Source organism: Chiloscyllium plagiosum, unplaced genomic scaffold (genome assembly GCF_037043375.1).
Source record: "Chiloscyllium plagiosum isolate Xiang-an unplaced genomic scaffold, Cpla_swu_hap1 HiC_scaffold_50, whole genome shotgun sequence".
Taxonomy (NCBI): Eukaryota; Metazoa; Chordata; class Chondrichthyes; order Orectolobiformes; family Hemiscylliidae; genus Chiloscyllium; species Chiloscyllium plagiosum.
In genome coordinates, this window is record NW_028270188.1 from 18,267,692 (window position 1) to 18,339,780 (window position 72,089).

The 72,089-nt window shown below is 43.9% G+C and overlaps 1 pseudogene; it reads left to right on the forward strand.

Moving 5' to 3' along the window:
* The first annotated feature begins 7,175 nt into the window (after nucleotides 1-7,175).
* On the forward strand, nucleotides 7,176-35,196 carry LOC148135249 (uncharacterized; annotated as a pseudogene).
* Nucleotides 35,197-72,089: the final 36,893 nt, after the last annotated feature.

Consider the following 72,089-nt stretch of genomic DNA (forward strand, 5'->3'; position numbering starts at 1 on the left):
CGAAATGTAGATGATGAAGCATCATCGAGACTCGACACATGAACTTGCTGTCTCTCCATGAACGTTGTCTGACCCACTGCAATCTCTACCATTTGAATTTTTCAATACAGATTCCAGGATCTGCAGTAATGTGCTCTCACTAAAAGTAAATGCCTCCTGCATGCTTACAATGTTTGTTGATGGGACTGTACGTGGAATATTGTTCGCAGTTTTGGTGTCCTGATCAAAGGAAGAATATCTTGAGCACATGTAGTGAATGAACATTTTCCAGATTAATCCCTCAGATGGCATGATTGTCTGATGAGTAAACTCGACCTATGTTCTGTAGAGTTTCAAAGAATTCTTAATGAAACCTAGAAAATGCACGCAGAAGCGACTGCAGAGCACAGGCAAAGTTGACGAGAATTCCAAGTTATTCCAAACGAATGCCAAGCTGAACTGAAGAACAGGAAGCAATTACGCCCCGTTACAAATCAAGGTGAAATCTGTGAAGGAAGCTAGTGAATATTATAGATAGTCACACGAGTCCGTTGTATCTGAATTACTTAAAGAAGGATGCAAATACAGAATTCGATAAGATGAACAGTGAACATAGCGTGGTTCCACTTTCAAGGAAACGTGGTGAAGATTGATTATAGATATGTAAACCAGTGGATATCGGATCTCTCTTAAGGAAACTATTGGAGAAATTAGGGAAGATGACATAGATCGCCGATTAATGATAAAGATTCATAAGTAATAGTCAGCCTGATGTTATTAGAGTGAAGTCATACCTAATTATCTTCTTGATTTTTTTTAAGGACATTCTTCATGTGGTCTTTCAGCAAGCCCTTTAACAAAGCTCCATATAGAGACAGAGAAGCAAAGACTCCGAGAGTACGAAGAAAGTCTATGTGGCCCAATCTGGTGCATGCCGACCAACAGTTCCCTATTTCCATTTACTGGGGTGATATTCTTCTAAACGGTTCCGATCGATATATTTCTCCAAAAGCCTTTTAGACATTTTTTATGTCTCCACCTCAGGTTTTCTTGCCCCTCAGATTTTCTTTCATTGTTTCCCCTTACAATAAACGGATACCCTCTTGTTGTTGATACCCCAAGATTGGTAACAAAAAAACTACAATCACACACCTCATACATAGCTCTCATGATCGGTTTGAGTTTTTAAGATCCTCCCTCGGAATCTTATGCTTTAACAAAAGACATATCCGAGCTTGTCCAACCTCTCCCGATAACTCAGACGCTTATGTCCTGGCAACACCAAAAATTGCGGCTGCACCTGTGTCCGGTATAACTGCAACATAACTTTCAAATTTCTACAATCCATGCCCTGACGAATGAAGGCCTGTGTGCTACAAGCCTTTTTTTCACAACTCTGTCTCCTTCTGACATGGGAAACTGATAAAGCAATTAAAGCGCAGTCGTTTTAAGATCAACTTGCAAAGTTACATTGAAAGTTGTTTTAGTGGCATGAGACAGAGGATGTTGGTCGCAGACTGCTTGTATGACTGGAGACTCGTGTCCCCGGTTGTACCACATGGATCAGTGTTGTGTCCCTTATATGTTGTGGTATTTATAAATTCTGCAGATGTGAATGTGGAGAATGTGGGGCGAGTGTGAACAATAAATTTGTTTTTGGCACAAACATTGCCCGGGTGTTTGGCAGTGAGGAGGAAGGTCTTATGTTACACAAAGATATGCATGGAATGGTCAGATGGACAGTCAATGTTAGACAGAAATTAACACAGACAAATATGAATGGGATGCAATGTGGAACAAAGGAACTAGACAGAGGAATACTTATTGACTGGCAGAACACTAAGAAACTCAGGACGTTCTTCTCCACAGATGCTTGAATTTGACTGAATGTTATATGAACAATCCAGTTGCAGGAGAGCAAGTGCAGGGAAAATTCATCAGGTTTTCCTTCCCGGCAATGGAGAGTATCCGCTGTGAGGAGAGGCTGAATCAGCTCGGATTGTTTGCTCTCGAGTAGAGAACACTGAGTGTGATACCACTTAGAAACATCAGACGATGAGGTGCATGGATAGGGTGAATAGACAGCAGCTGTTCCTTTTCGTCAAAAGGACAAGAAAATGAGAGAAACAGTTTACCATGGAGTGCTTGATGCTAGGAGAGGATTTGAAGGTGGTTTTTCACCCAGAGGGTGTTGGGATCCGAAATGCACTTCCTGAAAATGTACTTATCACAGTAACCTCACAAACTGTAAAAGGTATTTGGACGGGCACATGAAGTGTCAAAACATTCACGTATATGGACGTTATGTGGCAACATAGGAATAATGTAGACCGTGCTGTATGTCTGATGGTACAGACTCTATGCTTCTGTGATTCATTGGTTGTGGAAAATCAAAGATTGAGCAGGGTAAAACAGTAATTGCTGGAGTTTTAAAAAATATGTTAACAAGGGTGAAAAGAGTGATCGAAAACAGCGTCTGAAAGTTTGTCAATGGCCAACGTAAGAAACAACAAATACAGCATTCTTATAGTCTGAAACCAGGGAATGCAGAATGGAGAACAGGGAAACGGCAGAACTATGAAGCAACTACTTCAATTCTGTCTTCACAGAAGAAACAAAACAAACAAAAATTTCTCCAAAACGTGGGAACAATAGTCTGTAGAGGAAAAGGGATTAGAATAAAATTAGCAAATCAACGGTTTTGGAGAAATTATTGGGACAGAAAATAAAGGGCATAGGCAACACAGATTGACGAAATGAGAATAATATTTGAGAAGCTGACTGGTCGATAAATTGTGAAGAAGCAATGACTGCAATGCATTTGAATTTTCAGAGAGATTTTTGATGAAATCTCAAGCCGAGTGTGCTAACTCAAATATTATTATTAATGTATAAACAAAGTTTTAGAATGGAACAGCTGACAGGAAATAGTGAATACGAATAAAATATTTTTTGTTTTGACTGGAAGGGTAGTGTAGTATCAGAGGGATCAGTGATAGGGCCTCAGCCATTCACAAAACGTATCAAACATTTGGTGAAGTGAATCAAAGGCAATGTTTCCAATCTGCTGACAGCACTAAACGATGTCGGAATGTAAGTGGATGAGGAAGATGTGAAAATTTTCAAAGGTGATTAAGACAAGTGGAGTGATTTGGCAAATACGTGGAGGATGAAGAACAACGTGGATAGATGTCGCGTTGGACACTTTGTTGGGAAAATGGAATGGTAGTCTATCATTTAAAAGGAAATTGGTCAAAAATGTTGATCTTTAAAGCGACTTAGTTCCATTTTCTTAATCCTTCTGCACATTCCTTCAAAGTCCATGCAAGGCAGTGAGCTCTGAAGCCAGAAGTTAATACGGGAAATATCATTGACACGCTAACCAGTGTACATAGACCCACCCAAGTGGGTAGCTGTAACATTGAAAGGGATTTGGATCTCCCCGTGCACCAATAACTAAACACAATAATGGAGGAACCGAAAACAGATCGGAAGGTAAATGAAGCGTTAACCTTTATTCCAGGGGGATTTGATGACAGGAATGTCTTACTGTAGCTGTACAGAACCTCAATAAGAAAACAACTCTAACATTGTGCAGTTTTCTGTGCAGTTTTGGCTTTTTTGCCGAATAAAGGACAAAGCTGAGATTGAGGGAATGCAGTGAAGGATGACAAGTCTGGTCTCTGCGATGACAGGAACGTTGTGGTATCAGAATTCCTGTCAACTGGGGCTGTATTTCATGGGGTTTAGGAAAATGTGTGTGGAGATCTCAGTTAAATATCTAAAATACTGACAGAGTGAGACAGGTTGGAAGCAGGGATGATAACTCTTCTGTCTGCGATATCTAAAACAAGGGGACACACTGATAGATACAGAAAGCCTCTCAACATTGTGACGGGAATAAGTATCTGCACTCAGAGACTAGTGACCATTCGGAATTCTTTATCACTTATGGCTGTGGAAGTAAAGGCACTGCATATAACTTAGGATTTCTAGACACTAAAAGTATGTGGAAAGGACAAGAGTATGGTGAGGTGACAGAGGATCAGCTATCATTATCTTGTGTTGGATTGAACACAGGATGAACCAAAGGCACTACTGTAGTTCCCATTACATAGTATCCTAAGGTCAATCACTTTAAGAAATACAGTACAGCTGAAAGTGAGTATGGCATTTGCTGGAAATCAGAGTTGAAGAGTGTGGCGTTGGAAAAGCACAGCAGGTTAGGGAGTAGCCCAGGAACATGCAATCGACGTTTTGGTATAAATCCTTCATTCGGAATGCGGGGACCCTACCCGTCACAAACATTCTTGATGAAGATGTTACGCCAGAAAGGTCGACTCTCCTGCTTCTCTGATATTCCCTAACCGTCTGTGCGCTTCTGGCGCTACAGTTTCCGACAGTAAGGCCATGAACAGTAATGGGAAAGGTTCGAATAGCCTACTCCTTTCCCAATGTTTCTGTGCAGTCTGTGGGAAAGCTCTATAAATGTTCTCACAAGCTAAAAATATTATTACATTTTTAGATGCCCTCTGCTGTTATTTAAAGGCTTGGTATTCCTTTGTGTTCCTCATCATCTCCAGCAGATCTTATGCTTTTTCTTTCTGTTTTAAGCTATCACTGACATCCCTTATCAGACATAGTTTTGTTTTCGTCACCGAACATGTATTGTCTTCCTCACAAACTTCAGCCATTGCTTCTTCCTATGTGGTTTCCTGCTTGTCCTATGTGGTGTTTTGTGCAGTCCTTGCATGGGAATCTTTACACTACGTTGGTTTTGCTCATGCTGAGTATCGGGTCCTTTGTCCTTCTGAGTTGTTGTCTGGAATTGTCTGTTGGTTTGTGTGCTGTTATAAGTCCTAGTGGTCGTAGTAATCTGGCTGTCAGTTCAGAAATGTGCTTGATATATGGTAACTTGGCTAGTTCTTTGTGTGATGGCATGCCCTCATTCCGTTGTCTTTCCCTTCGGCATGTGTTGATGAAATTGCGGGGGTATCCGTTTTTGGCGAATACGTTGTAGAGGTGTTTTTCTTCCCCTTTTTGCAGTTCAGGTGTGCTGCAGTGTGCTGTGGACCTTTTGAACAGTGTCTTGATACAACTTATTTTGTGTGCGTTGGTGTGCTTGCTTTCGTAGTTCAGGACTTGGGTCTGTGTGTGTGCATTTTTCCTGTATACCTTTGTGGTGAATTCTCCGTTCGGTGTTCTCTGTACCATCACGTCTAGGAATGGGAGTTGGTTGTCATTTTCTTCCACATGGAGTGGATCTGCTTCCTGTGAGTGTGGCGTTGATGATCCGGTGTGTGTTTTCTATATCTCTGTTTTTAATGATTACAAATATGTCATCTACATATCTGACCGAGAGTTTATGTTGAATTTGCGGTAAGACTGTTTGTTCAAATCTTTGCATTGCAGCCTCTGCTATGAGTCCAGAGACGGGTGAGCCCATGGGTGTGCCTTTCATTTGTCCTTATATTTGGTTGTTGAAAGTGACGTGTGTTGTGAGGAACAGTTACAGTAGTTTGAGTATGCAGTCTTTCTTCGAGGAGAAAGTGAAGACTGCAGATGCTGGAGATCAGAGCTGAAAATGTGTTGCTGGAAAAGCGCAGCAGGTCAGGCAGCATCCACGGAACAGGAGAATCGAGTTTCGGGCATAAGCCCTTCCTCAGGACATTTTCAGCTATGCAGTATTTGTTGATAGGTTCCCCGTCTTGTTGTCTGTTCTGCATGTCCAGCAGGTTGGCTATTATTTCTCAGGCTAGGGATTTGTCGATAGAGGTGTACAGTGCCGTTACATCGAATGAGACCATAATTTCTTCCTTGTCTTTGTGTATCTTTCTGATGATGTCCAAGTTTTCCTGTGTTGACTGTATCGAGTGTCTGGATCCGCTTATCATGTGTTTCAGTTTCTGTTGTAGTTCTTTAGCTAGTTTGTGTGATGGTGTCCCTGGTAGCGATACGATGGGGCTGAGTGGGATGTCTGGTCTGTGCACTTTAAGTAGTCCATGGAATCTTGCGGGGTGTTGCTTTCAGGTTTCATTCTATGTATGTCAAACCACGTTATCTGTCCATTTTTGCAGGTTCATCAGTGTGTTGTTTGTCGTATTGGTGAGCTGTGGGGTGGGGTCAAACTTCCTCTCTTGGTAGCTGTTGTTATCTGCAAGTAGTTTTTGTGCTTTCCAGATGTACTCTGCTTTGTCCAGGATGACCGTCATTCTGCCTTTCTCCGTTCGTAGTATGATTATGTTCTTATCGTTTCGTAGTAGGTTTTTTTAGTGCTTCCATCTCCTTGGTGTTGAGGTTGTGTGTTTGTCGTTTCCTTGTTATCAAGGGAATGATACTTTGTCTCACTGTTTGTTGTGTCTCTTCTGTCAGTCTATTGTTTCTGAGTGTGCATTCTAGTGCTGCTAGGAAGTCTGCTGTCTTGGCGGCCCCGTGGTTACAGTTGAGTCCCTGGGCCAGTATTGTTCCTTTCATGACTGTGATCTGTCACGGAGAGATTTCTAACCCAGGTTTCTAACCCAGTTGTGTGTTGTGGTGTCCTCTCTGTTGTGTGTTAGTTTGCCCAATTTTTATTTTTATGCCGTTTTTTTGCGGTGTGTGGTCCTGTTCTGTCCTATGGTGACGGCCTGTTCTATGGTCCGGGTCCACTTCTGATTGGTGGTTTTTGAAATTCACGATTTTTGGCGTGCAATTTCTTGTCTGCATTTGTGTAGTCTGTTGTGTTCATCTGTAATCATTACCTGGATCATCCTGAATCCGGTCTGTCTGGCTGTGTCTCTGGTTTTTAGGTTGTTGACTGGTGGTCTGTATCTGACACATGGTGGAAGGATTCAATTATTTCGACATTCGTGCAGGAACCAGGAATGTGGCGCTTCCGCGGTTCGCGCAGGATTCCCATTTCCTGCCATGTCTTAGCGTCTCTCGCCCGGAGGTGTTCAAAGTTTATGAGAAGATTTGTAGCTCGGGTGCTTGTTGTTGTGGTTCTGTTCGCCGAGCTGGGAATTTGTGTTGCAGACGTTTCGTCCCCTGTCTACAGACGCACACAACAGACGACACAAATATGGACAAGAAATTGCACGCCAAAAATTGTTAATTTCAAAAACCACCAATAAGGAATGGACCCCGACCGTAGAACAGGCCGTCACCATAGGACAGAACAGGACCACACACTGCAAAAAAAGGCACTAAAAGAAAAAATGGTAAAACTAACACACTACAGAGAGGACTCCACAATATATACCTGAGTTAGAAACTTCTCCCACAGAGAGCTCACAGACACGGAAGGAACAATACTGGCCAAGGGACTCAACTATAATCAGAGGGACGCCAAGACAGCAGACTTCCTACCAGGACAAGAATGCACACTCAGAAACAATTAACTGACAGAAGAGACACAACAAACAGTGAGACAAAGTATCATACCCCTGATAACAAGGAAAAGACAAACACACAACCCCAACTCCAAAGAGAAGGAAGCAAGAAAAACACTAAGAAATGATAGGAACATAGTCATATTAGCAGCAGACAAAGGCAGAATGATGGTCGTCCTGGACAACGCACTTTTCATCCAGAAAGCGCAACAACTACTTCCAGATAACAACACCTACCAAAAGAGCGAGTTTGACCCCACCCAACAGCTCACCAATAGGGGAAGCAACATACTGAGAAACATGCAAAAACAACAGAGAGATAACCAGGTTTGACCTAAAGAGAATGAAACCTGAAAGCAACACCCCGCAAGATTCTATGGACAGCCTACAGTGCACAAACCAGACATCGCACACAGACACATCGTATCGCTACCAGGGACACCATCACACAAACTGGCGAAATAAGTACAACAGAAACTGAAACACCTGATCAGCGGATCCAGACACTCTATACAGTCAACACAGAAAATCTTGGACATCATCAGAAAGACACACATAGACAAGGAAGAAACGATGATCTCATTCGATGTATCGGCACTGTTCAACACTACCAACAAATCCCTAGCCAGAGAAACAATAGCCAACCTGCTGGACATACAGAACAGACAACAAGACGGGGAACCTATCAACAAAGACTGCATACTCAAACTACTGGACTTGTGCCTCACAACACACTTAACATTCAACAACCAAGTATATGGACAAATCAAAGGCACACACATGGGCTCACCCATGTCTGGACTCAGCGCAGACGCTGTAATGCAAAGATTATAACAAACAGTCTTACCGCAAATTAAACCCAAACACTGGGTCAGATATGTGGATGACACCTTTGTAATCATTAAAAACACAGAAGCAGAAAACACACACCGGATCATCAACGCCACACTCACAGGAATCAGATTCACGAGAGAGGAAGAAAATGACAACCAAGTCCCATACCTAGACGGGATGGCACAGAGAACACTAAACGGAGAATTCACCGCAAAGGTTTACAGGAAAACCACACACAGAGACCAAGTCCTGAACTACGAAAGCAAGCACACCAAAACACACAAAAGAAGTTGCATCAAGATACTTTTCAAAAGGGTCACCACACACCTGATCTGCAAAAAGAGGAAGAAGAACACCTCTACAATGTATTCGCCAAAAATGGATACCACCGCAATTTCATCAACAGATGCCTAAGGGAAAGACAACGGAATGAGGACATGCAACAACACAAAGGGCTAGCCAAGTTACCACACATCAAGGACATTTCTGAACTGACAGCCAGATTACTACGACCACTAGGACTCATAACAGCACACAAACCAACAGCCACTCTCAGACAACAACTCAGAAGGACAAAGGACCCGATACCCAGCATGGTCAAAACCAACGTAGTGTAAAGAATCCCATGCAAGGACTGCACAAAACATTACATACGATAAACAGGAAGACAGTTAACGATCCGTACCCATGGGCACCAACTAGCCACGAAATGACACGACCAGATATTCTTCGTAGCCACACACGCAGATGACAAGCAACATGAGTTCGACTGGGACAACACTACTATTCTAGGACAAGCCAAACAAAGAACAACCAGGGAATTCCTCGAGGCATTGCACTCATCCACAGATTCTATCAACAAACACATCGACCTGGACCCAATATTCTGGCCACTGCAGCGGACAGCTTGAACTGACAACCGGAAGCAGCAGAGACAACCCTCTATAAATGCCGGAGGAAACAACACAGAAGCGCTTCACAGGAGGCTTCCAAGCACAAAGGATGTCATCTAAATAGGGGACGAAACATCTGCAACACAAATTCCCAGCTCGGCGAGCAGAACCACAACAATAACAAAAGCTGTTGTTACTAAACAGTAGGCCAATGTATTTAGTTCTTGGAAGAAAGGAGATTAACAGAAATAAGGTGGGGACCCGGAATCGGAAATGACGACACACATCCTAATGATAATAGTAGTCGCAAGGAGAAAAATTGCCAGGGTTTGGGTTGGCGAGTGGTCGTTAACCGATTGCGAACATGACACCTCAGCTAAAGATTGAATAGCATTTCAACGTTATCTAGTTTTTTCACATGTTATGCGTCACAATTTTTTTCTGTGTCTGCATTGTTAATTCTGAATATGGTGTTCACATACGAAGAATATTAGTTAACTGTACACACACACATATACGGATTAAACACTGTACACACATCATTCTTCCGCCTTTACATTTCAAAGTGACTTGATATGTGTATATTTTGACTCACTATTCCCTCTTTCGAATGTATTCTGTTTCTTTCTCTGAATTCCATTTTATTACATCTATCAGCGACACCTGGTACCTGCGAGATATCGCTTTGCACCTCGACAGACTGCAGAACCACTGTCTCCGACTTATTTACGTTTCCTACTCCTTTCTGTTTCGTAACCAATGACACAGATTTTGTTCTTGCCCTTATCGTCCCAATCAATAATGCAATTGTAAGTGTAATATTTACTTTCGGGAAACAGTCAAAACATAGGAAAAGTTTATACGAATAGACTCTGTAAAAAGGTGTTTGTAGCTTTTGAAGAAAATGACTGATGTGCATAGTGTTATATGTACAACATTGCCCTATTAGACAAGCAAGAGGACCGTACTGAGAAATCCGAACTTTCTGCATCTGTGTTCGGAGCAGTTGTGCTGAGAGACTATTTAGATTGTTTGCTGTTGTGCTGGAGGAAACGTCAATGTCGTAGCAACCTTTCGATTGACTGTAAGAAATGTGTATGTGAGTAACACACCAGAGTAGGAGCACAACAGACTGTTCGTCCAGCCACTCTATGCTGACCGTAATTCCAAATTAAGCTCGCGAACCTTGCATGCACTTGACCCATATCTCTCCAAATCTTGCCAATCATGTACGCACCCAAATTCCTTTTAAACCTTTGAACTACGAGAATTCATTACCATTCAATATCATCAGATTCTGTAAATTCTCGTTCCTGCAGAACGAGAAGGAGATACTGTAACCCAAAGTATTTATATGGGACTGGAAGAAAAACCAAATAGAATTACGTGTCGAACATATTGATGTCAGTTATGAGGCAAGTATTAGTTTTTCTTATATATTTAATATGATAACTGGACACTTCCAGAATTATTATATGCCTTGGCAAAGTCAGCTTAGATTCCGGAAAGGGGATTCAATTTCGAGAAATCTGCAGATTTTGTGTTATTTTAGGCATTCACAGAGTGGAATCAGTCGGATTGGTATGTTGCATTTGCAGTGTTTTTCATATGCTTTACTGACAGGTGAATGAAAGACCATATATAACGGGACAAAAATCTACGTGTATTGAAAATTAGATAATGAGACAATACAGAGAACAACACCAATTTCTTGTTGCAGGTAGTTCAACATGGGTACCACATGTGTCACTATTCGGATCACAGCAAATTGCAAGGCACATAAATAAGTTGTATGTGAGAAACAAACAGCATACATCTCAAATGATGTTGATGAAATGCTGCGACGTTCGGAAATGTAGTCCAAAATGGACGGGCATGTCATTGATCATGAGTCACCAAAATAATGCATACTTACATGTAATTGATGAGGCACTAAATGACACGTTCCTCATCATTGCAAGATGCTTTATGAGATAAATAAAGTCAACTGCCAGCTTGTTGAGAACGGATTTGGTTACATACAAAAAGAACAGGAGATGTAGAATCCAGGGAAGACAAGCAGCAGCCTGGAAGCACACAGGAAGGCAGGCAGCATCAGGAGATGGAGAAGTCGACGTTTCGGGTGTAAACCTTCTTCAGGACTGGGGTGGGTTGAGGAGGGCATTGCAGAGAAAAGGGGTGGCGGGGTCAAGGTGGTGAATTTGGCATAGATGAAGACAGGTAGAATGAATCGGCTTGGTGACAGGGATGAGTGCAAGGTAGGGAAGGCTCTGGGAAGTGAGTGGGGGGATGAGATATGAGATTATTTGCAATTCGAAAATCAATTTTGTCGGCTGATCAAGCAGAAAATGATGTGTGCCTCCAATTTTACGATTTTGTTCGTTGTGGCAATGGAGAATGTCATGGATAGTCATGTTGGAAAGGGAGTGGGTAAGAGAATTAAAATGGGCGGTGGCTGAAAGGACACTTCAGTCACTGCAGACCAGGCTCAAATGCCTGACAAAAAGTTCTCTCAGTTTACGTTTGTCTCCTCAAAATAGAGATTAACGCATCAGGAGCACCTGATGTAGTAAATTAGTTTAGAAGAAAGGCAGGTGAACCTCTGTCTCTACTGGAAGCACTGTTTGGGACCTTGAATGGAGGTGAGGGTGTTGGTTTTCCGTCAGGTGTTGCATCTTTTCTGGTTGCAAGGGACGACTCCTGGAGGTCCAGAGGGGTTCGGGGGGGTTCGTGGCGCAAATCAAGGACTGGCAAAGGGAATGGTCCTTGTGGAAGGCAGTGAGGGATGGGGAATAGAACATGCTGCTGGTGGTGACATTCAGTTGAAATTGGCAGAAATATTTCAGAATGATACGTTGAATATGAAGACAGTGGGGCGGTAGGTGAGGACACACGCAACTCTGTGTTTCTTGTGTTCTTGGGGGTGGGTGTTGAGACCAGTCGAACGACGAATGGTGATGGTGCGGTGGAGGACTGTTTGAATGACAGAAGGGGAAAAACCATCGCTCTAAATAAGTGGACATATCGGATACTTGAATGTAGAATGTGAGAGTATTTGGGGCACTGCATACAGATCTGATCTTTTTTTCAGGAGTGGTCGACCATGAAGAGAGACTGCAGAAACGGAGTATTTAATCTGTAGTTCAGGAAAGAAAAAGTTGTGATTGCATTGAAACTTGAGGTTTGGAAGTAATCACTTATTTCCAAAAGAGTCATTGATAGGGAGAGAATTTCCATATTTTACATAGTATTGATTGATTTGATTTATCGTCCCGTGTCTCTAAGTGCAGAGAAATGTTTTGTTTGTCAGCAATATTGGCAGATCATAGCAAGCAAGGACAGAGAGATCATATGGTGTAAATGTCGGCTGCACTATGCAACATTTGCACTGAACAAGATCTACATGAACAGCATCATTATTATTTGAAGTTAGAGAGTCAATTCCTCAATCTAATTGGGTATTCATAACAATTTATATGCCGCTGCTAAGCCTCAGGTCGATTGAGAGACAGGTATAGGTTTAGAATGTACTCTGCACGTTTATGTGGATTCGGTGTGCGGCCCTGCACAGAAGGTCATATTGACAATCCCCAACATCGCTATCAGTACCTTCCTTCTGATACAGTTAGCCATTCCTGCCAGCTTGTGTCCTCCATTGAGAATACCAGGCTGCCTTCTCGAAGATGGAAGATGTCTCCTTGAAACTTCAGACAAAACATTTTGCTGTCCATCTCTCTGCTAGAAAACCACATTAACATACCACGTGTCACATGTGCAATTGACCTTCGAGGAATAATATCGCGCAGTCTGACTGTGAAGCCTCTGGTACACTTGTGTGTCATGTTCCAGCATGAAATGTTTAATTCTGTCCCTGTGTGAGAGACTCTAAATAGCTTCTTCCTCCTAGGATTTGACCTCGTATTGTCGAATTGTGTTACCCTTGGTTCCTGTTAAACAGCTGCATTTGCTGACTAATGTGAAAATGCGATTGTTTTAAGAGGGTATTTGCTCCTGGATTATTGGAAGAGAATAACTGAATGGCAGTTATCAAGCTGGATAGTTCAGACCACTTGTGTGAACAGATTGGGACGTCTCAGCCTTATTTTAATACAGTCTGAATGGGTATGGTTGGCTCTCACAGATTGGGATTTCTGGTATGTGGTTTCTTCGGGTCTGAACAGAACTGGAAGCTTCAGTGAATGTTTCCTGGCTGCTACTCGGCCTGAATTTTCTCTTGATTTTTTCTCTCGTCGTTTAGAGAATTGTCTGTGATAATTCGTGTCTGAAATGTTCATTTATGCACGGGGGTGTTGAATACTTTATTACTACGTTAGAACTTTTAATTTAGTAATGGTTACTGTATCTAATATCTTGTTCAGATTTCCAATGAGGTTATTATACATTCCTTTTGAATTGCTTGTGGTTTAACTACAGTGTGTAAATAAATTGTTTTTTATGTGAACATCAAACTTAAAACCAATCAGATCGCATCTGCAACAGTCACTTCATATTCCCCTTTAAAATAAGAAGACATTACGATCTAGGCTATCGCCTTAAATAATTATTGAGGAGCTCTATTGTGATCCATAGCACGAGACACATTTTCTTCCTGTATAATAGGCTGGAGGGACTGAATGCGCTACCACTGTTCTTGTCCAATCCTTTCAAAAGACTGAATGACGTCCTCATATTCCTGTGATGCAACGTGAGGAGTTGAATGAAACCATCATTTTTAACTGAAGAAACGTGCAGTTTCGCAGTACTGTTATATGATCATTAAATGCACTTTAATAGAACAAGCATGAATATTGTCCAGATCTAACTGCACATGGACACATACTGCTTCAGGAGCAAAAGGGTGACCCATTTTCTGAACATCGTGTAATCCTCAATGACATCCCCACTTTGAATATATGATTGGAAAAGATATTGATTAAGCAGTTGAAGAAAGTTTTGCTGAGTAAACTACTCTCAGCATTGCCACAGAGATGTCCAGGTATTTAGATGATGGATATCCACAAGAAACAGAATTCGTCCGTTGTGCTGTGATTGACTGCACTCATTTAGGAGTTTAAACGGATTCCCACCCATTCTAATTTTGATTTGCTCATTGATGACTTCCTCAGTCAAACATTGCCTTGATATCAGATACAGTTACTGTTAACTGAAACTGCGCGTTCATCTCTTCCGATCATATCAATCGATCACGGTGGAGGAGCACGGAGTGTTTTTTTTTTCCTTCAAACACAGCGTAGTGTATGTCAGGACAGCGCTTTTCCAGAGTTTAGGGCATCTAGAACACTGAAACTATATAAGGAGGGCATACGTCGACTTTGATCAAGCAAAGAGTTGAGAACACTGAAGATTTTGAAATTTAGGAGGATTTGAGACGTACAGCAGATCAGCCATGATCTTTGTGAAGGACAAGACAGGTTTGGGGGTCGGGTTTGGATGGAACGACCTGTTTCTGATGTTACCCCATTCTGTTATTAGAATTTCAGTGGCTGTTATTTTCGTGTATTTCTGGTATTGAATGGTGCTGTCATGGAAAACAGGTGATTTCGTCTACCATCTCTTGGTAAGGTGATGGGGTTGTATTCACAGTGACTCCGGATCTCCAGTATGACCAACAAATGCAGCTAAACTTGCATAGAGTAGAAGCCCTGTAACGAGAGAGGTGAGAGCCCTTTTTCATACCAACTGGGGCTTTCCCATTACTTTCTCCAAATCCCCTGAACCGAGTGTGACAGTGTTCATGGACTGAATGATCTCCTCTGTTTTTGTACGCTAGATTATCGAATTAAGTGGCCTAAAACTACTCCTATCCAGCGGTTTGGAGGTGTTGAATGGAACATTGGTACATGGGAAAGACGGGAAGGTGTGGGTTATTAGATACTTTGAACGTTCTTCACCAGGCACGAAGATTGTGTCTGATCAGGCTGTGAACTCAGCCACACTTTCTTGTCTGTATCACATAATCGATGAATTATTTCTCTGTCAAATATTAAATTAACTCAGCCTTCAATATACATAAACAGATAGGCACCACAAAAGTCTGGAGATGTGCATTACTACTAGAACGTCCCTTGTAAACTTTCTTTTTATCCCTCTGCTAGAGTCTGAGAGACACGCAGCACAGAAACAAACCCATTATGCCAGCTTGTCCATGCCCAGATCACACAATATAATCTCGGCCCAGTTTTCAACAGTGGGTCCATATCTCTCGAAATATATCCCATTCATGTACTCATCCACGGGTGCGTTTTAAAAAAAAGTCGTCATTGTACCAGCTTCCAACACTTCCTTCGACATATCGGTCCATGCATACACCTGTTCTGAGTGAAACTGTTACTGAAAGGATTCCAAAAAAAAAAAGCCCCCGTCAAAATAAACCTTTGCCCTCTATTTGTCGACTCTCCTATCCTGGCAGAAAAGAGCTGGGCTATTCACAATATCCGTGCCACTTACGATTTTGTAAATATCTGTGAGTACATCGCTCAGATTCCGGCGCTCCAATGTAATAAAGCACCGATCTTTCTAACCTCTCCCTCGATTTCAAACGCTCCAGTCCGCCAACTTCCGCGGAAATCGTTTCTGCATCATCTCAAGGTTAACAATATATATCCAGCAGATTGAAGCAAATTAAACACATTATTTTAAATGTGACAATATCAAAATCTTGTCCACCCGCAACGTGACATCTCTTATGACACTGAAGGTGTCTACTGTACCTTTAAGAGAGAATGAATGCTGTTTGCACTGAGAGCTTACAAGGACCTATCGTATTACAAAGCACTAGACTGAACGTGTACTCGAAGATTGAAAATATGCATCATTAGCTACAAACAGGTAAGTGGGCTGTTTGGTATTTTGACATTAATTCGAATTTAACCCATCAGTATAAGTTAGTTCACGAGAAAGAAGGAATTGTCCATGCAGGAGATCAGAGTCAAGAGTGGGGTGCTAGAAAAGCATAGAAGGTAAAGCCGCATCCAAGTAGAAAGTGAATCGACGCTTTGAGCATAAACCCTGCATCATGAATGAGGTTTGTGGGCAGTGCGGCTGAGCGATGGTTGGGGATGTGGGGAAGGTAGCCGTGAAAAGAATAAGTAAATGAAGGAGGGGGTGAAGGTGATAGGTCAGAGAGGAAGGTGGAGCAGAAGAATTGGAAATACTGTGGACATGCCAAAATGGGTGTGTCGAGTTAATGCTTGGGACTGGGATAAAGTGGATGGAGGCGAAATGAGGTAACTGGTGAAACCCACATGAATCCTGTGTGTTTGCAGGTTCCCAAGGCGGAAGATGATGAGCTCTTCCCCCAGGCGTCGCGTGGTTAGAGTTTGGTGATGGAAGAGATCCAGGACCTGCATGCGCTTGGTGGAGTGGGATTGTAAGTTAAAGCATTCAACCACGGGTGAGTGGGGTTGGTTAGTGCAGGTTTCACAGAGATGTTCTCTGAAACGATCCAGAATTTGGCGTCTTGTTTCGCCGAGAAAGAGGAGACCAGATTGGTTGGAATGGATAAAGTAGTTGACATTTACGGAAGTACAGTTAAATTTCTATCAGATATCGAAGCACGTTGGACGGAGTTGACAGGGCAGGCGCGTGCGTGTGGTTCGCACAGGGTGGGGATGGAAGTATATCCCAAATGGTGGGATCTGTTTGAAGTTGACAGAAGTGGTGGAGTATCATGCAATGGATGTGGAAGTTCATGGAATGGAAGGTGAGGACCAAGGGAATTTTGTCGTTGTTGCTCCCACGAGGAGTGGAACAGGACATCAATTTCAATAACACTTTTTATCCTGATCTCAAATTCACCTGCACCATCTCTGACACTTCCATCCCCTTCTTGGACTTCTCCATCTCTCTTGACCAACTAACCACGGACATCTGCTACAAGCGCAATGAATCAAACAGCTACATGGAGTAGACCTCCTCCCATCCTGCCTTCTGTAAAAATGTTATCCCCTATTCCCAATTCCACCGCCTCATCTGCATCTTTTCCTGCATCTTCTTTCTTGGTGTGGTCATCCCGATCGCTTGTAATCTAACCTTATTACACAGTCTTCCATTTGGAACCGTGTTGGGCCCCACTAAGGTCCAAGTAGACAACATATGCTGTTTTCCCTTCATCTATCTTCTTGAAAGATTTCACTCAAGTTTGGGAGACACATTTGCCGACACTAAAAACATTACAGACTATCCAAGATCAGTCCTTGACTTTCCAAATGCATGTAAATTCTGTCTGTCCGAATCTACTCCAAACATTTACCCACGCTGACATCTGACTCACTGGTCTCGAGTTTTCCTTGCAGCCTTGTTGAAAATAACCTCACAACATTAGCAATGTTCATTTCGTCCATTGCCTCATCAGTGGCTGTCAATGGTACAAATAATAAAAATGAAATAACTGTAGATTTTGTCAATAGGAAGCAAAGAAAGAAGGAAGTGGGAAAGCTCAGCAGATCTGGCAGCATCTGTGCAGAGAAATCAGAGTAAAACGTTCGAAACCAGAACTCGAGGAACGATACAATTATCTCAGCAAGGGACACTGCAATTTCTTCCCCAGCTTCCTGCTATGACCTGGAATACAACTGAACAGGTCCTGAGTATTTATCTATGGTTATGCATTTTAAGACATCCAGCAATTCATTTTCTGATGTTGTGGCTTTGTTTGAAAACATCACTTTATTTTCTGTTTCCCCGAGCCGCCGCGCTTCCATGTCTTTTCCCACAGTAAATAAAGATGGCGTATACTTGTTTAGGATATCCCCCATCGGGCAGGAACAGGCTGTAATGCAGTGCAATGGTGGCAGGTCGAGTCCTTTTGATGAATGTGAACCCAGCACAGCCTGGAACTTATGGACGGTGTCGTTGAATTGTTAAAATGTGTTCCCCCACTTTTGCAGGCAATGTTTTAAATTCTAACTTCGTTTTCTTTATTTTTCCACTTTGCACTAAAATGCTGTACCTTGGCAGAGGGCGGAGATGATTCCCTTTGTACCTAAGATTGCGTCACATGTAGCCACTTAGAAAATTTTCCCTATCCTCAAGTGAATAGATGTGACAATAAACCTAATAAACCGAATTCACCACTTTGAATTTTGAGGCGCTCTATTCTCTCGTTAGTTTCTCTTTTGGTCTTAATGTCCTTAAAGATCTATTTCCATTCTCCTTAACATTATCAGACAAAGATTTTTGTTGTCCAGTTTTTGCACTCCTCGTTTCCCTATTACGTGTACTCTTGAACGCTGTATTACAAGAGATTCCTCTGATCCCACAGCCTATAACTGACATACACCTCTGTCTTCTTTCTTGACCAGAGCCTTAATAGCCCCTGTGAGATCATCTTCCCTACTACTGCTCGCATTGCCCCTCACACTAACAGGAACACGCTGCACCCGATTTTCATCATCCGTCTTTTGAAATTCTCCCGCGGGCCTGACGTTCCTCTACCTCTGAACATCTTCCCTCAAGTCATCTACTGACAGTTGGTCACGAATACCATCATAATGATCCTTGCCCCAATTTATAACGTTATCTTGGGCACCAGCCCAATTCCATTCCAAAAGTAATTTTACGCTAAGAGAATTACAGTCACTGCTCCAAAAGTGCACTGAGGTATTCGAATACCTCAGTCACGTGCCCTGCCTTGTTGCCCAAGGTGAAATAACGTTGCGGCCGAGATCACCCAAGCTGTAGCAGTATTCAATGCTAAGGAAGGCTTGAAGAGTGGAGGGGTCGAACGGTTGCATACATCTGAATGCTCTTGAGAGTGTGTGTGTATATATTACATTAGACTAGATTACTTACAGTGTGGAAACAGGCCCTTCTGCCCAACAAGTCCACACCGACCCGCTGAAGCGCAACCCACCCAGACCCATTCCCCTACAATTACCCCTTCACCTAACACTACGGGCAATTTAGCATGGCCAATTCACCTAACCTCACGTTTTTGGATTGTGGGAGGAAAGCGGTGCATCCGGAAGGAACCCACGCAGACACGGGGAGAACGTGCAAACTCCACACAAAGAGTCGCCTGAGGCGGGAATTGAACCGGGCTCTCTGGCGCTGTGAGGCAGCTGTGCCACCGTGCCGCCCATATATAAGTGTTTGTCACTGTCTTTGTTTGTGTGCTTTCCCAAATTAACGTGTGTACCTCTACATCTATATGCCTGAGAAATTGGATTTCTCTTGCTTTGCAAGTGATTGCATTGAAATGGGAATCCAAATGTCCCTCCTCACTCTTTCTCTGGCTCCCTCTGTGTTTGACTCAACCCTCTTGTTTTAATGTGTTGTGATACCCCTCTCTAGTGTGCACTCCATTCCACAGCACAAGCAGCAGCTTCATTTGCGAAAGGAAACAAAGACTCTCTCACATTTGAATTGAATTAGCTTCATTGTCATGTACACTTTAACGACTGCAGTGCAAGTTTTGTCATGTTTTTGTTTATGGTGCCATCTAAGATCCAGCATACCGAGGTACAGATTCTGAAGTATTCTGTTCAAAATAGAAAGTCTAATAAATCAAATTCCAGCTGACTAATAGAAATGGAAAAATGTGACTCAATTAACAGTACCTTCGCGACAGTCTGTACAAGCAGCACATTTCCAAACCACACTGGACCCAGTCGCCAAACCACAACAGACCGATTCTTCACACAGCACTAGGTGCTTTTTCCAGAACGTACCAGACTCAATCACCAGACCCCATCCCGGGCCAGACCCTGTACCGCACCAGGCCGAGTGTGCAGACCGCACTGGGCACAGTGTACAAACCAAATCGGGTCCAGTCTCCACGCCACACCGGGTTCAGTCTCCAGAACATGCCGAGCCCGTTCTACAGAAAACACGGGGGTCAGTCTCCAGACCATGGCAGGTCAAGTAGGCAGACCCCGCCTGGCGCAGTCGCCAGATTGCACTGGGCCCAACCTCCACACTGAACCGCATCTAGTATCTAGCCAATTGGACACAAAATTGGCTTGAATGTAGGAGATAGAGCATGCTGGGTGAGATTTGTTGTAACCAAAGGTGTGTCTGAAGGACCATTGCTGTTTCTATTATTGTTCGTTATTTTTATAAATTTTTTTGGAAGAGAATATACGAAGTACGGAGAGTAAGTTTGTAGAATACTCCAAACTTGCTGGTATGTTGGACAGTGAAGAAGGTCTTTCAAAAGGAAAATGAGATCATGGGCAACCGGGCCATTGGGCCAATAATTGGCAGATGGAAATCCATGCAGGTTAATGTGAGGCGTCACATTTTGTTAGACAAAACCAGTGCAAGATTCATTAAGTTAACGGTATGGCCTTGTGTAATGTTGTTATGCAGAGAGATTTAATGTGCAGGTACATAATTCCTTCAAAGTGGAGTCGAAATCAGACAGGGAAATGCAGAAGGCGATGTGCACAGTTAACTTCATCAGTCAAAGCATTGAGTATAGGAGTTGGAACATCATATTTGTGGTTGTACAAGAAATGGTACAGCCGCGTTTGGAGTATTGCTGACAATTCTTGTCGCAATGCTTTCGAAAGAATGTTATAAACCGGAAACAGGTCAACGTTTTGCAATGACAGAGCATCGAGGTTTTGTGATATAATGATAAGCTGTCATTTTTTTTTCTTTGCGCAGGAGACTGAAGGCTAAAGTCATAGAAGTTTATGAAATGATGAGGGGCATGGTTAAGATAAATAGCTTTTCCCCAAGCAAGGCACTCAATTGTATCACATTTCTCCAACGTCATCAAGTATATAATCGGTCAGAACACCCGGCACCAGACACACTATTTGAAAACGGAATTGGAATCACCGTCCTGTCGACCCTGAAGAGGCCTACTTCCTAACATCTGAGAGCTTGTGATAGCCCTTACTGAATTTTACCATAGACTGCAAGGAAATATCAGGAAAGGAGTAGGCCATTCAACACATTGAGCCTCCATCATTCTCGTTCATGGTTGTATATCAGCCCAGTGCACTTATTTCACAGAATGTACTTATCCATAAATGTGATTAAGCATCCACAGCCAGCTGAGACTGCTTGGATCTGGGCGGGAACCTTACAGTAGGTTGGGAAAGTGTTGCTGCCACAGTTCCTAATCTAAATGAGATCACAGCTGCAGTCGTGTGTTCAGACATAGTCTCCTCGCTGAAGAAAGAATATTGTTACATTGGAAGCAACTCAGAGATGCTTCCGTCAAATTTTTGATCATGATGATCCAATAAACATTGGAGATTACAAGAATGAAAGATGACCTTATTTTTACATCGATCAAAAGAGGGAGTCAGCAACAGACACCAAGTACACAATAAATGGAGGAATCCAGTACACGTCTCCAACCTGAGATGCAGGAACAGAAGAAGAATATTCAGCCCTTCCACCCTGTTACATCAGAACAGGACGAGGTTATTCACCCCCAAGTGTCTAATATGCAGTATAAGAGGAGGCCAATCAGGCCGTCGTGATTATAAAATGAGACGCAGATTAGGCCATGCAGCATTAGTATCTTTTTCCACAGCAACAGAATCAGTCCATTCAGCCTTTCCAAATTTGTAACACAGGAACTGGGAGAGGCCACAGAAAGACTGGAGAATGGTAAATTGGAATAAGGGGAGACCATTCAACCTATCGAGCCTGCAGCATAGGAATTGGAGAAAGGCACAAATTATGCCGAAGTTTTATGAGAAAGGAGGTGGTAGTTCAACTCACTTGTCTGTTGTATGGCAGCAGGAGAAGACGAACTACTCCCTCAAGCACAGGACAAGACAGTTCAGTATCTTCAGCCTTTTATCAGCGAACAAAAGGAGACCGTTCAGCTACTCGAAACAGTGCATAACAACAGGAATATTCCATAAGCCCTCAAGCCTCTGGTGCATCATCATCAGGAGGAGAACATTGTAACCATCGAAGGGAAAATGTGGAAAAGCTATAAAGACGTCAGCCCATCAATTTTGTCCAATAGAAGGATGATGAGTCCACTCAGCCACTCATGCTTCCTATTCAGCAATCGAGCCCTGTTCCCGTTAAACAGGAATTAAAAGAAAACATAAAGGTTATCAAAATTGAAGAACTTAGAAAGATCATAATCACTTTGGAATAAAATACAATGAAACAATTGTTGTAATTTAAGATAATTGTTAGAATTCATTATACAGGAATTAACAACAGGACTCTTGCAGAATTAAACTGCAACCCACTCCTCAACCTGGCCAAACTGGCCATAAACAGGACCAGGCAGCGGCTCGTGGAAGGGGTTGTTAGGGCTGACTGTCTGCCACTCTTCTGTAGTTATGTCAGAGCCCGGGTGTCTCTGGAGATGGAACACGCTGTGTCCGCCAACAACCTCGATGGGTTTAGGGAGAGGTGGGCCCCGCAGGGAGTGGAGTGTATTGTCTCCCTCTCCAACTCTGCTTTGATTTCATCCCTCACTGTTTGGTTACGCACCCTTGGCCTCGTAGAAGAGCACTGGTTGTCACTGGCCAGTTGGGTGTTTCTTTTCTTCCTGCTGGTGGAAACTGAATAGAGATTTGTACACCTTGTAGCTTTCATTAAAAAAAAGGAAACAGCAATTCATCAAAGTCAATATATTTTGAGAAGAGGTTCCCTACGATGTGGAAACAAGCCCTTCAGCACAACAACGCCACATCGTCGCTCTGAAAAGTATCCCACGTAGACCATTTCCCTGAAGCTACTACTCTACATTTACATCTGACTAATGCACGTAACCTATACATCCCTGAAAATGATGGGCAACGTAACATTGCGAATTCAGCTCACCTGCACATGTTTGTGTTGTGAGAAGAAACCAGTACACCCAACGGAACCTCACGCCGACATGGAGCGAGGGTGGAAACTCCACACAGGACCTTTACAAAAGATAAATCATCTTTGAATTGTTAATTTAAGCTCTTTAAATCTGGGACAAACCCGCCGATCATGCGAATCCTGGAGATGTAATGTAACTGGCCTCCAAGAAAGCATTGGTTATGGCTCTTCTCAAAGATGAAATAGTAAGCTCAGAGGGTTTCTGATGTATTGATGAACTTGGATAGAGAATTCGTGAATCGACAAAAGGCATTCCGAAATAATAAATGGGACATTTTCTGTTGGCAAAATGCAATTTGTGCGGTGCAATAGATTTCATTTTTCAGGCCTCACCTATTTCTAATCTACGTTATTAGTCATTTGACGGAATAGACAATACTGCACATAAACTTTCAGCTGACACTGACATCGGTGGGAAATTGCTTTGCAAATAAAATGTAATAAATTTACAAACGGATATAGATAATTTGGGTGAATGGGTCAACACTTGGCAATGGGACTTGGCGTGGACAAATATGGAGTTAGTCAATTTGGCCAGCATGGAAAGGCAATTCATTGTTTAAATGGAGACAGACGTCAGAGTGCTTCGGTGCAGGGGGACCTAGGTTTGCTGGGAATATCACAGGAAACTCATATTTGGATACATCATGTAATGAAAATGAGAATTTCAATTTCCTTGTATATTTGTAGAAGGATACCGTATAAATGTAGGAACTGGTGTTGCTACTACGCAAGGTGTTACTGAGACTGCAAATGGATTACGGTTCCGGTGCCCTGAATTGAAGAGTGATGTATTTGCATTGGAGACAATTCAAACGAGGTTTATTAGATTTATTCCAGAGATCAGAAGTTTGTCTTTTTGGCGTGACGTTGACCAGTTCAGGTCTATACTCTCTGGAGTTTAGAACAGTGAGAGGATTTCTCAAAGAGGTCTGTAAGATATTAATGGTGATTGATAATTCAGATGTAGAGTGGACGTTTCCACATGTACGGCAAAGTAGAACAAGATATCGTAGTTTTCGTATAAGGTAGAACAGATTTAAAACTGGTGTGAGGGGCGCTTATTTCTCTCAAAGTGTTGTGAATATTTGTTATTCACTGCCACAGATTGCAGTGGAAGTTGGAAAATTGAGTGAATTAAGCGATATAGAGAGCAAGCACGTGGTGCTGAGGCCGTGATGAAATCAGCCATGATTGCGTTAAATGTTGAAGCACGCTCGAGGAGCTGAATTGTTGACTGTTGCTCCTCTTTCTTAATCAGCCTTTCGAATGTGCTAAATAGGAATGGGGGACTGCTAGTTATGAAACAGAAGCAGACACTCGAGATGAAGGCGTCTTAATCAGTTCGACAGAATGTAACCAGTGGAGGGTCTTCCGCTATTTCCAATCTATATCAATAGATGGAATAGATGCACTGTTACTACATTTTGTGATGACACCCAGATAAGAAAGACATTAAATTATCAAGATAGCCTGAAGTGTTTGCAAATGGATATGTACATCGAAAGTCACTGGATAATAGATTGGCAAGTGGAGTATAATGTGATGCATAAGCTGTCTTCTTTTTCAGGGAGAATGACGGCATGTATGCTTCTTAAACTGAGAGAGAAAACAGAGCTAAGTGATACGATATGCACTGGAGGATTCACTACGACCTTTTCAGACATCAAAAGTGTTGCTCCATCTCCCTGATGGTCTGCTTCCTTGTGTTCCCAGTTGCCCCTTCACTCTCACTACACACGGGATATGTTGATATGTTTGGTTGATAATGGGGAGAGGTGAGGGGATGGTGCGTTGTGCCATATATGAAGGGGATGGCCTATATCGGAGAGGCCACCCTTTCTTTTTCCATGGAGACTCGAATATAGTGGGAATAATTGACTGCTTCTGAATGAAGAGGCTATGGAAGCGACCAGGACTGCGAGGATTCACCAAAATGATGTGCTGTCCATGAATCACACTGAAACGTTAATGGAGTGAGCGGTCCTCAGTTCCTCTACGTCTCCCCATTGACCTGGGGACCATGCCGAGTCATATAAACCATCTGTACTGTGAAAACTCGTTAGCTCGTTAACATTTCAATTACCTCATCCATCAAACATATCATTCGTGACTGAATGTTGACATTGATGTTGACATACTGGACGATGTTGGATATGTCATCCACTCCTGCCTGGAAAGTTCCAGATCATGAAAGATGAATGCAACTGTGCTCCCAACAGCCACTGGCAGCACCGTCCTCCCCATAGTGTGAAGCTGCAGATCGTGTTGAAGAAGGTGACACCACTCTTTGCTCGCTTCATTGTTTAATCAGCGTCCCTAAGCACACTGCTACCCAATTAACTGTAGTTTCGGAAGTTCGTCTCTCTAAACCCCAGGTGAATACAGGAGATCTCTTTACAGGGTAACAACAATGATTGCAGATGCTGGAAACCGGCTTCTGGATGAGTGGTGCTGGAAGAGCACAGCAGTTCAGGCAGCATCCAAGGAGCTTCGAAATCGATGTTTCGGGCAAAAGCCCTTCATCAGGAATAAAGGCAGTGAGGCTGAAGCGTGGAGAGATAAGCGAGAGGAGGGTGGCGGTGGGGAGAAAGTAGCATAGATTTCAATGGGTGAGTGGGGGAGGGGATGAAGGTGATAGGTCATGGAAGAGAGGGTGGAGTGGATAGGTGGAAAAGGAGATAGGCAGGTAGGACAAGTCCGGACAAGTCATGAGGACAGTGCTGAGCTGGAAGTTTGGAACTGGGGTGAGGTGGGGCAAGGGGAAATGAGGAAACTGTTGAAGTCCACATTGATGCCCTGTGGTTGAAGTGTTCCGAGGCGGAAAATGAGGCGTTCATCCTCCAGTCGTCTGGTGGTGAGGTAGCGGCGGTGAAGGAGGCCCAGGACCTCCATGTCCTCGGCAGAGTGGGAGGGGGAGTTGAAATGTTGGGCCACGGGGCGGTGTGGCTTATTTTACACACACACACACACACACACACAGTAATCGTTGTCCTTATGGATGTCAGTAAGGTATTGAACACATTTCTTCACGGGAGACTGGTTAGCAAGTTTAAAACCTATGGATACAGGGAGAATTGGCCATTTGGATACAGAATTCATTCTAAGGTAAAATACAGTGGATGGTGGTGGAGGCTTGCCTTTCTGACTGGAGGTCTATAGCCAGTGATGTGCCACAAGGATCGTTGCTGGGTGCACTAATTTTGTCAATTATATAAATGATTTGGATGTGACAATCGGTGATAAAGCTAGTATGTTTGCAGATGAACCAAAGTTGGAGGGGTAGAGGGCAACGAGGAAGCTTACCTCAGAGTACAACGGTATCCTGATCAGATGTGCCAACGATCCAAGGAGTCACGGATGCCTATTCATTCAGATACATATGAGGTGCTGCACTTTGGAAAGACAAATCAGGTCAGGACATATGCACTGTAAGGTGCTGGGGAGTGTTGCTGAATTAAGTGACCATAGAGTGCAGGGTCATAGTTCTTTGAAAGTACTGTTACGGGAAGATTTGGAGAGTGAAGATGCCATTTGATATGCTTTCCTTTATAATTCAGGGCACAGATTTGGGAGGTCATGTTGTGGTTCTACGGGACATGCGTTAGGTCGCTTTTGGAAGATTCTGGTTTCCTTCCTGTCGGAAGGATGTTTTGAAATTTGGAAGGGTTCAGAAAAAGATTTTTAAGAATGTTGACAGCGTTGGAGGGTTGAGCTGGAGAGAAAGCCTGAATAGGGGATCATTGCTTTCCCTATAGTGCCGGAGTTTGACAGGTGACCTTAAAGGCGTTTATAAAATCATGAGGGGCAGGAAAAGAGTGAATAAACAAGATCTATTCGCTGGGTTGGGAGAATACAGAACTATAGGGCATAAGTTTAGAGTGAGGGGGAAAGAATTAAAAGGGTCATCAGTGGCAAATTACCACACAGAGGATGGAATAAGCTGCCAAAGGAAGTGATGGAGCCTGGTACAATTACATCATTTAAAATGCATCTGGATCTTCACATGAATACGAATGGTTGAGAGGAATATGAGCCCAAGTGCTAGAAAATAGGACGAGGTTAATTTAGAATATCTCATCGTCATGGACCGTTTGGAACTGAAGTTTATTTCCATGCTTAATCAGGCATGCGACAGCAAATGAGACAAGTAATTAACTGAGAACACGTGGAAACTTGGGAAATAGGACAGACAGTGAGATTAATTGTAGTGGTTAGATCTTGGAGGATGCAAATCATAATAATGAGGACATTGAATAAAGACATTGCCGAAGCTGCCAAAATGATTTTAAACATCAAATTCTGAATTTACCTTACAGTGCCAGACGAGATATTGTGAAGTGGGACAAGATTACAGGCCAGCATTGAGAGCTGTGCAGCTGATGCTCGTGTACCGTTCAGTAAACAGGACCATCTTCCCGTCAGGGGGGAACATTGCAAACCTTTGTCAGTAATCTTGGGGCTATACTTGCCAACCCATCGTCGGGACTTGAATGAAAAGTGGAGGCTTTTGGTGGCAGGAGTACATCAGACATAAACAAAATGTAGTAGCGCATGTTTGCACGATTATTGTCAAAGTTATGCATGCGTGTGGTGCTGTGTGTTGGGGCTCTTTCATGAGTCGTCTATATGGCCGTGATAGTGGGCTGCGTGTGCAAAAGGCTGTGTGTGTGTGCGTGACTTCGTTTGGCGGGGCGTGTGTGTGTCTGTCTGTGGGTGGTGTTTGTGGGGGAAAGTGCGTTTAGGGAAGGCTGTGTATGTGCGTGTGTGCGCGCGCATGCTGTGCGAGTGGGGAGATTTGCATGTGTGGGGAGCTCTGTGTGTGGGGCGTTGGGTATGTTGGGAGGGCTGTGTGATAGTGGGAAGGCCGTGTTTTTGGATGGACCTGTGTGTGTGTATGTGGGGGGTGATGTGTGCTGGAAAACCGACTCTGTGTGTGCAGGCGGGCTGAGTTCTTCGTGAGTGGTACTCTGTGTTTGTGGGCTCGGTGTGTTGGCTGGACTGTGTGTTTGGAAGGGCATGTGTGTGGGCTGTGTGTATGGAGAGGGCCGTATCATCGGGGTCTATGTGTGGGGAGGGCAATGTATGTGGGGCTTTGTATGTGTGTGAACAGTGTATTTGTGTGAACAGTGTATGTGGGGGTCTGGGTGAATAGGTTGTTTTGTGTGTGGGGTGTTGTCTTGGTGCGGTTTGTATTGTGTTGAGGGGCTGTGTATATAGGTTCGCGGTGTGTGGGACGGGCTATGTAATTGGGGCTGTGTGTGTGAGGCAGCTCGGTGTGTGAATGGAGGGCAATTTGTGGGAGCTGTGTGTGTGGGTAACTGTGTGTTGGGGCTCTGTGAATGGGGTCTATGTATTGCGGCTCTTTGTGAGGGTCTGTTTTAACGTGGGATTACATGTGTGCATGGGGATGAGCTGAGAGTGCGAAGGACGTGCTTGAGCTAGTGAAGGTGTGGGGTAGTGGCTGATTTTGCTGGGGCTCTGTGTGTGGTGGGCGATAGTTGGGGCCCTGTAGGTTGTGGGTGTTTGCGTGTGGTGGTGCTCTGTGTGTGCGGGCCCCTCCGTGTGCAGATTGGAAGTGTGCATGGGTGCTCTATGTGTGACAGGACGCTGTGTGGGTAGAGGGCTGTGTGTGGATGCGGTGGGCTATGTGTGTGGAATCTGTTCTTGTGTGGGACGCTCCGTATGTGAGGTTCAGATGTTTGGGGGATCTGTGTACATGTGAGGGGATATGCCTGTGTGGGGTGGTTGTGTGTGACGGGGCTGTGTGTGGGGAGGGCTGTGTGATACCGGGGTTATTTGGGCAACAATTGTGTGTAGTGGGTATATGTGTATGGGGGCAGGTGTATTTATGTATGGGCTCTGTGGTTGTTTTTGGTGAGCAGCGTGTGTTGGGGTTGCTAAATGTGTGAGCGTTGCTGTGTGCGAAGTGCTTTGTGTGGGGATCTCTGTGTTTGAGAGGCTGCATGTGTGAGGGGCTGCCTGTTTGTTGGGGGGTCTGTGTGTGGGGGCGGTGTCAATGTGTGTGAGGGGCTGTTTGACGGGGTCTGAATGTGTGGGCATCTGAAACTGCGTGGGTGGAATGTATTTGGGGATCGTGTGTGTGAAGGGGTGGAGAATACGGGTGTATGCATTTTGTGTAAGGGAGGCTGAGTGTGTGTAGTGATATGTGTGGGGGAATTCCGTGCTTGTGGCAGTGTCTGTGTGTGGAGGGGGATATGCTAAGTGTTTGGGGATGTTTTGTGTTTGTGGGGGGTGTCTGTGTGGGGGTATCTGTGAGTGTGTGTGCTGGCTGTGTCGTGGGGGCTCTGTGTGTGAGGACGGCGTTTTTGTGGCGGGTGGCTGAGTGGGGGCGACAGTGTGTGAGGGTCACTGTGTGTGGGTGTCTGTTTGTATTGGGAAGCGGTGGAAGGGTGCAGCTGGGGTGTGGATGCTCTCAGCGCTGGGGGATACGCAGGTGATGTCCTTTTGTCTGTTACGGCTGTGTGCGTAGTTATGCTGTGTGTGGAGGGCGCTTTGTATGTGAGAGGATTGTGCGTAGGGGGTGTAACGTGTGTGTGTCGGTGTCTCTGTGTGTGGGGAGGTGGCTGTATGTGTGTCTGGAGCACTGAGTGAGTGGAGGAGCTGTTTGGGGGTGCTGACTGCATGGGGGCTGTGAGTGCGAGATATCTGTGTATTGGTGCTGTGTGTGCATGTGGGGATTTGATATATGTGGCGCTATGATTGTGGGACGGCTGCGCATGTTGGCATGGGTGTGTGTGTGGATTTGGATGATTGTGTGTGGAGTGCTGTGTGGAGTGACTTTGTTTGGCGGACTGTGGGGGTAGCCTCGTGGGTGGAGCCTGCTAGTGTGTGGGGGTAGGCTGCGTATGTGAGGACTCTGTGCCTGCGCGGCTTTCTGTGGGGGTAAGTGTGTGGAGGACGATGTATGCGGAAGTTTCTGTGTATTTGGTGTTCTGGTGTATGGGGAGTATGTGAGCGTGGGGGAGGCTGTATGTGAAGGGCGTGTGGGCAGTATGGTGCTGTGAGTCTTGGTGCTGAATGTTTGCAAGAATGCTGTGTGCGGTTTAGGGTGTCGATGCCATTGGGTGGCTGCGAGTGAGCGGGTTTCTGAGTGCGTGGGGCGTGCTGTTTTTGATGGGTGGGTCTGTATGTGTTCGGGGCTCCGTGTGGTCGGTTTGCTGTATGTATTTGGTGTTGCTGTGTGAATGGTGGTGCTGTGTGTTGGGGTGTTGGCGAGAATGGGGTTCTGTGTGCATGGGAGCTGTGTATGTGGGAGTGGGGCTGTATCAAGAGGGAGATGGACTCTGCGGTCTGTATAGGCTCTGTGTGGGTCGGTGTGTGGGGAGTGCTGAACATCCGGTGTTCTGTGTTTGGGGGTAGCATAGTGTGTGGTGACTGCTAGTGTGTGGGGGGAGGCTGTGTGTGGAGGAAAGTATATAGGGTAGCTTTGTGTGGATGAGCTCAGTGTGTGGGGAGTCTATTGTGCCTGGCGGGAAGACTTTGGTGGGGAGCGTGTGTGGAGGTGCTCTATGAATGAGGGACTGCTGTGTATATGTGGGCGTCTGTGTGTATGGCTGGGCTGTGTGTGAGCTGTAGATTGCATGTGTGGGTGGGGTATATATTTGCGGGAACTGTGTGTGGGTGGGGGCTGTGAATGTGGGCTCTGTGTATGCGAGTAGAGGGCTGCGTGAGTTGGCAATGTGTGTGCCTGAGTCGGGCGCTGTCTCTGAGTGGATGGGCTGTCGGTGGGGGACTGTGTTTGGGGGAGTGTTGTGCATATTTTGGGGTTGTGTGTATGATTGGATATCTGTGAATGCACGGAGGTGCATGTAAGCAGGCTCTCTCTGTGGGGGCTCTGTGTTGTGGCTCTTGTGTGTGGTGGTCTGCGTGTGTTGGAGTCTATGTGTGTGGGGGGGTGCGTTGAGTTTGCGAACAGATGGGTATGGGGGCACTGTGTCTGTGTGGGTGGTTCTGTGTGGGGGTCTGTTTTCGTGTAGGGTGGTGTCTGGTGTTGCCAGTATGTGTGGTGGGCTGTATAGTCGGATTCTGCTTTGTGTGTGGGTGTGTCTCAGTGTGTAGTAAGGTTGTGTATGAGTATAAGGACAATGTGTGTGCGTGGAGCGGTGGGCACGGGGCTCTGTGTGCGATGGAGCTGTGTGTGTGAGAAGGGCTGCGTGATAGTGGTAGGGCTGTTCTTTTGTGTTGGACTGTCTGTGTATTTGGGTGTGCTGTGTGAGCATGGCAGGTGTCTTCTGTGTATGGGTGGGACAGCTGTCGATGTGTGCGTGTGGTTGGTACTGTGTGTTTGAGGGGTTCTGTGCGTGGGAGTGCGATGTGTATGTGGGCTATGTGTGTGAGTTGTCTGTGAGTGGTGGGATTTTTGTGTGTATGTGGGGAATGTGTGTAAGAGGCTGTGTGTGGGGGAGCTGTGTGTCTGAGGGGTCTGTGTGGGGGGAGTCTGCTTGATAGTGTGAGAGATGCGTTTTTGTGGGGAATTGAGTGTATGAGCCGTTGCTATGTTTTGGAGTTTGGAGTGGGAAGGCCCTGTGTGTAGTGGGGGCTGTTGAGTGGATGTGTGGAGGAGTTTGCGTACGAGGGGGTCTATGTATGTGTGGAATTTGGCTGTGTCGGGGTGTGGTCTGTGTGTGGGGGATCATGTGTCTGTGGCCATGGTTATGTCTGATGGGGCTATGTTTGTGTGAGGTGATGTTTTTGTTGTGTGGTGTCAGCGGGGGCAGGGTGTGTGTTGTTGGGTTTGGCTGTGTGTGTGAGTGCGTGTTTGTGTGTATGGGAGAACTATGTCTGTATGGGAGCGTAGTGATTTTGGTGGGAGCTGTGTGTGTGAGGGTCTTTGTGTAGGGGAGGGCTTTGTGAGATTGGGTTGGCTGTGCATTTGTGGGAGGGCATGTCTGTGTGTTTGTGGGGTGGAGTGCTCTGCGTGTGCGCAATGATCGGAATCTGTGTGTGTGGTGTGGCGGCTTGTGCGTGGGTGGTAAAGTGTGTCTGTCGATTTTGTGTGGGGGGCTGGGTTATGGAGGCTTTGTGACTAGGAGGTCAGTGAGTGTGGGAGTGGCTGTGTGTGTGGGCAGTGTGAAGGTGTGGGTGTGTCTGTGAGTGAGAGAGAGGCTGCGGGTGTGTGTCTGTGCGTGGGCTGTGTGCTTGGTGGCTGTGTATGAGTGGTGGCTGGGTGAATCTGTGAGTGTGTGCGTGTGAGTGGGGGCTTGCAATTTGTGGTGGGGGTTTTGTGTGTTGTCCTGTGTGTGGGCTACTGTGTGTATTGGAGAGCTGAGTTTGTGGCTGCGCAGTGTGTGAGCAGGGGTATGTGTGTGTTTCGTGAGGGTTGTGTGTGGGGTTGAGTGTTGGGAGTTCTGATCTGTGGGTGGCTATGTGTAGAGGGACTGTGTATGTAGGAGCTATCTGTGGGGAGACGTGTTTTTGGGCTCTGTATAGAGGTCTGTGTGTGTGAGGTGTCTATGTCTGTGTTGGGATTGCCTGAGTGTACGAAGGTCTGTGTAGTGGGGATTGTGTTTGTGCGGCGGAGCTGAGTGTGCGGGCGAGGTTGTTTGTGGCTGTGTTGTGTTTTTATGGGAGTGTGGGGCCTTTGTGTGTGTGGGTGCTCTCTGTGTGTGGGGGATGTGTCTGTGAGGGAGATGTGTCTGTGTGGGAGGGCTCTGCGTGGGGTGAGCTGTGTATGAGGCGGCTGTGTGCTTGTGGAGGCCTGTGTGATCGTGGGAGAGCTGTGTGATAGTGTGGGGAGATGTGTGAGAGGGGCATGTGTGTGTGGTTATAATGTATGTTTGAGGATTTCCCTGTGTTGGAAAGTGTGAAAAGTGCTGGATCCACAAAGACACAATACTGAGAAGGCCCGGACCCACAGAGACAAAGCCCAGAGACAAAGCGTTTACCAACAGTCACACAACACTGAGAATGTTTTGACCCACACAGATACAACTCGGAGAAGGCCGAGACTGTAGACAGAACCCTGATCCTCGAGAGTTAAAACCCTGAGAAGGCCTTGACCCACAGAGTCACAACCCTGCCAAAGCCTGAACACACAGAGACACATCCCTGAGAAGGCAAGGACACACAGACGCACACCACCTGTGAAGCCCTGGAACCAGAGAGAAACAATTTTGCGAAGGTCCAAAACCACAGAGACACATCTGTGAGAATACCAGTACCCACACATACATAACCATACAAGGACCAAGATCGACAGCGGATCAGCCTTAACATGGCCCCGACCCACAGAGACACACTCATACATAAAGGCACAATCCTGAGAAGGTCAGGACGCCCAAAGACACAACCCTGACGAGGTTGGTATCTACTGAGATAACCTTGAGTCTGCCGTGCCTGACAGTGACATTACCTTGCGAAGCAGGGGCCTAGAGAGACATAATCATGAAAACGGCAGGTTCCACCGAAGCACAAAACGTAAGAGGCCCGATAACACAGAGACACAGCCCCTGATAAACCCTGGAACGAAAGAGACACAACCCTGATAAGGCAGGGACCCACAGACACACACCTCTGAGTAATCGCTGACGACAGAGACAAACCCCGGACAAATCCTGGATTTTCAAAGACAAGGACCGTGTTACGGCCTGGACCCCCAAATCCACAATCCAGAGAAGACAGCGACCAACTGGGACAAAATCCCAATAACTTGTCCTGGCATGAACTCTGACCTCATGATGTCCTATTTTGGCGAAGGCTTAGTCTGTCAAGACATGATTTGCTCACGTCCTGAAACTGTACAATCGCATCATCGGCTCCCCGAACATCTGGGTGCTGAAAACCAACAAAGAAATGGGGAAAATGTGTTTGACTGCAGGTTAGACTGAAACAATATGATTTCATGTCCCTTGACTGGCAATTGTCAGATCACTCTTCCTGGGAGTCATCCCAGGGAAAACGATGGGCCTGGAAAGTGTTACCCGTCGAGCACTCAGATCCAGTGCAGACCAGTTCGCGGACATATTCACAAACATCTTCACCTTCTCCCTCCCACTAGTCGAAATCCTAACCTGGTTCAAGTAGATCACCATCATCCCCGTAAGGTTGCGCCTTCAACACCATTATACCTTCAAGACTGAAATCAAAACTCAGTAAGATTTGAGATTTGTCTCGGCTCTGCTTCCTGCAACTGGGATCTTTCAGCTTTCTGACTCACAGATCGCAATAGTGAAGATAGGCAACAGCACTTTCTCCACACTAACTCTCAACACAGGAGGGGGATCCGCAGCCCCCTCCTGTATTCGCTGTATCCCCATGGCTATGCGTGCAACCCCCTACTATACTCCCTTACCCACATAGCTGTATCCTCAGCCCCCTAGTGTACACCCTGTATACCTACGGCTGGGCCCTCAGACCCTACTGTACTAACTGTACACCCATAGCTCTGGTCTCAAATGCTTACTGAAGCCTTTGTGCACCGATGGCTGTATCCTCTGCCCTCTACTGTACACCATGTACATCCATGGCTTTGTCCTCAGATTCCAATCATTCTCTCTGTAAACAATCGGCTGTGCTCAGCCTCCTACATTACTCACTGTAAACCCCCGGTTGTGTTCGCAGCCCTCTACTGTACTCCCTGTACACACGCGGTTGTGTTTCCAGCCCCTGACAGTACTCACTGCACACCCGAGGCTGTGCCCTCAGCCACCTGCTGTACTCACTGTGTATCCACGGCTGTGTCCTCATTGCCCTACTGTAATACTTGTACACCCACGGCTGTGTCCTCAGACCGCTGCAATATTCCCTGTACTGTCACGGCTGTACCTTCAGCCCCAAACTATGTTCCCTGCACACCCACAGTTGCGTCCTTAGTCCCCTACTGTATTCCCTATACACCCACGGCTATGTCCTCAGCCCACTAACTCTATTTCCTGTTCACCCACGGCTGTGTTGTCAGCTCCAAAGTGTGCTCCCTGTATACCTACAGCGGTGCCCCCAGACCGCGATTGTACTCCCAGTGCACCCACAGCTGTGATGTCAAATTCCGAACGAACACCATCCACAGGTCGGCTGATGATAATGCCATAGGAGAACAGTTAACAAACAACAACGGGCCAAAATACAAAAGTGAGTTAGAGGGCTTTGTGACGTGGTGCAATGAGAACAATCTCTCGAACAACAAAACTCAGACCATCACGGAAGTGAACTTCCATCCGTGGATTCCATTGACATGGTTCGCTGCCACAGAAAGGCTGCCAGCATTAACAGAGGCCACTCCCACCCCAGTAATAATCTCCTACAACCTCTTCCGTCAGCCAAACAATAGAGACACATGAACACACTCACCAGCAGGTTCAGTAGAAGCATCTTTCCTATCAATTTTAGGCTGATGAATCGATCCTCTAACTTCAAATGATGCTGATCATGCTAACGTTGGTCTTGTCTAATGACTGCTTAATGTCGTGTATGCCCCTATCTAAGTTTTCGTTTCTCCCTCTGTTCTATAGGTGCTTGTGTACTCGTTAGATTTCACTGACCAGTGACAAAGAGTCTGGAAGCACACATAATACCGGCACAGAGTGGCTTATTATTCAATCAAAAATCTTTTAATGCAGGGATAGAACTAAAGGATCTTCCTCGAATCTGGCTTTGACGTGAAAGCATAGTGGTTTTCTTAATCTTCAAGTCAGATCAGAAGAGCGATGAAAGTCATACTCTGATTTTACAGTAAAAATACAGTATTTTTATACATTTTACGTTACAATGCTCGTACGCAACGTGCTAACTTCACCTTCCCCTTTCATTCTATGGGAGCAATCTTGTGAAACACCTGATTATTAACGGATACTTCGATGGACAGCCGTTGGTTCTTCGTTATTTTAGGTGTAAACGATTTTTGTAACCTCTCGCCCTTGGGATGTTTCTACGCTGCATTCCAAAGTAAATGGCTGTACTGTTTTTGTTCAATTGCGTCAAGTTTTATTTTGAGAGACTCCTTGCATTTTATTCTCCATTGTACAGGCAATATCTTATCAAATTCCATTAGCCCTTCATTCAGACATAAACAAGTGATTCTGCTATTTACAAAAAGGCTCGTGATATTAATAATAATATGCACCAATCTTTCGATTGGTAACTACTTTGAGCTGGAGACAAATAATGCAGATGCTGGAATCCAAAGTAGATATGTAGGAGGCTGGAAGTACTAAACAGGCCAGGCAAAATTAAGAGGTGGAGAAGTCAACATTGCGTCAGCAAGCCTTCTTCTGGAAGTTTTGTTTTGGCAAGATATGTCTGGCACCTCTTTAATGTTTCACAATTATGTTGAAATCTGTCTCCGTGATTATTTAAATAATATTTTTAAAAACTTATTACTGTTCATAATAGTTTCAAAAAACTGTTAATTGCTGCTGAATAAGTAGATCTGTTCTTTTTATGTTTGAACACATCCGTAATTAGATTAGAATTAGTTAATTCTGGAGGGATCCTTCAAAGCTGTTGAGTTGCAATTTCATTATTTCTACTATGAAGGAAGATTGCAGGGCTCTGCGATTTCCATGTTCATGCTCCATGAATTATTTGAGATTAGTCTGCAAATGCAGCGTGCGGTTTGGAAGGTAAATGGAATGTTGCTGCTTTTGGCAATGTGTGCCCGGCTTAATGTAAACTGTTTCACTGCATCTGTACAGGGCATTGCTGCAACCACAGCTGATACATCGTGTGCAGTTTTGACTCCTTAAGGTAATCGAAAAGATATAATCCTTCTCGAAAATTTTCAAAATTTTTTCCCTTTCCTTATTCCTGCAATGAAGGCCATTTGTTATGGAAGGTTGTCAGTTAAGATCTCAGATGAGAAATCTTGTGGAAATACGACATTCAGAAATGTGGAACAGCTTGATACATGTTTTCTTCTGTTAAGGGAACGTAAGCTAGAGAATAAATGTTATGAATAAGATTTATTGATACTAACGCATCATAGTAAGATTCCAAATCAAATCTTTAAATTTCACGGACGCACATATAATATAATTATAAAGCAGGGACATATTTAGCTTATGAATGGCGCTGTGTACGATAACAACAATGATGCACCTGCATATAGTCCATAATCATACGTTCCAGGCAATGTTGAAAGGGAGTGCACACGGTGCAGTTTGATGTTCAGTTGGCATTATTGCATGCTTCCACACAGAGAGGGGGAAAAATATTACCCACCTGACAATCAACAGCCGATTGCTCCCTCTCTCTTACTTGCTTCCGCCTGACAACACAAAATCCGTGAGTCATCTTTACTATTCGTGAAGGATTCCTCATGAGGATTCATTGGCATCGTTCCACTATCTGAAGCAAAGGGATTCATCCAAATGAAACTGTTCTGCGTAGCTTATTTCCAGAAATTAAGTGGGCAGAATAATTTTAAAGGCAGAATAACATTGGGAATACTTTGCAAATTTTACTATTTCTTACGAATTTGTTTATCGTACGTATTTGTAGAAAATGCTCCAGTCTGCTATTTGTGTCGTTCTGCATATCACTCAAATGGATACATTTAAAATTTGTTGAAACCAGTGGAGAAGTGGGGAAGAAAAAGGCATTGGTGACACTTCGACATTGGTCGGGACACTACCAAGACATTCTGAAAGGGTGGATCAAGTGGGAATTCCCTTTCTCAGAGTTTTGTGGTGTCTGGCTATTTGCATTTGATCAAAGTTATATTTGTTCAACATTTGATAGCCAAGTGAATTTAGGAAAGTTGTATACATACAAAAACGTGCTCCGGAGACCCGCAGTCAGATCAGACATGGTCATAGTGTCTGGTGGAGCAGTGACAAGTGTCTTCTGAGCCACACTTGCTACTCAGTCGAATGTTTCTGTTTTATTCAGCTCCTCAAACCTCCTGCACAGGTGCAGGTGGAGTCTGCTTGCTCCAAATATCTGTTCCACAGTAACAAAGAACACAATTCTGTCCCACAAGACGGTCGCCCACAGTTTGTGTGGGTTGGAAAAAGATATTGAGAAACCCAGGCTAGTTTTACATAACCTGGTATATATTGATAAAATAGGCTTTATAAAACTAGGCTTTATATTGACACTTCATCGTATCCACTCAATATTAGGAAAGTTGAAGTCTCCCATAACAAGTAACCAGTTACTTTCGCTCCTCTGCAGAATCATATTTGCTATCCTTTACTCGAGGTCTCTGGAAATATTCGGAGACCCTTTGAAAACTCCCAACAGGGTGACTTCTCCTTTCATGTTTCTAACCTCAGTAGGCGAGTGCTCAAGTGTCCTCTCAACCATTGCAGTATTGTCCTTGATTCACAATTCCACACCACACTCACTTTTACAATCGTTCCTGATCTTAGTGAAATCCAGGAACATGCAACAACCACTACTGTCCGTTTCCTATCCATGTCTCCGAAATGGCCTAAAGATATGAGTTCTGTGTAGGAACCCATGCTGCAAGTTAACGCATCTTCATCTGAATGTTCTGGGCGTTGAGGTAGACACATTTCAAGTCACTTTCCTGCCGACCCGTACACTCCTGTGACCTTGAAAACTCAACCATGACTGCACTACTCTCAACCTCCTGTATAGGGAAATAACAGTTTAGGTTTCCACCCCGCCCCAGTTGAATGAGTTTAATTTCTCCTGAGGATAATTAGTAAATTTTCCACAAAAGATATTGGTACTGCTCTTGTTCAGGTGCAGACAATCCCATTTGGAGAAGTCCCTCGTTCAGAAAACATTCCCCAATTATGCAGGCATATGAAAGCCTTCCTCCTGCGCCTTCGTTGTAGCCAGGGGTTTAACTCGTCTCTCTCCCCGTTTCTCGCCTCACTAGCACGTGGCATGTGTAAAAAAAAGAAATAAAAACTTTGTATATTCGAGGCCTGAGCTGTCGCCCCAACTTCCTGAATTTCTGTCTTGAAACGCCATTAATTTTCCGACTTGAGCCATTGATGTCTACATAGACAACGACTTGGAGTGCTCCTCCTTCCCATTAATGGTTCTAAAAACACGATCCGAGACATCACAAACCCTAGAACCAGTGAGGCAACACAGCAACTATGAGTCTGTGTCGTTCACCCGGAGATTCCTATCTGTCCCCCTCACTCTGGAATCACCAATGACGAACGCTCTGCTCCTCTGCACCCTTCCCTTCTGAGCAACACGGAGACACTCTGTGCCCGAGATCTATACCTTATGACTTGTCCCCGGGAAATCTTCCCCCTAGCAATATCTTAAAGGGTGAAAGATCCCAGGAGGAGGCAGGGGCGGCCGTGGCTGATGAGGGAAGTAAAGAAACATATAAAGTTAAAAGAGAAAAAGTATAACACAGCTAAGATAAGTGGGAAAACTGAGGACTGGGAAGCTTTTAAAGAGCAACAGAGGATTATTAAGAAGGAAATACGCAGAGGAAAAATGAGGTACGAAGGTAAACCGGCCAAGAATATTAAGGAGGATAGTAAAAGCTTTTTTAGGAATGTGTAAGGCAGAAAAATGGTTAGGACATAAATTGGGCCCTTGAAGACAGAAAAAGGGTAATGTATTACTAGGAACAAAGAGATGGCAGAGGAATTAAATGGGTACTTCAGATCTGTGTTCATTTGGGAAGACACAAGCAATCTCCCTGAGGTAACAGTGGCTGAAGGACCTGAACTTAGGGGAATTTATATTTGCCAGGATTTGGTATTGGAGAGACTGTTAGGTCTGAAGGTTGATAAGTCTCCGGGGCCTGATGGTCTGCATCCCAGGGTACTGAAGGAGGTGGCTCGGGAAATCGTGGATGCGTTGGTGATTATTTTCCAGAGTTCAATAGATTCGGGGTCTGTTCCTGAGGATTGGAGTGTGGCTAATGTTATACCACTTTTTAAGAAAGGTGGGCGAGAGAAAGCAGGAATTTATAGACCAATTAGTCTGACCTCAGTGGTGGGAAAGATGCTGGAGTCTATTATAAAGGATGAAATTACTGCACATCTGGATAGTAGTAACAGGATAGGACAGAGTCAGCATGGATTTATGAAGGGGAAATCATGCTTGACTAATCTTCTTGAATTTTTTGAGGATGTAACTATGAAGTTGGACGAGGGAAATCCAGTAGATGTAGTGTACCTGGACTTTCAGAAAGCTTTTGATAAAGTCCCACACAGGAGGTTAGTGAGTAAAATTAGGGTGCATGGTATTGGGGGCAAAGTAGTAGATTGGATTGAAAATTGGTTGGCTAATTGGAAACAAAGGGTAGTGATAAACGGCTCCATTTCGGAATGGCAGGCAGTGACCAGTGGGGTACCGCAGGGATCCGTGCTGGAACCACAGCTTTTTACAATATTTGTTAATGATATAGAAGATGGTATCAGCAATAACATTAGCAAATTTGCTGATGATACTAAGCTGGGTGGCAGGGTGAAAAGTGATGAGGATGTTAGGAGATTACAGGGTGACCTGGACAAGTTAGGTGAGTGGGCAGATGCATGGCAGATGCAGTTTAATGTGTATAAATGTATGGTTATCCACTTTGGTAGCAAGAACAGGAAGGCAGACTACTACCTCAATTGAATCAATTCATGTAAAGGGGCAGTACAGAGAGATATGGGTGTTCTTGTACACCAGTCAATGAAGGCAAGCATGCAGGTACAGCAGGTAATGAGGAAGGCTAATAGCATGCTGGCCTTCATTAAAAGAGGGATTGAGTATAGAAACAAAGAGGTTCTTCTGCAGCTGTACCGGGCCCTGGTGAGACCACACCTGGAATACTGTGTGCAGTTCTGGTCTCCAAATTTGAGAAAAGACATTCTGGCTATTGAGGGAGTGCAGCGTAGGTTCACGAATGGCAGGATTACCTTACACTGAAAGACTGAAGCGACTGGGTTTGTATACCCTTGAGTTTTGAAGATTGAGAGGGGATCTGATTGATACGTATAAGATTATGAAAGGATTGGACACTCTGGCAGAAGGAAACATATTTCCACTGATGGGTGAGTACTGAACCAGAGGACACAGCTTAAAAATACGGGGTAGAGCATTTAGGACAGAGCTCAGGAGAATCGTCTTCACCCAGAGAGTGGTGGCTGTGTGGAATGCTCTGCCCCAGAGGGCAGTGGAGGCCCACTCTCTGGATTCATTTAAGAAGGAGTTGGATAGAGCTCTCAAAGATTGTGGAATCAAGGGTTATGGAGATAAGGCAAGAACAGGATACTGATTAGGAATGATCAGCCATGATTATATTGAATGGCGGTGCAGGCTCGAAGGGCTGAATGGCCTACTCCTGCACCTATTGTCTATTGTCTATTGGTATACTTGTTATTGAGGGGAACGGCCACAAGGGATCCCTGCACTGGCTGCCTGATCCCTTTCCGACCCATTTGTGTAAACTGTCTAACTTCCTCCTGGACCTGATGTGTAAGTACCTACATGTAACTTCTCTCAACTACCTTCTCAGCCTCCCGAATGAACCAAAGTTCATACAACTGCAGCTACAATTCCCGAACGTGGTTTTCGAGGAGCTGAAATTAGGTGTACTTCCAGCAGATGAAGTCAGCAGGGCACTCCTGTTGACGCTTACCTCCCACACTCGACAGCCGGAGCAGTCAACTGCACTAAACTCCATCACAACCGTTCCAAATTTCGAAAGAGACGATTGGCAAAAAAAAACAACTTGGCAATATGGCGCACAGATAATTGATTTATCATGTTAGAGGAGCAGAATGAGCGGGGGACACTACCTAATTAGCGTTTCGGGGAATGCAACCCCCAAAATATATTACGTCACGTACTCGGCATTCTCTTGTCCACTTTTGCTCGCCATGCACTCCTCCTATTCACGAGGTAAGTATTAAAGTTTTCATTTACTTCCCCGGCAGCCCCGTGGTTCTCACTCCCTGCTGTTACAAAAGAAAGACCCTATTGCTCGAGGTAAATATTTAAAGGCTTCACATTCTTTGCTGGCAGCTCACTATCCTCGCGCCCGCTGTTCCTTCTGTAAAACAAATGACCAGCCCCCACCATCACGCTCATTTTTCTGCACATTCCCACACCATCACGCGCACTCCACCACACACTCCTGCAATGTCACGCTCACGCCCTGTACAATTCCCCACCATCATGCGCACTCCATTTGCAGACTCCCTATTCTGAAGGCTGATCTGTGAACTCCTCCCCAGTTAATCCACTTGACATGTTTTTCTTTCTCCATCACCACTCTGTTCCCGGAGTAAAAGACAGTGGTGCCACACAATCTGTTCTTTGTGGAATAGCCTGCTGTACTACCCCCGCTCTTTAGCCCCAGCTACAGCGTATGGCGCAACCTCAACAGCTACCCCCAGTAACGGTCAGTGTTCTCATACCCACTGTGTCCATGAACAACTTCATTTGTCCCAAGCGCCATACTGTTACCCTCGCATTGGCGTGAAGCTACAAACTAACCACTAATTCATGTTCCTTGGCAAAGGAAGGTGAAGAAGAATTTGTGGGAAGGTTTTTTGGAGAGAGTGAGATTTTGGGATGTATACTGTGCAAGATAGAGAGTGAAGGAGAATGTATAAGGGAAGGACAATGAAATAAAGTGCGTAAGTGGGATTAGGAGAGAGAGATAGAGTGACAGAGTGAGACTGGAAGCGGTACACTGGTGTGGGGGTGGGCAGGGGCAAAGGGAGACAGATAACTACTGCCAAAGGCCAGTTCAAATTGGCGGACCGAGAGGTGAAACCAAGGACCGAGTGACTTAACCAACTGCAGAGCTCAGTGCCGGTCCCCTCCCCTACGCTGAGGACCAGGAGTTGGAGATTATTTTATGTCTCTCCAGCTCAGCTTCTTCAACACAAAGACAAACCATAATGCCGTTCACTCTGCTGCTCAGCACTTTTTAATGAACATCTTTATTATTCACAAATTGAAGTGATAGACACAGTAAGTGTGATCGTGCCTTTCCTCATTGGCTCCTGAGTTGAGAGAAACATTAATATATGTCCCTGTAATCCCCTGTAGGATGAGGTTGGCAAACCATTACTGCACTCGACCTTTTACCATAGCGACAAGTTCCTCCATTGCAGACATATTGAACTGAAATGATAAATCCCTGGATGGATTGATTAATGTGGCAACTTGATTGATTGATTGATTAATTTGGGTAACGGGATATTTCAGCAGATCTTTCAGCTGCTTTCTGAACTTAGTCTGGGTCACGGCATAAATCACAGTGTTTGTGCAGCAACTGAGGAGCTGCAGCATGAAGCCCAATTCCCGCACATAGGGATCAAGATACACTGTGGTATACACAATATTCCACATACGTCTCCAAATAGAATACACCATTGACGTTGACCATAACAGGATGAAATTAGCTGAGATCACAAACAGCAAAATGATGGATTTTTTTCGATTTCTCATTTCTGTGTCAGACTGAGCGTCCCCATTGGTGTGAGCCCGGAGTCTCCTGCGAGCTCTGCTGGTCGCTAAAATGTGTCTGACTGTGGAAACATTGAGCAGCAGAATCAGGAGAAATGGGAGAGCCGGGTTTAGAATGTGGTGGAGGAACTCGATTGTGACCCAGTCACGGGAATAGTAAACTTGATCTGTTCCCTCACAAAACCAGGGCTCAATCGCCAGCCGATACAATGGTGTGAGCATAAAATACCAGAAAATGTTCTTCAGACAACTCATCACAGTCACTGTTCCCAGAACCACAGTCGCCATTTTCTCAATGCAATATTTACTTTTCAGCTTCTGGCAACAAATGGCCACAAACCGATCAAAGGTGAAAGTGACGGTGAACCAGACAGAACAGTCAGTGGCTGCATAAAGCAGGACGGCGTGAATATTACATGCGTCAATGTCCCGCAGGAAATAAAACTGTTCCCGATAAACAATGGGAATGTGTCTCATTATCAAGTCAAGGATAATGACATGTAGATCCGCTATTGCCATCGACCCCAGGTAACGTCTGATACATGGAGACAATCCACAGTCTTTATAAAGCAGGATGTAGATGGTGACTACATTGGCTATGAGGAAAGAAACAAACAAAGCATACATCAACCTGGAGATAAAGTGATCAATTTCATGAGAGCCGAGTGACATTTTCCAATGTGTCACTGTATTAAGATAATTATTGATGTAATTGAAACTGAAATAACGTATGGAAAGTCTGAAATACTTGCAAAATATGATGTAATCCACAAGAAACCCTCCTTCACTATATATCAATACACACACACACACCCAGAACAACAAATAGTTTCTTGTAGATTCCCACACATATTAAGGAATATGGAGGCTATGGTCAAGAAATAAAAGGAGGCTGAAGTCAGATATAGGCAGCTGGAATCAAGTGAATGCCCTTCGGAGCATGGAGGGTTTAGGAGGGATATGTAGAGGCCAAAAAGGCGCATGAGATAGCTTTGGCAAATACTGTTCAACACTATTGAAAGAATATTAAGGGTAAAAGAGAAACTGGGGAGAGTACAGGACTTCTTAAAAATCAATCAGTCATCGATGTGTGGAACCACTGAAGATGAATAACGTCTAATGGGTGTAATGCCACATGTGCTCACATGAGTACAGTGATAGGTTTACATATTGCCACATGTGATGTAATCTTAGGTGCAAAGGTAAGTTGAAACTTTATTGCTGGAACAGCACAGCATGTCAGGCAGCATCCAGGGAACAGGAGATTCGACGTTTCGGGCACAGGCCCTTCTTCAGGAATCAGGGCCTGTGCCCGAAACGTCGAACCTCCTGTTCCCTGGATGCTGCCTGACCTGCTGTGCTGTTCCAGCAATAAAGTTTCAACTTTGATCTCCAGCATCTGCAGACCTCACTTTCTCCCCTAGGTACAAAGGTACTCTCGCTCCGGCTATAGAATCTTGGTGTAAAACAGAAAAACAACGAAAACAAAGTTAAAATATAAACCATTACAGTCATTCCTGCAAAACTGGAAAATCACTGAAACACAGTTAAGATTTCAACAATACAGTCCATAAGAGCTTGGCCATGCTGGGTTCACACTCCTCACAAGAACTCCACCTCAACCACTCCTCTGCCTTGCAGAGTTTTCCTGCTGGATGGATGAGATCTTATATAAATATATCGCGTATATATATTTATTGCGTAGATAAATATGGAAACTCCAGAACTCGAGAAAAAAATAAATATAGTGATGATTTGAAACGAGGGCACATTACAGAAGAGAAAGTGCTAGAGATACCAAAAACGCAGAACCGTAGATACATACCCAGTATCTGTTCAAGTGCAGCCGCGATCCTTGCGGGAAGATAGCGAAGAAATTGTGGCGCGGCCTTGCTGAGATAACTGCATAATTCCTCAGAGTTCTGAGGAAGGGTCATTGGATCTGAAACGTTAACTCTGATTTCTCGACACAGATACTACCAGACTTGCTGAGGTTTTCACGCAGCTTCTGTTTGTCTTTCTGATTTGCAGCATCTGCAGATCTTACATTTCTAAAATGTATGTGCGAAACGCAGGAACATCGGATCAGATCACTTTAGGAAACCTGGTGAGCATGGACGATTTGTGCTGAAGGATTTGTTTGCATATTGCATGACTCTAAGAGTCTATGTCTCTATAACTCTGAATACAACAACAAATCGACAATTCACTCAATTCACTTCCAAGTCGAAAATCCATGATAAATACTTTCAATGATCTAGCTCAGTAAAATTTCTTCAATAGACAATTCTGCATACTGATGTGGTGCTGTAGATTTGTTACAACAGGGCCGTGAACCCTTTTGTGAATTAAACTAAACACCCAGAAAAGCTCACCTCGTCTCGTAATCTGCTAAAATATGCGTGGTAGAGAATTCCCACATTCCACTATTTAAGGAAAATATTATCAATTTATTGTTTACCTGCAAAAATGAACATTAAATAACTATTCACAATTCTAAGCCCCTATTTCTCTTGACTGCTTATTACATACGTCCAACTCGATATCGATATACTGTTGAAAAAAAAACTCATTAATATTACACAACTTAATTGAAAAAAACATGCAGCCGCTAACGTCTATACTGTCCGTCTTCTTCCCGTAGAAGATCTCTCTGAATCGTCTTCTTTCCTTTACAGTGAAGAGGTTTCAAATGAAAAGGGACATTTGATAGAGTATTTCAATGTCTTGGATCTCTCCCTCTCTCTCCATCTTGATGGCAGCTTCTCTGTCTGATTTTCAAACTGCTTCATTTTTACATCCCCAACATCAGATTGTTTCATCGGAAGTGTTAGCAAAGAAATAAAACTGACGTCAATTGGGTTTTAATAGCCCGGAGCATAATTTGAACTGATTGGTTAAATTCAAATTATTGCCAAAACATAAGCCAACTCAGGTATCCATTTCACAGACAAATGTTACATACTTTCAGTTTTCCAACGCACTGAGACTGCCATGTGATAATATGATTCAGATGCTTGTTAGCTCTCAGTGCAGAACAGCAATTACTCCCTCTTAAAGGTACAGTACACAACTTCAACTTTATAACATATTTATGCAGCAATCGTATTCAATGACAATGCGTATTTTTCCCCAGGATAATCTTTCAGTCTATCATTATCAACAGGCTAACGTTTTGTTCAGTGACAAGAATGGGTGAATATGGCAGTGTCAGAACGATGCCCACCTAAAACCGTTAAACCTGCCGCACTTAACTGCTGACGTTTCAAACAGCAGAACTAACATCTGATAGAGGAGAGTGAAATGATCCCAAGACGAGTAGATAAACAATTCTGACACATTCAGTTATAAATAGTGATGGACGATTAAACAACGCATGTATTTTACACATCATTTATAATGGAAAATCCTTGCATGTCAGTGTAAAAGTTAAGGAAGTATATCTGCACCGTCCTCAGGCAAAAGTGTGGAGTGAATGATTCACCTCACCCTTGTCACTATGCCCACAGAATTTCCGATGACACTCTTTAACTAATTCAATTCGTGGCCCGTGACATGAAGAAACACCTGAACACAGTGGATTCGACGAAGGCGATTGACTCCATTTCTTCAATCGGACTGAAAATTTGTGCTGCACAACAAGCCGTGTCCCTTGGGAAGCTGTTTCGTTCAAACTTCAGAACTGACATCTGACTGTCAATGTGAAAAATTACCCCACCATGTCCAGTCATCCAAGAGGAAAATAATTACAATAGTAAAAATTGCCACTCACTCAGTCTCATCAAGATAGTTAAATCATTGACAAGCAGTGCAGAAATAACCAGCTCGAAGTTGTATCCAATAGCTCCCTATGTGGCGATGGCGCTGTTTTGAAATATCACTGTATAACCAGTCCAAGCTAATAATCTGCCAGCTGGTGGAAGTTAAAATCAATTCATATAAGATCGAAGTCTAAAGTCTTGGTATCAGTAATAGTGACCTCAAAGCCAATGGAGATTGTAAACACCATCTTATTTCACCGATGTACTTTAAGAAATTGAATCTCTCGTGCTTCCCTGGTCTAGCTGATAAGTGACTCCAGACATGCAGACATGTGACAAACTCTTCAATGGTGTCTGAAACGGTCAAAGAAGACACTCAACTTTATCAAAGTTTTTCGAGATCTTCAATAATGTAACTGGACAGAACACCTGACATGAGCCTCAGTATCGGAAAAGGAAATGGGAAGCACAGACCAGTGTACCCGACAGAGACGTCCTACCTAAAAACTGAGAGCTTGTGCCTGCACTTACAGGGGTTTCACACCGAGTGCACAGACACGTCGTGAAAGGAGTCGTCCAATCAATACATTGAGACTTTAATAATGGCCGAATATCTCCACAATGCAATTTTTCCACAGTCTGTACATATCCCTTGATGTGAGTGAACATTGGAAACTGTAAAACAGTAACTGCGGTAATCCCTTCGGTCCATCCATTTTTCTCCGCAATTTTATATAATGACAGCTGATTCTGTGTCTCCTCATCATACCCCTGTTCTCTCCACATCCGTTTCGTTGCTAGAAATCCTTATTCATATTCAGTGCCTTGGATTCCACAGCTTATGTGGTAGAAAATTCCCAGTTTCACCAGTCGCTGAGAGCAGACAATAATTCGTATCTTAATGCAGAGTGGGCTGCTTGTAACTCATGTTGTAGGCGCTTGTTTTATATGTCCCATCGAGACGAAATGTCGACCTTTTTTCCAATCTGTCTTGGACTTTCAGTATTTGAAACATTGCACTGAGACATTAATTTATTTTCCTAAACCACTTAGAATAAAGACCCATTCGACAGAAATTCTGCTTACACAAGCCTACCATCGCAGAGATCAGTCTGGTCACACTTCACTCCAATTACACAATGTCAGATTTGTTCTTTATGACTAACGAGACCAAAACTGCACACAAAACTGCACGACGTACGAGATTCTGTACCTTCAAGGACATGTACAGATGCAGTAAGACATCCTTACTGCTGAACTCAAATCGCCGTGAAATGAAGATCAACATACCATTTATATTTCTCATTGGTGCCGTTTCCTGCAATGTTGCTTTCAGTTACTGATGTATGCGGTGATCCGGATCATTTTTAATATTACAGGTACCGACAGGGTGGGGTCTATCTACAATGGCATTGTCAACGTTGATGTCTGGTTTCAGGACGCACTTACCTCCATGTACCACGGAGGTCTGCACGGAAGGAAACAAACCTACATTCCCTTAATTCATGTGCACACCCAAGTGATGGTAAAATGTCCCTAATTTATCTGATTCTGCATTACGCACACCAACCATGCTCTGGTAAAGGATCAACATCTTCATCTCCGCTAAACCTTCCTCCAATCACCGAAAAAGATGCGTCACTTGTTACAGCCAAATTCCCAAAGGAAAGCGTTTCTTAATATTCATTCTATATAGCACTCTCATCATCTTGTACACTTCTATCAACTCACCTCTCATCCATCCTCGTTCCAATGAGAAAAGCCTTAGCTGCCTCAAATTTTCTTCATGCAACATGCCCTTCAGTTGAGGGAACATTTTAGCAATTCACCTCTGAAGCCTCCCCTTCCTTCCTCGCAACCAGAACTGAATCGAATATTCCAAATGTGATCTAACTAGGGCTTTAAAGAGCTGAAGCAGCACCTCGCGGCTTTTCAAGTGGAACTCCCTGTTCATGAAAGCCAACACGTCATACAACCTCTTTACACCCCTATAAACATGGGTCACAACTTTGAAGGATATATTGATGCTTCTGTTCCGATACATTGCCAAGAATCCTTTCTTTACCCTTTTTTTGACATCAGGTTCGACTATATAAAATGAATCCCTTCACTCATTTCCATGTTGAATTCCACCTATTACATCGCAGCCCACTTCTGAATCCTGCAGTGCCCTGTTGCAAACTTCAACAGCCCTACACTTTATGCACCACGACTCTACATTAATTTTATTGTAAAGCTGACAAACCTACGCTTCCATTTCCTCATGCATGTCATTTTAAATATTAATCACAAAGAACAAAGGTCCCAGAGCAGAGAACGATGGAAAACCACTGTTCAATGTGCTGCAGGTTCAGTATATTCCATCGACTACCACCCATCTCTCGGCATGCAACTTTCCCTGTCCCTCATGCTTCTTTAGTTTGTGAATGAGCGGACTGTGTGGAACCTTATCAAACGCCCTACTAAAACTCTTGTGCACCACATCCACTGTTCCACCTTCATTAACATGGTTGCCACATTTTCAGACAATTCAATAAGTTTTATGAGGAATTACCTGAATCTCACAAAGCCATGCTGACCATCTGTAATCGTTTTCCAAGTATATATAAATCCTGTCTATCAGAATGCTTTCCAATAACTTGCCTGGAACAGACAGAAAACTGAATAGTCTGTAATTCCCAGAGTTAAGCATATTTGCCAATATGCAATACCCCAATAGAAACATTTGCTACAGTCCAACCATCTCGGTCTTCTCCAATGGACAATTATGATGCAAAGATTAGAGTTGAGAAAATGGTGCTGGAAAAATACAGCAGGTTGCGCAGCACCCAAGGAGGAGGACAATTGACTTTTCAGGCATGAGGTCTTTATCACGCATAAGGCCTCATTCATGATGAAGGGCTCATGCGCGAAACGTCGATTCTTATGCTGCTCGGATGCTGCCTGACCTGCTGTACTTTTGCAGCACACACTCACGATTCTGATCTCCAGCATCTGCAGTTCTCACTTTCTCCAGGATGCAATGATCAGCCAAATGCACAGCAACTTATTTCCTTGTTTCCCATAGTAAATTTGAGTATATCCGGTGTGGCACAGCGAGACTTATCTACTCTAATCGTTTTTTTTTTCAAACTTTGCAGCGCATCTTCCATCTTAACATCAAGCTGATCGAGCGTATCAGTCTTTTTCCTGCTGTACTCAGCAATGACAATATTCCTCTCAGTAGGGAATACTGAAGTAAACAATTTATTCAGGAACCTCCCCAGATTCCTGCCACAAGTTCCCTTCGCTATCCCTGAACGGCCCGACACTCACTTTATCCATCCTTTTGTTCCTTACATAAATGTAGAAGAATTTTCCCTAACCCGAGCCACTGAAACCTTTTCATGCCGCCTTCTAGCTCTCCTCAGTCCATTTTCAGTATCTTCCTGGTTACCTTGTCACCCTGGACAGCCCCGCCCATTTCTTCTCTCCTCAAACTTCAGTAAACTTCCCAGTTCCTTTTGACTAGATGTCCCACATCTCTTGTCAAACAAGGTTCCTTCAAACTGCCATCCCTTCTTTGCCTCAGTGGGACATTCCTCTACATTTCTGTCATGCATTTTCCTGATACATCTGTTCTCAATTTAGGCGCCCCGTGCCTGCTCAATAGCATTGCAATACCCCTACCACAATTGAATACTTTCGCATACATTCTGCTCCAATCACTATCACCAAAATTCTCTCTCACTGAGGTGTCTGAAATCTGTCCTGTCTCGTCCCCAAGCATCAAATCCAGTATTGATTCCACTCTTGTCGTCTGATCTACATACTGAGTCAGGTTTCCTTCCTTGACAAACCTGACAAAAACTGCTCCAAACAACGCAATTAAACTACGGAGGCTCCAATCAATATTAGGCCAGTTGAAGTCACCCATGACAACAGCCCTATTACTTCTGCACATTTCCAAAATCTGCCTCCCAAGCTGTTCCTCCATGTTTCTGTTGCTATTTTGAGGTCTACAGAAAACTCCAAAGACCAGACGGCTTCTTTCCTTTTTTTCTGAATTCACCCATACCGAGTCTGTAGAGAAATTCTCATTTGCAACCTCCCTTTCTGCATCTGTTGTACTATCGCTGGTTGGGAATGTCACTCCTCCAACTTTTTTATCTCCCAGTTTTTCCTGGTGAAACATCTAAACCTTGGAGCATCTAACAGCCATTCCTGCCTGTATAATATGCCAGTCGTTATGGCTGTAACATAACATTTCCAATTACAGTTCCATGCTGAAAGTTCATCACCCTTATTCCTGACACTCTGGCGTTAAATTCTCTTTATGCTGTTTTTGGCTGTTCCCTTGCTACTTCATCCTCAGATCCATATCTTTGATTCCCTCCCCTCCGCCAAACTGATCTTAACCCTCCCAAAGAGGTCTAGCAAACCACCTGCCCAAGGTATTGATGTCCCTCCATGTCAGGTGCAAACTTTCCTTCTTGTACAGGTAACCCCTTCCCCAGACATATCCCAATGATCCACACGGCTGAAGTCCTCCCTCATGCGCCATCCCTCGTAGTCACGTCTTCATTTTCACTCGCACTCTATTCCTAACATCAGTGGCCCGTGAAACTGGTAGCAAACTTGAGATTACTAGACGAACTGTCCTGCCGTTTAACTTTCAACCTAACTCCTAAGAATCACTTTTGAGGTCTACATGGCCTTTTCCACCTGTGCTATTGATGTGTGCCAAGATTTCTGGCTGGTCTATTTCTCCCTTTAAACGGAGAATAATCATCTTCAGAGGTGAATAAAAAAGTATTGAGCAAACTTCTGGGATTGATGACAAATTGTTAAATCCTTCATTAAGGAATTCATCACTCTTTAATATTCGCAAAGATTCGCAAAGTCAGACCACACTCCATGGGGGTCAGCTTGGTTTTATGAAGGAGATATCATGGTTGATCTATTTGCTTGACTTCTTTAAATATGTGACAATTGAGGTGGATAATGGGGATTCTGGTGATTTATTAAATGTAGATCTACGAAGTGCGTTTAATAAGGTGCTGCATAAATGTATAATCAATGGAATAAGAGCCTTTGCGGTTACAAATAACTCATATGCTTGGACCGAGGTTTGGCGAACCAACAAAATGCATTGATATGAATAGGGATGTCTAGTTTCCTTGATGGCAGTTTTGTGGTCATAGAGTTTAGGCCATTTCTATTTTAATCTATTTCATTACGTAGGAGGGGAGAGAAGATACTACAGACAAATGTTCACATCAAACTAATTCAAGTATAAAGGAAGGTTGCACTGGTGATTAGACAATTTTTTAAAAATGGATATTAATTGGTGACGTGATTTCAGCAACATTTGGCAGTGAAATTTAACGTGGATAAATATGTAGTTATCCATCCTTTTCAGCCGAACATAAAGGCAACCTATTACTGAATGGAGCGAAAATTCAGAATGCTTAAGTTCAGAGGAATGTGGGTGTTCTCGTGCTAATCAGAGAAAATCAGCATGCAGGTACAGCAGATGAGACAGTCATATAAATTTGCAGCGCTTATTTATAAAAGAATAGAGGAGAAAGGGAAGACAGTATTGCTGCAAATACGAAAGGCATTAGTGAGATCGTAAAAGGAGTACTATGAACGTTCTTTGAGGAGAGATGCCGATGCATTCGAAGCAGTTCAGAAATGATTCACTCGATTGATTCCATAGATGAGCTTTTTCGTACAATGAGAGATTGAGGAATTCAGGCATTACACTCTACAGTTTAGAAAAAACGAAAGGCAATGTCGATGAACTGTGAAATATGCTAAAGGATATTGACAATGTAGTTGTGCTTCTGGATATTTCCTCATGTGGTTCCAATCAAAACAAGAGATCACAATTTAAGGATAGGCGGAGCAGAGGTGAGGAGAACTTCCTACACTGAAAGGGGTGTGACTCTGTGTAAGTCACTGTCCCAGAATGCAGTGGATCTGGGAGATGGAGGAAATGAAGCGTTATTGAGAGTAAAGTGGAGCCGTGGCGAAGGTGACATCATCCATAGTTGTATTAAATTGCAGAGGATGTTCGAGGAGCTGAATTACCGACGGATCTCGCTGTTATTATTCAGCTTTTCGAATGTGATGTACACGAATGTCTCAAAGGAGTTAACGAGTAAAGAAATTGGAAGGCGACGGCATCGGGGTATGAGCACCTGATTGCTAAATCAACGGGCAATGAATGGTTGACTGATGTTATCACGAGACTGTTAATGCCAGCACTCAAATAACGCTCTGCGGATCCGGGTCCGAATCCATCTGTGGCAAATAATGTAATATGAATTCAGCAAAATCAAGCGTGAATTGTCTAATGATGACCGTGAATCCATTGTTGGAAAACCCCATCTAACTCACTGATGTTCTTTAGGGAGGAAACTTCCATGTTTAGAACATCGAACATAGAACAATACAGCACAGAACAGGCCCTTCGGCCCACGATGTTGTGCCGAACATTTGTCCGAGCTTAAGCACCTATCCATGTAACTATCCAATTGTCGCTTAAAGGTCACCAATGATTCTGACTCTGCCACTCCCACAGACAGCGCATTCCATGACCCCACCACTCTCTGGGTAAAGAACCTACCCCTGACATCCCCCCTATACCTTCCACCCTTCACATTAAATTTATGTCCCCTTGTAACACTGTTGTACCCTGGGAAAAAGTTTCTGACTATCCACTCTATCTATTCCTCTGATCATCTTATAAACCTCTATCAAGTCACCCCTCATCCTTCGCCGTTCCAATGAGAAAAGGCCGAGCACTCTCAACCTATCCTCGTACGACCTATTCTCCATTCCAGGCAACATCCTGGTAAACCTTCTCTGCACCATCTCCAAAGCTTCCACATCTTTCCTAAAGTGAGGCGACCAGAACTGCACATAGTACTCCAAATGTGGCCTAACCAAAGTCCTGTACAGTTGCAACATCACTTCACGACTCTTGAATTCAATCCCTCTGCTAATGAACGCTAATACACTACAGAGTAAAAACAATGACTACAGATGCTGGAAACCAAATTCTGGCTCAATGGTGCTGGAAGAGCACAGCAGTTCAGGCAGCGTCGAGGAGCTTCAGCAAAATCGACGTTTCGGGCAAAAGGCCTTCATCAGGAATACACTATAGGCCTTCTTACAAGCTCTATCCTCCTGAGGGGCACTTTCAAAGAACTATGAAGATAGACACCAAGATCCATCTGCTCCTCCACCTTACTAAAAACCCGACTGTTAACCCTGTATTCCGCATTCATATTTGTCCTTCCAAAATGGACAACCTCACACTTGACAGTGTTGAACTCCATCTGCCACTCCTCAGCCAAGCTCTGCATCATATCTAAGTCTCTTTGCAGCCGACAACACCCTCCTCACTCTCCACAACTCCACCAATCTTCGTATTATCTGCAAATTTACTGACCCACCCTTCGACTCCCTCTTCCAAGTCATTAATAAAAATTACAAACAGCAGAGGACCCAGAACTGATCCCTGCGGAACTCCACTTGTAACTGGGCTCCAGACTGAATATTTACCATCTACCACCACTCTCTGACTTCGACCGGTTCGCCAGTTTTCTATGCAAATGGCCAAATTTCCCACTATCCCATGCCTCCTGACTTTCCGCATGAGCCTACCATGGGGAACCTTATCAAATGCCTTACTAAAATCCATGTACACTACATCTACTGCTCTATCCTCATCCACATGCTTGTCTCCTCCTCAAATAATGCAATAAGACTTGTAAGGCAAGACCTACACCCCCCCCCCCAAATCCGTGCTGGCTGTCCCTATCAAGCAGTGTCTTTCCAGACACTCATAAATCCTATCCCTCAGTACCCTTTCCATTACTTTGCCTACCAGAAGTCAGACTAACTGGCCTGTAATTCCCTGGGTTATCCCTATTCCCTTTTTTGAATAGGGGCATAACATTCGCCACTCACCAGTCCCCTGGTACCACCCCCGTTGACAGTGAAGACGAAAAGATCATTGCCAACGGTACTGAAATTTCCTCTTTTGCTTCCCACACAATCCTAGGATATATCCCGTCAGGCCCGGGGTACTTGTCCATCCTCATGTTTTTCAAAATGTCCAAAACATCTTCCTTCCTAACAAGTATCTCTTCTAGCTTACCAGTCCATTTCACACTCTCCTCTTCAACAATACGGTCCCTCTCATTTGTAAATACTGAAGAAAAGTACTCACTCAAGACCTCTCCTATCTCTTCCGACTCAATACACGGTCTCCCACTACTGTCCTTGATCGGACCTACTCTCGTTGTCGTCATTCTCATGTTTCTCACATACGCATAAAATGCCTTGGGGTTATCCTTGATCCTACCCGCCAAAGATTTTTCATGTCCTCTCTTAGCTCTCCTAATCCCTTTCTTCAGCTCCCTTCTGGCTATCCTGTATCCCTCTAACGCTCTGTCTGAACCTTGTTTCCTCAACCTCATGTAAGCTTCCTTCTTCCTCTTTACAAGACATTCAACCTCCCTCGTCTACCAAGGTTCCCTCACATGACCATTTCTTTCCTGCCTGACAGGTACATATATATCAAGGACACGTCGTATGTTTTCTTGAAAAAGTTCCACATTTCAACGTCATCCTTCCCTGACAGCCTATGCTCCCAACTTATGCTCCTCAGATCCTGTCTTACAGCATCGTATTTAACCTTCCCCCAATTGGAAAACCTACCCTGTTTCACGCACCTATCTCTCTCCATAACCAAGGTGAAAGTCACAGAATTGTGGTTACCATCACCAAAATGTTCACCCACTAACAAGCATATCACTTGTCCCGGTTCGTTACGAAGTACCAAATCCAATATAGCCTCCCCTCTGGTCGGACAATCTACGTACTGAGTTAGAAAAGCTTCCTGGACACACTGCACACACACCGCCCCATCCAATCTACTTGATCTAAAGAGCTCCCAATCAATATTTGGGAAGTTGAAATCGCTGATGACTACTACCCTGTGGCTTCTGCACCTTTCCAAAATCTGTTTCCCAATCTGTTTCTACACATCTCTGCATCTATAGGGGAGCCTAAAGTAAACACCCAACAAGGTGACTGCTCCTTTCCTATTTCTGACTTCAGCCCATACTACCTCAAAAGACAGATCCCCCTCGACCTGCCTTTCTGCAGCCGTCATACCATTTCTAATTAGCAACGTCACCCCCCTCCTTTTTTACAACCCTCCCTAATCTTACTGAAACATCTGTTACCAGGAACCTTCAACAACCATTCCCGTCCCTCTTCTATCAACGTTTCCGTGATGGCCACAACATCGTAGTCCCAGGTGCCGATCCACGCCTTACGTCCACCCACCTTATTTCTGATACTACTTGCGTTGAAGTGTACACATTTGAACCAATCTTTGTGTCCACAAGTATTCCCTGTCAGTGCTACCTTCTCCACAGCCTCCCTATATTCTTGGACATCCTGACAAACAGCTAGCCTACTTGCTGGACTACAAGTCCGGATCCCATTCCCCCTGCCAAATTAGTTTAAACCTACCCGAAGAGTGCTAGCAAACCTACCTCCCAGGATATTGGTGCCCTTCTGGTTCAGGTGCAACCCGTCCTGCCTGTACAGGTCCCACGTTCCCCAGAATGCAGTCCAATTGTCCAAATACCTGAAGCCCTTCCTCCTACACCATCCTTGCAGCCACGTGTTCAACTGCACTCTCTCCCGATTCCTTGCCTCACTGTCACGTGGCACCGGCAACAACCCAGAGATGACGACTCTGTCCGTCCTAGCTTTTAGCTTCCAGCCTAACTCCCTAAGCTCCTGAATGACCTCCCCACCCCTCTTCCTACCTATGTCGTTGGGGCCAACGTGCACCACGACTCCTGGCGGCACACCCTCTCCCTTAAGGATTCTGAAGACACGGTCCGAGACGTCTCGGACCCTGGCACCCGGGAGGCAACAAACCATCCGAGAGTCACGCCCATGTCCACAGAACCGCCGGCCTGTCCCTCTAACTACAGAGTCTCCTATAACTAGCGCTCTCCTCCTCTCACCTTTCCCTTCTGAGCCTCAGAGCTGGACCTCGGGCCAGAGACCCGGTCACTGCAGCTTAACCCTGCGCGGCCGTCCCCCCCCAACAGTATCCAAAGCAATATACTTATTGTTGAGGGGACCGACCACAGGGCATCCCTGCACTGCCTGCTTCCTCCCCTTCCCATCTCTAACTAGTACCCAGCTACCTCTGTTCTCTGGCGTAACTATGTCCCTGTAGCTTCTATCTATCACCCTCTCAGCCTCCCGAATAATCCTCAGTTCATCCAACTCCAACTCCAGGTCCCTAACGCGTTCTGTGAGGAGCAGGAGCTGACTGCATTTCCTGCAGATGAAGTTGGCAGGAGCATCGATGGTCACCCCTACCTCAAACATCCTCAGGAGGACCATTCCACTGCCTGCTCTGCCATAACTCTACACTGAGTCTCCAAAACAAGAACACTTAGTAGCTTACCTGTGGACTTTAAAGTTAGGTTAGAGGGGGAGGATGGGAGAAAGGTCCTACTTTGTAGGGCCTAGGATCTAGAACACACCAATTCAAATATCAATCACTTACCTTCCCGACCAGCTTTAAGCTTCAACTTCACTTCCGCCAAGCTCCCGCCGCTCACTGCTGTGAAAAGATCGTTGGCGTCGAGGTAAGTTATTAAATATCAATTACGTACCTTCACGACCATCCCTGCGCTCCAACTTCACTTCCGCCCAGCTCCCGCCGCGCTCTGCTATGAAAAAACCGTTGGCGTCGAGGTAAGTTCTGAAATGTCAATCATTTACCTTCCCGACCAGCTCTGCTCTCCAACTTCACTTCCGCCCAGCTCCCGCCGCTCTCTGCTGTGAAAAGCGTGTTTACATGTGACTCCTGACTCACAGCAAGATGTCTGAATCTTAACTGCCCTCCTGGCAATGAATGTTAGGCAATCCAGCGCTGCCCTCATCCCATGAATGAATTTAAAACGAAACAGTGGCGTCACAGAGTGACAATTTCTGGGTCTTCAACTAGGAACAATCTATAATAATCAATTGGAGGAATGGGAGAACTATTCTGTAGTGAAGATGGCGATGGCACTACGATCGTGAGGATTCTGCAAATAGATACAGATGGATAAATTCATTGGATAATAGTTTGATAAATAGAATACGAAGTGAAAAGTAATCTTTCTTTTTCGGAAAGAATGGAAGGTACTAAGCTTCTCAAGTGGAGAGAGATTACGAGACTTATTGAAAAGTTGGGTAATGGAAGATTCACGCTGAACCATTCAGACATCGGATGTGTTTACCCATCTCTCTGACTGTCTGCTTCCTGATGTTTGCAGTGGCCACATTGCTCTCAGGTCACACGGGATATTTTTATGTGGTTGGTTGGCACTGGGGAGTTAGGAGGGAGGGTGTTTTTAAACGTGCATCAAGCCTTTTTCTGAGAGGCCATCCTTTCATTCTACGTGGAGAAACGAAGACTATGGGAATGACTGATTGCTTCGGTATAAAGGACTGTGTCTCCTAGCAAGAGAGTGGGCATTCACATGATGTACTATGTATTGTAAAAATGCAGCTTAATGGAGCGAGTGTTCATTCATTTCCTCTACATCTTGGATGTAGGTTTGCTTGTCATAACCTCAACCTGATCTACAAATCTCTCAACACACACTTCATCTGCCTTTCCCCATTGACATGGAGACCCCGCTTAGCTCTCTACACCAACAGGAATCTCCATATTCTGGGAAAACAAGGATACACTCGGACGCCCCCTGCTGAGGGAGAAAACATTCACCTCATCCATCATATACTGTGTGTATATCTTCCGTCACCAAATGGTGACATAGATGCTGACATTCTAGGTATGTCACCAAATCATGCTGGTAGGTTTTAGATCAGAGAATCTGAATGAAAATAGTGGACGAAGCACCTGCACTAACTTCTCAATAACAAGAATCTGTCAGCCGCCACTCAGCTACAAGCTAGATGCCTGGTCCATCACAGTAACACTGGAGGGGCTTCCTTATCTCACTGACCAAACGATTACCTGCGAGGGACAGATACAGGCGTTAATTGGGCAGGCACAGACAAGTCTCCGAGATGACCGTCAAAGCTGGCGAACTCTCCTCTACCCCAGTCCAACATGCAGCACCACATGAGACACACAACATTTGATTGCTTCTGAATGTCACGATGCCAGCACTCGATACACTACAGAGCAAAACCCAAAACCAAGGAAAGACACAGAGGGACAGTGAAATGCACATTAAAGATAGAAACAGACAACTGTTTAATTCAGAGCACCTTGTGGAAACATGGCAAAGTAGACAAGGTAGTGGGAATAACTGCAGCAGTGAGACCGTGAAGCATGTAATCACAAAGATAGAACATTCCATAAAGGCATTGCCAGATTAGATGAAATGGTTCATTACATCAAATTCTAAATATGTATCTCGGAACTAATCCAGACACCATAAACTGGGATAAGGTAACAGCCCAGAATTGAGAACTGTGCAGACTGTACTCGTGCATTGCTCAGTAAACGGGACTGCCTGACCAACATTTGCAATATTGAAAACCTTTGCCAGAAAATTGGCGCTTTTCTTACACGATGAAACTGCCTGGCAATGGAAATTTGAAATTCCTGCTGTGAGTCAGAGTAAATGGAAATCCCAACAATTAATGTCTCGATATCTCCGTTGCACCAGAACAACGCTGTGTGTAAGTTTAGGAACATTAGGCGATAAGAACTAGATGAGGAATTAAGGTCATTTGGCCCATCGCGTCCACTCTGCAATTAAATCAAACCATTCACAGTTTGTCTGTGTATTTATCTGTCTGTGTGTGCATATATATGTGTGTGCGCGTGCACGTGTGTGTAATCTGTTGAAATATTAACAACTGGCAGGGTTTTGGGCAATCGGCAGAGAGAAACTGATGGATATTTGATAGACAGATGTGTTGATGTACTTAAGAATATTAAGATAATTGCCAGATGCGATAACAATAGAGATTAGTGTGCACAAGAATGAGCGACGGATGAATGGATTTTTAGTGTCAGTTCGGATACAGGCCATAAAGTATCGACTAGATTTGCTTCTGCAGGTTTGAAGATGGGAGTGCCAACAATAGAAAATTGCCATCATTAAGACTGTATTTCGTAGCTCAAGACTGAAATAGAAGATCAGATGATCCCGTCCGTTATATTTTGGAAGTTTGAGTGTTTATAACTAGAAATGGCCAGTGTATGCTGTTCGGAATCAGACCATGGCCAAAGAGATCACCATCGTTGTGATTCGTCCTTTTCAGCCTCATACATTTGCCAGGGATTGGACAGAGTCAGATGTAGGAAATGGACCTTTGAAGCAGAACAGAAGGCAGTGACCTCTCTGCTGCGAATATTTAAATGACGATGGCTGTGACACAATGAATCACAGTTCACATCTGAAGCTGAGCATGTTATGTTAGAGACCCAAGAAGGACACTGCCAGAAGCAAAGACCGAAAGTATAAATGAGCGATTTCACTGATGAATTTAGTGGTGGTTTATAGATTGAATACCTGGATTCAAAGTCCCAGCCAGAGAAAAAATATCAGCAGGGCGATTCGAATAAATGAGAACAGCAGTAATAAATTTAAAAATGATTTATAGAAGTACTTAATGAAGAGAGATACTTACCAGGAAAACCAACGATAGCCAAGAGTGGATAATAAAAATATTGAATAATGTAAAGTGCATATTCGATCCGATACGAGAAAGGAAACCAAACGTATGTAGAAAGAAACCAAATATCCCAGGACAAACGTTTATCCATTGTTGTAACATTCCAGTATTTTGTTCTCAGATTCTGATCCATTGTTAGAACATTCCAGTCTAATGTTCTCAGATTCTGACCGCTGCTTCCCCTTTCTCTGGATCTACTGATCCCCATTCGTGCTGTCAATGATGCTCCTGCTTCTACTGTGGGCATGCACATTGAACGGAATATATTTATCATTAAAATATGAAAATACTCAACCAGGATAATGAAAATCCATGGAGACTGACATTAATCACAGTCGCTGAACAATCAGATTCAGTTAACTCCTTCCCGACATCACTTTTCTACCTCAACAAGGGGAACATTTGAGCAGTCTCGATGGAATGGATGAAAGTTACCGAGAGATGAACTATCAACTTTTTCAATGTTTCGTCCTTTTATGTGGCGGTAGTAGCAGAACACTGGAAGGTTGTATATGTTCCACCGTGTTTATATAAAGAGACAGATAATATAACGACCAGCTGCATAAAATGACTTTTGTGGATGTCCCCAGATACTTTAACCATATTTGTTGCCAATTGACTTCGTGTAATGCTGCTCCTAGTTTTAAATGCACTGTTATCAAATCTTTTCTTAATCTTGAGGCATCATTCAGAGCATTGAAACGACTGCTCAGGAACAGGAAAAATCAATTCTGTCCGTATATGCCTCTTAGAGATTGGAGGTGCCCAGTTAATGCTCACGACCGTATTTGTGAAAAGTTGGAAGATGGCCTGTTCGCAAATTTTGCAATAGAAATCACTCAAAATAAGAGAAGTGTTACGGCAGCTGGACGAGTTGTTGCTGAGAGGGCATTGTGTTTTTTTTTTATGTTTCTATAACTGAGATGCGAAGGACCCCCATTAGAAACAGTTTAAGGACTACTCATCATGCACAGGTTGCCTTTTTAAAAAAAAAGTTGGACCTTTCACAGAAGAACAGAGGAAGGATATTCAGGCCCTCGAGTCTGTTACAGAGGGTCAGGAGAAGACCATCGGCATCTTGGGCTTGTTACAGAGAGACAGGAGTTGGCCATTCAATCTCTCGAGTCTGTTACATAGGAACAGCAGGAGCCATTCAGCTGCTTTAGCCTGTTACGTGAGTCCATTCAAACTTTCTAATGAGTTTTGCGGGAATCATTAGTTGCAATATAATTATGGAAAAGCCTGACGCAAACATTAGAATGCTGAAATGGATTGAGGCCAACTTTGAAAGTGTCGAACAAACACATTAACTGTCTGATTAGGAGACGCTTTTCATACGTAAAGGGATGGTTCGGAAATGAAAGGCTTTCAAAAATTGTATAAAGACAGTCCAGAACATATGCGTTCATATTAGTGAGACCGGCAAGCCTGGTAGTTTCAGGGAGTGCTGGATAACTATCGATATTGAAGCTCTGCTCAAGGAAAAGGAAAGAGGCATATGTAAGGTGAAAATCTTGGATCAAGTTAATGTCTAACAGAGCATAAGGGCAGAAAAGAGCATAGTCAAGGTGGAAATCAGGGTGGAAAAAAGGAGGCATGAAATGGCTGATGAAATACGTTAACAAGACTTTGAAGAAATTCAAAATATCAATTACTGGAAAAATAATAACTAGGGAGAGAATAGTCCACCTTAAAGATCAGCCAGCCTTTGCATGTATTAAACTGCAGGAGATGGGTGAAATACTACATGAATATTCCCACTCAGTAAATTGTTTGTAGAAGGTTCCAATAGCGAGAGATTTGGGGAAATATACAGTGACATCTTAAAAATTATGTGAACTACAAGAAGAAATGCTAGACATCTTAAAATGCATAAAGGCGCATAAATCCCTGGGAGGTTGTCATTTCTAGCTCAGAACTTTGCGGGAAGCTAACGAAATGGTTGCTCAGCCCTTTGTTGATATATTTGGATAATCGAATGTGATAAGTGACGTGGCAATAAAAATGTAGGATGGTTCATGTAGTTCCATTATTTAAGAAAGTAAGGAAAAATCAGGGAACTATTTTGTGGGTAGACTGGCGTCAATGGTGGTGGCGTTGCTGAATGTGATTCTGAGGAAAAGCATTTATATGTATTTGGAAAGATAGGACCAGAAAGAGCATTATACATGGGAAACCATGACTCACTAACTTGATAGATGCTCTTTGACGATATGAAGAAGAATATCGATGAGGGCAGAGCAGTTAACATTGTCTTAATTGAATTCAGTAAAACATCCGACAATGTTCCGAATACCACCTGGTTACCAAAGTTAGATTGCCTGGAATACAGGGAGACATAGCCACTTGGATACAATATTCATAGAAGGTTGGAGTCAAAGCGTGGCAGTGGAAGTTCGTTTATCGGACTTGAGGTCAGGAATAATGGGCTTACTGCAAAGGTCAGTTGTGTGTGCACTGCCATGTGTCAACGTTCTAAATTATTATGATTTGAACATACACGGCACGTTTAGTAAGTTTTTAGATAATTTCAAACTTGTGGTGTGGTCGACAGTGGAGAAAATGATTCTCACATTACAATGGGTCCTTGCTTCAGTGAGATGAGAGGTGTTACATAGAGTTTATTTCGGTGAAATATCAATGTGTTGCAGTTTGAGGAGATAAATCAGGGCAAGACTTATAGGTGAGGCCCTGTCGATTGTGGCCGAACAAAGAGACCGACATAGAAATTTCAGAATACCGACAGTGTGGAAACAGGCCATTCAGCCCATCTAGTATGCAGCGACTCCCTTAAGAGCATCCCACCAGACACAACCCGACCCTACCCCTCTGACCACACATTGAGTGGCGGTATTTGGCGGTGAGGGAAGCTCATAACCAGGACAATACCTCTCACGCATGTTTAATATCAGCATTCCATGAACAGGTTTCTGTTAGGATTTACCATTTCTAATTCGTTCGGGGTTCTTCAGAGGAAGAAGTATGTGGTGTGGGTGAGGCAAGTGAAAAGCACACCTATAATGATTGTACTAGTGCACCCACTTCCAAATAACCTCCACACAGCTACTTTTACTCTTTCATATTATATAGCCTGTTGTCCGTGGAGAGGGTTGCAATGCATGCTGAAGGTGCATCAATCCGTTTTTCTACTTCTTTTTTCTACATACATTTAGCAGGTCTGCCTCTAGACTACAGGTACACTAAGTCTCTACCAGGAGATAGCATAAACGAAGTGCTAAAGTACTTTCAGTCGTTATTTTGGCCTTTCGCCCCTGGAAGGCATGCCCCACCCCATGTATTGTGTGATCACAACGTCTCTTATATCCCTTTATTGCACCAATGTGATCTTTGAAGGAACAGAATATTAAGGAGTTGAACTGGAGAATGCATCCTGTCACATAAAGAGTGAAAGGTGGATCCATTGCTTCTGAGAAGGCCATGTTGAGAAAACTAACAAGGTGGGACAGCATCCAGAGTGAGCGGGGAATTGTGTGATGGAAATGGGCAAGAGAGAGGCTAAACGTTGTTTTAAGGGGTACTTCGGCAGAACTAACAGAAGTTAGAAAAGTTTGTTTTAGCAATTGGAACAGGAGTGGTGCTGAAGAAGAATTGAAATGGTCTGTGATAAGGTGGAATCTGCAAACTTTAAATGACAAAAGATTTCATGGAAACAAATCTAAACGGATTGCTGACTGGTTCAGTAAAGAAAACAAGAGCCCAGGAAACGAGCAGGAGAAGACGCGTTTATTTGATCTGTTCCATTAGTCAACATGATTGTGGCTGATTTCCGACTTCAAATCCAGCGTCTTCTCCATTTCCCATGATGCTTTGAGACACCAGAAAGTTGTCTATTTCAGCCTGAATAATATGAAAGAGTACAAGTAGCTGTGTGGAGGTTATTTGGAAGTGGGTGCACTAGTACAATCGTTGCAGGTGTGCTTTTCATTGCCTCACCCACACCACATACTTCTTCCTCTGAAGAAGTGGGGGAGTACCCATAATCCTCAGCGATATCAAATACCAAAGACTCCGAGGTACTTTGAGGAAAAAAGGCGTCACCTCCTCTCACTCCCAAATAAGCTTTTCGTTGACTTGAGATTGCGTTCACGTGTTTAAGATTACCGCACCCGCGGGAATAATTTCTCAGCATCTCCACTATCAAGCCTCTGTCGTTCAGAATCTTATGTATTTCAATGGAATCGTTTCTCAATTTTCTGATAAATGAGTTTATGGACGCATAGCATGCAATCTTGGCAGCAAATAGTGAAATGATTTTATAATTTATTCATGGGGTTTTGGCATTTCTGGCTGTCTGCTGGCTTTTGTTCCCTATACGTAGCAGGTCTGGAGGAAGTGGTGGGAAGTTGCTTTCTTGAACGGTTGGATTCCATTTTGTGCAGTTAAATGCACAGTGCTGTAAAGGAAGGAGTTCCAGGATTTTCAAACATTGGCACTTTTTTGGAACTGAATGTTTTTTCAAGCCAGGGTGGTGAGTGGTTTGATGTGAGATTTTCAATTCGTGGTTTTCCCATTTACCTGCTGCACTTTGCATTCCAGATAAGAGTGCTGTGTGTTCATAAGTTGCTTTGTATGGAATTTCTGCCGTGTATCTTGTCTATGCTACGCGTTGCTACTATCGGTCGTGTAGACAGGGAATTTGTTGCTGTGATGCTGAGCAAGCTGCACTGCAAGTTTATTCTCCCTAAATATTGAGCGCACATCTGCTCCATGTGGTTACACATTGCCAGTTTGGCAATTTTATTTTAATTCAGATTGTTTACTTTCTTGCAGGGTTTTCGTTTAAAAATACACACAAAACTGCGGATAACCTCTGCTGGATGGAGAGATAAGATGCAGGAAAACAGCAGGAGTCATTCCTTGCCCATTAGAAAAGGAGTATTGTCGTGTTTCTACTTCTGCTTATCCTTTCAGTCCTTCCATCACGTAGACTCCTCGTTCCATTATTTGCTGCATCTAAATTTGTTTCTCAATTGCTTGCATTTATTCATTAATTGAATTATTTTTATCACTGGATATTTAGCAGCATACTTTATCTGGTCTCTGAACCTTTTCTGTGTCACCACATAAATAAATGCATTTGTGCAGCAGCTTAAGTTCCGCAGCATAAATACAATTAGTTCAAAGAGACGATAAACAGCATAATCCAATGAATAACCAGCATTAAAGTAATATAAAATACAGCACAACCAGAGGAGTATGAAGCTGGCAGATATGACAAAGAGTAAAATCACAGACTTCTTTCTGACTCTCTACCTCTGGATCGTTCTCTATTTTTCTCTGATTCCCCAATTCCTCACGCACCTTAATAGCCTGGAAGATGTGTCTGACAGTCAGAATATTGAGAAAGAGAATAAAAATGAATGGGAACATTGGTGTTAAAAATTGTTCAAAATATCTGAAACTTATCACCGACGGTCGTAATAATAACTGGACCAGACATGACAGTACCATTTAATGTTGTTTATAATCGTTCCAGGTTTAACTTGAAAGTACGTGGGAATGTTCTTTAACGAAAAGAAAATACAGATGATTTCTAGAACCTTCATTACAGTTTTCTTTGTGCAATACGTAGTTTTCATCTGATAAATACAAATGGCGACAAATCGATCGAAAGAAAAGGCAACAGTGAACGAGACAGAACAATCAATGGTCAGGTGGTGGAGGACACTGATAAGACTGCAAACCGGAGTGATGCTCAGGAAACACCGTGGATAATAAAATTTTTGAAATCGGAGTAGTACGACATAAAATACAATGAATAGTAGATCAGACGTTGCCATGGCCACTAGGTAGATAGTGCTGCATGTGGAAAGACCACATTTGCCTCGAGCTGAAATTACAATCACCACGAGACTAACTGTAAGAGAAAGGACAAGAAGAGATTTCAAGTTGCTGATGGATCATTATTCATGTACCCTGTAATATAAAGTTGAAAGGATCTGAACCACACAACAGAAACACGTTCTAAATGGATCATTTGTAAAAGACATAGTGAAGAATATGATCAGCGGATTGCTCATGAAAACACGATCATGTATTTTTTTTTGGTGTCGGCAGTGGTTGATTTCATATGCTTCACAGACTTCACAGACTGGCTGGGGTTTCCCATATGACCACAACATCCACCACAAAGACACTTTGGATCAGTTAAGCAAAGAATGGGAGACACCCTACATACATATGGATTGCAAAATTTCTGCATTTAGTTTTGAAGCCAACGCTTGTCACTTATCAGACTAAACGAAATTTTATCTTACTGTATGTTGGCACAGACCTCTTCCTTACCTAATGCATCATACATGGTGCTAACCATTGTGCAATTACAAGAAAATATCTTTTATTTGGAAATGATGGTGGAAGGAAATGCATTGCTGAGGCAGATACAGATTTTGGGGCCTAGTATATGACCCTGAATAGTTGCTGCAGCGATGTTCGACAGTTGAGATGATTGTGTTACAGCAGCCGAAACCATTTTCACCTGTGGTCTAGATGAAACCAGGTATAATGAGATTCCCAGAATATAATCTCATTGAGTTCTTTGTTTTTTTGAGGGCTGCCTTATTGTGAATCACTATTTGTGATTTGTATGTGAAAGAATTGAATGTTTTTTTCAGGAATTAGAATTTAACTGTAAAAAAAAGGCACAATTGATTGATAAACAGAAAGCCAATCCTACGGTAAATGCAAGGCAACCAGTCCTAAGTGTGGCGCACGACAGATTGAACATGTAAATATTGGGAAGGTCAGAGGTCATTGTACAAAATACAACAAGCAAGTGACAGAGTTTGAGCCCCAGAGAGTCGGAATGTTTGCCATTATGACTCTAAAAGAATAGAAATGCCTATAAATCAGGAAATTGGATTTGTAAGGTTTGAATTGGCATGGGGTATGACAATAGGTAGAGAATACACAGCGTTTTGTGATCTGATTACGGAAATGATATTTCCACCAATGATGGAGACTGCAACTGAGGTTCATTAATGTGGAATGCTCATTCAGGGTTTGAACACTTCTTAAATGGAAAGGCTTAATTCGATGTGATGCACTTATAGTCATTTATTAGATATAGCCGTAATATTGCAGCTACTGAATTTAGTTATTTGTTGAAACAGACTTTTTTTCCTATTGCTATTCGTATTTTTATTTTTATATGTTGCCTTAAAACTGATTGATGCACCCAGTTCTCATCGTGAGCTCTTCCTCCTAATGAAGCCACACATCACAAAGTGTAGGGCAGCGATCTCTGAACAATTAACTGTAGGCAGATTATGAATTGCAGATTTAACAATTGTTAATCTTATTCTAACCAGATACAGATGGCAAATCGTGACAACATTTCCAAACTCTATATCCATACTTATTAATGTTCAGATAAGACATTAGTGTAACCATGGAGCACAACTTGTCCGAATTTTGCTAGAAGATTAATCAGCATCAAAAAGATTGCTTGAATCAACATGATTATGTCTTCATGGAATTTTGTTGAATGGCAGTTATTGTTTTCGGAAAATATTGCATCTGTTTATCTTCAATGGGACATTTCACTTTGTAAACTTAGCATCAAACATAACCAACCAGTTGCGAATATTTTCCTAGTAGCAAACCATTGTATATTTACAAACTGCATTGAGAACTTCATCACTGGACAGTACAGAAATGAGGATGGTCATCCAAACGAAGCACTCACTGTTTCATATTCTTATGGTCATAGTTACCTTTCCAGTCACTCTGACACTGGAATCGGGTAAAAAACAATGGCTGCAGATGCTGGAAACCAGATTCTGGATCAGTGGTGCTGGAAGAGCACAGCAATTCAGGCAGCATCCGAGGATAGGCAAAATCGACGTTTCGGGCCAAAGCCCTTCATCAGAAATAAAGGCAGAGAGCCTGAAGCGTGGAGAGATAAGCTAGAGGAGGGTTGGGGTGGGGAGAGAGTGGCATAGAGTACAATAGGTCAGTGGGGAAGGAGATGAAGGTGATAGGTCAGGGAGGAGAGGGTGGAGTGGATAGGTGGAAAAGGAGCTGGGCAGGTCGGACAAGTCCGGACAGTTCAGGGGATCGAGTTTCTGGAGGTTAGAAGCTAGGATGAGGTGGGGGAAGGGGAAATGAGGAAACTGTTGAAATCCACATTGATGCCCTGGGGTTGAAGTGTTCCGAGGCGGAAGATGAGGCGTTCTTCCTCCAGGCGTCTGGTGGTGAGGGAGCGGCGGTGGAGGAGGCCCAGCACCTCCATATCCTCGGCAGAGTGTGAGGGGGAGTTGAAATGTTGAGCCACTAGGCGATTTGGTTGATTGGTGCGGGTGTCTCGGTGATGTTCCCTAAAGCGCTCTGCTAGGAGGCGCCCAGTCTCCCCAATGGAGAGGAGACCGCATCGGGAGCAACGGATACAATAGATGATATTAGTGGATGTGCAGGTAAATCTTTGATGGATGTGGAAAGCTCCTTTGGGGCCTTGGATAGAGGTGAGGGAGGAGGTGTGGTCGCAGGTTTTACAGTTCCTGCGGTGGCAGGGGAAAGTGCCAGGATGGGAGGGTGGGTCGTAGGGGGGCGTGGACCTGACCAGGAAGTCACGGAGGGAACGGTCTTTGCGGAAGGCGGAGAGGGGTGGGGAGGGAAATATATCCCTGGTGGTGGGGTCTGTTTGGAGGTGGCGGAAATGTCGGCAGATGATTTGGTTTATGCGAAGGTTGGTAGGGTGGAAGGTGAGCACCAGGGGCGTTCTGTCCTTGTTGCGGTTGGAGGGGTTGGGTCTGAGGGCGGAGGTGCGGGATGTGGATGAGATGCGTTGGAGGGCATCTTTAACCACGTGGGAAGGGAAATTGCGGTCTCTAAAGAAGGAGGCCATCTGGTGTGTTCTGTGGTGGAACCGCTCCTCTTGGGAGCAGATACGGCGGAGGCGGAGGAATTGGGAATACGGGATGGCATTTTTGCAAGAGGTAGGGTGGGAAGAGGTGTAATCCAGGTAGCTGTGGGAGTCGGTGGGTTTGGAGAAGATGTCAATGTCAAGTCGGTCGTCACTGATGGAGATGGAGAGGTCCAGGAAGGGGAGGGAGGTGTCAGAGATGGTGTCAATTTATTGACCGACATGCAATACAGGTCTACAGTAAAAGATACTCTTATCAAAACTTACAATTGGACTCACAGGTAGTCTCCTCTCAGGGCTCCACACTTACGACAATGCTACATGTACAGGTCTCCACAGAAAAGCAAGAATGCTGTGTCATAAGTTTCTATTTGAGCAGTTTCCTACGCTCAGTGCAATTCGATAATGGAATATCCTCCTAGTATCATGTGACCACTGGAGCCAGAGGATCCGGGCTGAAATTCGTGATCCTTGTTCGGCACAATTACACAATCAGTCAGCACTTCAAACAGAGTCATTCCTGGAGATCCAGATCAATTGTAAACAACATTCCAGTCGATCGCAGGATAATATAGAGTGACTGAAAGCTGAAGACAAAAGGTTTTCTTTATTACAGTTGAGAAGTTACACGACAGAAATGGTTCGGAAATATTAACAGCAAACATTAATATCACATGAAGAACTCATACTGCCCCAGTCCAGTGGCCATTAAGTAAAGGGATTAAATATAACCATTATGTATGTCGATGGATCAGCATTCAGACAGCACTCCATATCAGGGTGTAAGATACTCTGGAGAAGGAAAGACCAAACTTCACGACACGATTATACTCCAAGAACCCATCGCAGAATGTTTTTGCCCCAGAACTCTCAGTCTACTGTGTTGTACTAACCTCTGGCATTATGATAGTAATCTCTGAAAGTTACAGAGGCTTATTGGGTAAGAAATAAAATTTATTTGACTAACAAGTCTGCATTTTCCTTCAAGTGAACCATTTTGGATTGGAAAAAGACAGGCCATTATTGCATCAAATTGCCTGATCCACTCCCGTGATGTAACAAACCCTGTGCCAGATATATCCCAGCAAGCAGTGTTGATGTGGCAACCCTGACATTTGGGCAAAACAGCAGGTCCCTGTATTCTTACTTCACCCTCACCAGCAAGATAATCTCTACCCCTCAATTGCCTCAAAGCATTCTGGGATAGCTCAGCACCTCAATGTGATCTTCAATAAGTCACCTCACTTTAAACAGTGATTCGAAAACCATGAAACATTTCATCGAAGCAGAAGGAGCTGAACATGCTGAACTGCCCTGCGTGGGGTCAATGCCCAGAATGCTCATCCTCACCCAGCACAGGTTTCGTCATAAACAAGTTCCCACAAAGTAAACACAGGTGAGTAATCATTCCCACTCACCTCGGCTTTCCACTCATTCAGAGAACAAGGAACATGTGACGTTATTAAGAAGTAGATTGGCTCAAATCGGTCAACAAGATCTTGAATTACATCGATATAGCATCGTTATCGCAAAGCAATTACAACTGTTGGCATTTATATCTCTATATAAATTTGTCTTTGTGGTGTTAATCAAAATCACTGCTTGGACATATACGCCACATGAAAGTCGCATTGATGCCCCACACCATGTGGCAAAGAGCGTCATTCAAAGCAGGGTCGACAAACGGTACATATTAGTTTCGCAGTGCACTGCTGATGGATTAGAAATCAATTCGTGACTCTGATACAATGTCTAACTCACCAATCCCATCAATTCTGAACATCAGCACACGCAGGAGGGCTAAATTTTACTCCGTTTTGCCAGATATTCGTGAGCCTTATTGTAACATTGGAGCAGTAAAATAAAATGAAATATCTTAAATTGTACTTCAGTCACCCCAAACCGACTACTCTTCCATCTGGGAAAATCTGTTGTTCCACACAAATCTCCAAAGTTCTGAGTCCGCTGGATGGGGTACAATAACAGGAATTTATAAAAATTGACGGAGACCTGCAGTCCAATGTATACCACGACGGTTTCACAGTGAATTGGTCTAAATTATAACCTGGATGTTCATCTCCAAAATGTCAGAACCGGAGAAATAACAGCGACGATAATAAAAATAATAATAAATATAAACGTAAATTCAGATCCAACTACGGAGTAACAATCCCAATCAAATGCCCTTATATGCCATTCATATAGACCAGTATCGTTTGGGGACCATCGAAATATAACACAACAAAGGGAAAGTGGGAAATATCTTGTTTGACAAACCTGTTTCACCACTGTTGGATTGCTGCTGCCACAAAATTCAAGATCTCATTATTTTTAATATTCGACTCCGCCCTACAGTACTGCACATCTTTTGATAAATAACACTACTCACATGTCTTTTGTGGAAACAAACAATCCAGAAAGACACATCGTATTTGGAACC